Source organism: Manis javanica, chromosome 10, assembly GCF_040802235.1.
Source record: "Manis javanica isolate MJ-LG chromosome 10, MJ_LKY, whole genome shotgun sequence".
Taxonomy (NCBI): Eukaryota; Metazoa; Chordata; class Mammalia; order Pholidota; family Manidae; genus Manis; species Manis javanica.
Genome location: NC_133165.1, coordinates 61,520,753 through 61,592,841, shown reverse-complemented (window position 1 = coordinate 61,592,841; position 72,089 = coordinate 61,520,753). Strand labels below are relative to the sequence as shown.

Sequence of the window (72,089 nt, the reverse complement as noted above, 5' to 3'; positions counted from 1 at the left end):
GCATGAATTCTATTTAAGGGTTGTAATTAGGAAGGAAGAAGAAAAGCTATAGAAGTAGCAGACGGAAGTAAACATGGGAAGATTGATTATTTCTTTGACATATCTTCTTGTAGAGTAACTTAAGCATGTATAGGTTTTAAACTACTAATTAAATTGTGCACACACATTAACATAATAGGAATATAGTTACATAACCAAGGCAGACCTATAATTACCAGCCATCTCCAGTGAAACCAAGAAAACCAGTTAGGCACCCTAAGCATTTGTGAAAATTTATCTATGATATGATGGATATTGTCCAACTGAACTTGAACAGTCTGAGAGAAATCAGACAAATTAAAACAACCCATTCCTGGGAACTGTTCACATCCCATATGTTCTTTTAACAGTGGATAGTCTGTAGTCGTAAGATTTTGGAGCGCTGCAACTTGCACTTCTCCTAATTCTTGGTTGAGTTCCAACAGTATAGATCCAGTCAAATTTGTTGTTTTACTGTATGCACAGGCCAGCTTAGATATCTCCTTCTTCATTCCAATGGCAAGTCCAGGAACCAGTGGGATGAATGCTGCTACAACTGCAGCAGCGCCTGGATCTTTGTTGAGGTTTTTTGATGATCATCTTCTGGTAAGACTCTTCCAGAGAGTGTTGATGTTGGAAGTTCTTCTTCATATCGTATCTTAGTTCATTTTCTGGGTAGCCAAATTAGGCTTTGATCCTCTGTATAAACACAAACAGACCCTTTGCCTACACTATGAAATGCCCTTTATACCATTGTGTAGAACTCATTGGAGGTCACCACACAGGAACTGCTGTTTTTTTTTTTTTTGTTATCATTAGTCTATACTTACATGAAGAATATTATGTTTGCTAGGCTCTCCCCTATACCAGGTCTCCCCTATAAACCCCTTTACAGTCACTGTCCTTCAGCATAGCAAAATGTTGTAGAATCACTACTTGTCTTCTCTGTGTTGTACAGCCCTTCCCTTTCTCCCACCCCCCCCATTATGTATGCTAATCTGGAGAGCCATTTTTTAGAGGAGGGTGATCTACCTTCCTGTCTTTTTTGCCCTGTAAATTTTAAAGGAAACTCAGAAATTTAGGCAAAAGATGAAATGTTTATATCAGGGATCAGATGAGACTAGGGCAGCCTAGAGTACATTTTCTTCAGTCACTAACTTTTAGTGCTCCACTTCAAAGACAACAGACATTTCATATGTGTTGTAGATGATCATGCATCCCCAGCCTTTCATGGCTCTACAGATTCAGTTCTTAGAGTGTTTCTGGTCCCTAGCATGGAATCTGGCATTTTTTAGTGCTCAGTAAATATTTGCTTGTAGTCTTCTTGTCAGTACCCAAAACAAATTTATGTCAATGCTTATATATTTCTGAGCTGGGTAGATCTATTGAGCACTGAGACTGCCTATATCCACATAGCCTAATTATCACAATGGAGAACTCAGGCTAACTGCAGTAACATGACTTTTCTACTTGTTTTAATAAATTCTTGCTCAGGAGGATAAACTGATAAGTAACTTCATTGTTTAATTTGGGAAATTCCTGCAAACCAGTTAATCTGAACAAACAATTGTTTTTTTTTTTGCTCTGAATACGAGCATTTCCTCCTGGTGGATGGATGGTCTTGGAATATGAGGGCGCAAAGTGATGCAAAAGATTTACTCACAGAAGCTTCTCATTCCTGGGGAAAACAGAACAACTGGTTTTCGCAGCAGTCCATTGAAAAGGCCGTTAAACACACAGGGAGCTGGGGAGGAAGCCAATTTTGGCAGAAGGACTGGGTGACTGACTCATCAGGAGAGCTCTCAGGCTCAATGTTGTGTTCAGGTTGGCATCACTGAGTTGTAATAACGTCATCACCATCATCAGCTGTAGATTCAGCCTTCCATTGCTTTTATTTTATCTTGTACAGTGCATTCTTCTTTGTGAAGAATTATGTGTGTATTTTGTGGCTCATCAAGACTCCTTGTTCCTGCTTCTTTTTCACTTGATGTCAGCTTTTGGCTCCTTTTGTTCCAAATTGCATTTCTGTTAGTGAAGACTTAAAAAAACAAGGAAGACAGAAAGAAATGCCATGGAATTTGGTGACAGTTCCACAACTATACTAAAAACCATTGAGTTGGATGCTTTAAGTAGGTGAATTGTGGGACATATGAATTAAATTTCAATAAAGCTGTTAAAAACAAACAAACCACATGAAACGGTAAAGTCTGGCCAAAGTGCAGAACCAGTCAGCTTAGCACAGTGTTTGTTGCCAATTCAGACAAAAAAAAGTTTGCTGGGTGAGGAAATTAAGCAGCAAGCAGTATATTTTCTGTCCCTGATAATTACCTGGGTTAGCAGGCTACTTACTTCTGGTTCTAAATTTCTAGGAATAATTTGAACTTGGCTCTACAAAGTAAGTACAGAAACCCAACTGAGGACTCAGGAATTTTACTTCTGAGTAGTATTGAACGCTGCAATTGATTCCCCAACATCAATTTTTTGCTGGAAGATTTGTCTCTGGTTCTCAAGCTTGGCTTCAATCAGAGGCCCTATAGTGGGGTATATTTCAAATGTATCGATGCCTAGTTCCTAACCAATGCCTGTTAAATCAGAGTCTAGAGGTGGCTTAGGTGTAAAATTTCTCAGAGTGATTTTAATGTACAACCACCAGTGTAGACCACTGGTTTAAGAGATCACATTTGCACAGGGAGATACCACTTCACATCCATTAGGATGGCTATTACTAAAAACAAACAAAACCGAAATAACAAGTGCTGGAGAGGATGTGGAGAAATTGGAACCCTTGTGTGAAATGCCTAATAATGCTGCTGGTGAGAATGTATAATGGTGCAGCCAATGAGGAAACAATATGTTTTGTATATTTTACCACAGTAAGGAGAGAGATATCTCCTTTTCAAGATTGGGTATGTGACCCATTTCAGGCCAATGACATGGGGGAGATAGCTCCTGGTGGGCTTCAGAGAGAAGTTTCCTGATCCTAGAAGACAGTGGCAGGATGAGATGCACTCCCTGCTTCTCTGGACCTAGCATCTAGGACTCTAGCCATCTGGGAACCAGCCTGAGGATGAAGCCAACATGCAGGGCAGCAGACATAAGTCCTTGAGGTCATTAAGCTCCTGATGCAATGGACTCAAGTCAGTCTTATCTGAGAGTTTATAGTTGTTAGAAACACGACAATAGGCCCCAAATGGAGTTATTTATGCTAAGCCCCACATAACCAAACTGAGGCTTAGTTACAGTTTCAGCTCCCCCAGAAATGCAATCTGAAACCAACCAGTCAGGACCCACCTGGCCAACACTAGTGATATACCTGCCTGATAGACCCCTGCCATCCCCTGAAGGCATAAACCTTGCCACACCAACCCACCTGTTAGTATTGTGACTGCTTTGTTCTTGCTCCCTTCTGCCCATAAAAGTCATTCATTTGGTTTAACTCCCCAGAGTTCCTTTCTATCTGCTCCATTGGATGCTGCCTGGTTCATGAATTGTTGAATAGTGCCAAGTAAGTCTTTAAAATTTGTTCACTTGAATTTTGTTTTTTAACATGGTTATGTAAGATAATACATTTCCTCTGGTTAAATCCAGAATTAAATTTCTGTAACTTGCTTTTGACAGTATCCAGACACTTGTACAAGTACTGTGGGTATAACAGAAATTTGGAAATAACCTAAAAGCCTAAAAGGGAAATGGGTGAATAAAGAATAGGTATAAACATTGATGGAGTTACTCTGTCACAGTTAAGAGACAAACACATGGCGTGAAAAGCAGGTTTTATGTACTATACATCAATTTTAAAACAATATGGTGATTTTCATTCATTTATATGTTGTATATGTGAATGTTTTTAAGTAGATTAGATGGATCACATTTCATACATGATAGCCTTTTGGGGAGGGTAGAATTTGACTGGGATGGGAGTAAAAGAGGCAACATATGTATTAGAATTGTTGTATTTCTGTTCTTAAAACATAGAAGAAGGTGACCAGATGTTAACAATTGACAATAATGGGAATTCTACATAGGTATGTGTTTGTGATTCTTGATACTGTTCTACATTTATAAAATTCTCAAAGTGAAAAGAAGATCCTTTCCCCAGGGCTACCCATGACCCAAACAAATTTAATTAAGGAAGGAAGAAAAAACCTTCAATAAAGACATAGGCATCAAGGCTAAAGTCTGTTTAATTACAAGTCGGCTCTACTTGCTCAGAAAACTTGACTTTTTTGTTGGTATGAGCATTTTAACCTTCTAACTTTTTATTTGGAAATAATTAGAGACTCCCAAAAAACTGCAAAAATATTACAAGAGGTCCCCCATCACCCCACTTTCCCCAATAGTAACATCTTATGTAACTATAATGCACTATCAATACCAGGAAATTGACATTGCCCTGATACAATTAAGTAGACTGTATACCTTACTGTGATTCACATGTTATCCTTTCTTTTATTTTTAATGTCTTTAAGTTACAAAAGCAAGTTGCTCATCAACAGAAGAATGGATAAATAAGAAGTGGTACATTCATACACTGGAATATTATTTGGCCATAAAAAGGAATGAAGCTCTGACTCCTGCTACAGCATGGATGAACTGTGAGAATATGATGCTGGTGAAGGCAGACAGACACAAAAGATTATCTATTGTATGATTCCATTAGTATGAAATTACTAGAATGGGTGAATCCTAGAGATAGAAATGAGATTGGTGGCTATGGGGACAGGGAGGACAGGAGAAAGGGGAGCATGTTCCCATGGGAATGGGAAGCATTCATATAATGATTACGGGTGCTCTTGTGCCATGGTAAAAATGTTTGGGAACTAGATGAAGGTGGTAGCTGCACATTGTGATTACACTAAATACCCTGACTTGTTCACTTTAAAGTGGTTAATTTTATGTTACATAAATTTCACCTCATTAAAAAATTTTTGAAAAAAGAAATTTGCTTATTGTAGGAAAACCCAAATATAACAGTATAAATACAAAGTTGCACTTTCTTCTTCTCCCATCTGCTCTCCTCTCCACATCCAATCCCACTCCACAAATACACCTTCCATTAACTGTTTAATATTTAACTGTCCACATTTCTATAAGTTATATGATGTACAAAAAGATGCATGTGTCTCTTTCTCTCCCAAATATTTACTGAGCACTTTATCCATGCCAGGCAATGATGCAGGTGACTGGAGCACCTGCTTTACTATATATTAATAAATGTAATTCTATGTTGGCACCTTGTCTCTTTCAGTCCTTTAATAGCTGCACATTATTCCATAATATTGATATACTATTACTTAGCTAATCATTTCCCTGTTGATGGACATTTAGGTTGTTTCAAGTTCGGAGCTACTGCATGTTAGTCAGTATAATAAATTTGCATGACTCCCTACTTATATAATTCCACTGAAACTTCTTGGGACAGTGTGAAAAATCATTTATTAGCATTTGAGATAATTCTAATATTTCTTTAAATATGGCCGATTTACACAAAAAGATAAGAGCTATTAGTGAAGCTCATGTATCCTCAGCCACAGCTCCTTAAGTTGCTAATTCTTTCCTGGCTACCCTGCGACCATATACTACCCATATGGCTTGGTTTCCCTTTTTTATAAATTTCAGAATGTCAGCATTAATTATACCCTCCCTTCTACTCCTTTTCCCAGTCTTCATCCAACTGCTGAGCAAAAGAATATGAACAACCCATTTGAAATTGAAGATGCTTCAATTAGCTGAAAAAAATAAAAAAGGGGGAGTTGGTGCAGGCCATGCTGCTCATGCTGTTTGACAAGGTCCAGGCACAAGGAGGAATCCTGAAAACAGGAAACCTCATAGCTGGCCCCTGCTAATTCCCGCACTTATTTTTGCAGTTATGATGTTGGTGATTGGGCTCATATATGGGAAATCTTATGTACTTAAGATTTATTCATCTTTAGTAAATAACATAACCCAAAATATTGACCAAAGCAGCAATTCCAGAAATGAAAGCAGTGTTATGGGACCAACAACTGTTCCAGGCAGACTGCCAGAAATAAGTGAGGCAGAACAACCCAGGCCTCTCTTAAAACTAGATGCAGTTTGTCCTCCCCTTTGTAACAATTCAAAAATGACTAACCAGGATTTCTTTAGAATATTGGCAGAGAAGGAGTTATGGGAACCTAGGCTATGGAAAAACCCATTCTCCCAAGAAACTTATATGAAACAGCAAAGTAATAAAGATTAATAGCCCCACTGCCCAGGGCCCCCCTTATGTTGCTTATAATAATAGAAGACACCTCTGGTAAACCCCCATGGAAAGAATTTATGAGCAAAATTAAATTTATATTTACAAATATACCATATATAAAAGTTTATGATAAATTTATAAAATATTACCATATTAATAGTAAGGTAGTAAGAGCAGATTTAGTGTTATTATATAAAGGATAAAGAGGGCTGCAAGACCCTAGAGCCTGTAGATGGAGGAGGAAAGGTGTAAACATCTGAAATTGTGGAATGAATATTATAATAAGGTGTTTTTATTGTATTCATAGGAATGGGTGATAGGAGTACCGTCCCTAGATTTTAGATGTAAGCCTCAACCCACATGTGTAGGATAGGATTTAATTAATTATCTGGTTATATTTAATAACCAAAAGACATATAGCTTGCATATTATATAACCGGCTTAAACTTTATATAGACTTAGACACATACCTTAGACACATATCTAAAAGTCTATATAATCTGACACACTTAAAGTAAAAATCATAGCCCACATGCTTAACCCACAAGCTGCCTTACGCCATTTTCTGTTTAGCACCTACTACATAGCTTACATGAATTATTAATCACAATAGACTAGGGAAAAGTTAAAAATTAAATGTTAAACGGCAACTATAAGAAGAAATGACATTTACTTAAGCATAATAAGCTGAAATTATGTAAACTGACAGAAAAAGGATGGTATTATTCATGATTAAAAAATGTTCAACACTTGTTCACCATGTAAGAACTTGTTCCTTATGCTTCAGAAGATTGGAGACTGTTGAGAATTAGGCTTGGGGTTGATGAATGATTCTGCACTGAGTCCCTTATACATAATTTTTTTGTTGTTAACAACCATTTGATCAATAAATGTGAGAGGTGCCCTTTCAAAAAAAAATGTTCAACATAATATAACCTTAAAAAGATATAAAAATAAAGACCCTGATGTTTGATGTCAGGAGATGTTACAACTTTAATTGGGTGTTTCGTCTCCTCATTCATCTCACTCACCAATGTTGTTCTTTCCTTGGTGACCCACACCTTAGCTGGAGCTGGACTTTAGCACCGAGCCGATTCCAAATCTGATGTGCAAACACAGATGTGTTCTGAGGCATGCTGGCCACATGGAAGGCAAATGGTGTGCTCTGGCCAGCCACACCCAGGGATTTCTTACACAAGCCTCCACAGAAAGGGGCCATGTCACCAGTCCTCCCAGTCTGTCCTCCCCAAAGCCAAGCGCCCCAGTGGTGAAGCTGCTGTGGGGGAAAGCCACACTCATCCCAAAGTCCCCACTGTGAGCAGGGCCTGCTGACACCCCAGACATGAAGGGTGATGAGGTGGTGCCAAACACTGAGCAACTGCTCCCACTACCGGTGGTCTGGGTCATAGCTCTGAAGCCCGAGGTGGTGGCTGCAAAAAAGGAGGAAACAGTATCATTTCAGTCCAGTAAGGATAGCTACCATCCAAAAGATAAACAACAACAAACATTGGCGAGGTTGTGGAGAAAGGGGAACCCTACTACACTGCTGGTGGGAATATAAATTAGATCAACCATTGTGGAAAGCAGTATGGAGGTTCCTCAAAAAGCTCAAAATAGAAATACGATTTGACCCAGGAATTCCACTTCTAGAAATTTACCCTAAGAGTACAGCAGCCCAGTTGGAAAAATACATATGCACCCCTATGTTTATGGCAGCACTATTTACAATAGCCAAGAAATGGAAGCAACCCAAGTGTCCATCAGGAGATGAATGGATAAAGAAGATGTGGTACATATACGCAATGGAATATTATTCAGCCAAAAGAAGAAAACAAATCCTACCATTTGCAACAACATGGATGGAGCTACAGGATATTATACTCAGTGAAATAAGCCAGGTGGAAAAAGACAAGTACCAAATGATTTCACTCATATGTGAAGTATAAGAAAAAAGAAAAACTGAAGGAAGAAAAGAGCAGTAGAATTACAGAACCCAAAGATGGACTAACAGTTACCAAAGGGAAAGGGACTGAGGAGGATGGGTGGGAAGGGACAGATAAGGGTGGGGAGAAAGAAAGGGTACATTATGATTAGCATGTATAATGTGTGTGGGGGCACGGGAAGGGTTGAGCAACACAGAGAAGACAAGCAGTGATTCTACAGCACCTTAGTACACTGATGGACAGTGACTGTAATGGGGTTTGGGTCGGGACTTGGTGAAGGGGGGAGGTAGTAAACATTATGTTCTGCATGTAATTGTATGAAGATACCAAAAAGAAAACATTTTAAAAGGCCATGAATGATCTTCCTTTCTGCCTGTCTCTAAGTGTCATTTTATCTCACTTTCCTTTTTAAACCTCTAGCCACACCTGGCTCTTCTCTGCTCATGAAAACATGAGCTCGTCTCTGCCTTTGGGTCTTTGCTCCTGTGCCTGCAAGACCCTCACACACAGCCACAGAGCCGGCTCCCAACTCTGGAAATACGGTCATGGCCTCAGTTTGCTATTGTTTCAGAAAGGCTGCTGCTGACTACCTAAATAGCCCCTCCAGTCATGAGTTACACCACTACCTGATGCTGTTTACAAATAACATCTGTGATAACATCTGTCTCTTCACCACAGCATACACCTCTGAGAGCAGAGAACGTGTTGGCACTTAAAACAGCACCTGGCACTGCAGACCGAGCCCATTCCAAATCTCACTTGCAAAAACAGACGTGTTCTGAGGCATGCTGACCACGTGGCAGACAGAGGGTTTGCTCTGGCCAGCTGCACCCAGGGAATTCCGACGCAAGCCTCCCCTGAAAGGGACTGTGCCAGCAGTTCTTCCACTCTGTCTTGCTGCAAAGTGGAATGTCCTGGTGGTGGAGCAGCTGTGGGGGGCAGCCCACTAATCCCAAAGACCCCACAGCCAGCAGGGCCTGCTGGCAACTGGGACAGGAAGGGTGATGAGGTGATGCTGCCAAACACTGAGTTACTGGTCCCACAGCTGGTGGTCTGGGTCACAGCTACAAAGTCCAAGTGGTGGCTGCAAAAAACGAGGAAACATGGATCATTGTCTAACCCCATACACAAAAGAAAATTCTAAATGTATCAAAGACCTGAATGAAGCCATGAAAACATAAAATTATAAGAAAAAAACAGGCAAAAATCTCTTGGACATAAACATGAGCGACCTCTTCATGAGCGTATCTCACCAGGCAAGGGAAAGAAAAGGAAAAATGAAAAAAATGGGACTATATCAAGCTTAAAAGCTCCTGTACAGTAAAGGGCAACATCAACAGAACAAAAGGGCATCCTACAGTATGGGAGAATATATTCATAAATGACAGATCCAACAAAGGGTCGACATCCAAAATATATACAGAGCTAACACACCTCAACAAACAAAAGGCAAATAATCCAATTAAAAAATGGGCAGGGGAGCTGAACAGTTCTCCAAAGAAGAAATTCAGATGGCCAGTAGACACATGAAAAGATGTGCCACATCGTCTATTATCAGAGAAATGCAAATTAAAAGCACAATGAGATATCACCTCACACCAGTAAGGATCACCACCATCCAAAACACAAAAAACAACAAATGTCGCTGAGGTTGTGGAGAAAGGGGAACCCTCCTGTGATGTTCGTGGGAATGTAAATTCATTCAACAATTGTGGAAAGCAACATGGTGGTTCCTCAAAAAGCTCAAAATAGAAATACCATTTGATGCAGGAATATCACTCCAAGGAATTTACCCTAAGAATACAGCAGCCCAGTTTGAAAAAGGCAGATGGAACCCTATATTTATCACAGCACTATTCTCAACAGCCAAGAAATGGAAACAACCTAATGTCCATCACAAGATGAATGGATAAAAAAGATGTGATACAAATGCACAATGGAATATAATTCAGCCATAAGAAGAAAACAAATCCTACCATTTGCAACAACATGGATGGAACTAGAGGGTATTATGCTCAGTGAAATAAGCAAGGCGGAGGAAGACAAGCACCAAATGATTTCACTCATCTCTGGAGTATAAGAACAAATGAAAACCTGAAGGAACAAAAGAGCAGCAGAATCACAGAACCCAAGAATGGACTAACAGTTACCGAAGGGAAAGGGACTGAGGAGGATGGGTGGGAAGGGAGGGATAAGGGCAGGGAAAAAGAAAGGGGGCATTGTGATTAGCATGTATAATGAGGGGGGGCACAGGGAGGGCTAGGCTACACAGAGAAGACAAGTAGTGATTTTACAGCATCTTACTACGCTGATGGACAGTGACTCTAATGGGTTATGTGTGGGGTACTTGGTGAAGGGGGGAGCCAAGTAAACATAATGTTCTTTAGATAATTGTAGATGGATATAAAAAAAAACCTTTCAAAAGGCCGTGAATGATCTCCCTTTCTGCCTGTCTCTTAATGTCATTTTATCCCACCTTCCTTTTAAAACCTCTCACCACACTGGCTCTTCTCTGCTCATGAAAATATAAACCCGTCTCTGCCTTCGTGCCTTTGCTCCTGTGCCTGCAATGTCCTCAACCCCAGCCGCTGTCCCTGCTCCCAACTCTGGAACTGTGGCAATCGCCTCAGTTTCCTATTGTCTCAGAAAGGCTGCTGCTGACTATCTAAATAGCTCCTCCAGTTATGAGTTACACTGCTACGTGACGCTGTCTACAGATAACTTCTGTGATAACATCTAAATCTTCACCACAGCATACAGCTCCAAAAGCAGAGACTGTGTCAGCACTTAAAACAGCACTTGGCACTGCAGACCGAGTCCATTCCAAATCTCACCTGCAATCCCAGATGTGTTCTGAGGCGTGCTGGCCATGTGGAAGGGAGAGGGTGTGCTCTGGCCAGCTGCACCCAGGGAGTTTGGATCCAACCCTCCCCAGATAGCGTTCCTGAGACCAGTTCTCCCACTGGGTCCAGCCCCAAAGCCAAATGCCCCAGTGGTGGAGCTGCTGTCGGGGGCAGCCACGCTCATCCCAAAGCCCCCACTGCCAGTGGGGCCTGCTGACACCCTGGACATGAAGGGCAATGAGATGGTGCTGCCAAACACTGATGTATTGGTCCCACAGCTGCTGGTCTGAGTCACAGCTCCAAAGCCTGAGGTAATGGCTGCAAAAAAGGAGGAATCAGGATCACTGTCTAACCCCATACACAAAAGTACAACCAAAATGGATCAAAGACCTGAATGTAAGCCATGAAACTATAAAACTCTTAGGAAAAAACAGGCAAAAATATCTTGGACATAAACATGAGTGACTTCTTCATGAACATATCTCTCCAGGCAAGGGAAAGAAAAGGAAAAATGAACAAATGGGATTATATCAAGCTTAAAAGCTTCTGTACAGTAAAGAACACCATCAACAGAACCAAAGGGCATCCTACAGTATGGGAGAATATATTCACAAATGACAGATCTGATAAAGGGCTGACATCCAAAATATATAAAGAGCTAACACAGCTGAAAAAACAAAAAGCAAATAATCCAATTAAAAAATGGGCAAGGGAGCTGAACAGACAGTTCTCCAAAGAAGAAATTCAGATGGCCAATAGACACATGAAAAGATGCTCCACATCGCTTGTCATCAGAGAAATGCAAATTAAAACCACAATGAGATATCACCTCACACCAGTAAGGATCGCCACCATCCAAAACACAAACAACAACAAATGTTGATGAGGTTGTGGAGAAAGGGGAACCCTCCTACACTGCTGGTGGGAATGTAAACTAGTTCAACCATTGTGGAAAGCAGTATGGAGGTTCCTCAAAAAGCTCAAAATAGAAATACCATTTGAATCAGGAATTCCACTCCAAGGAATTTACTCTAAGAATAGAGCAGCCCAGTTTGAAAAAGACAGATGCACCCCTATGTTTATTGCAGCACTATTCTCAACAGCCACAAAATGGAAACAACCTACATGTCCATCAGTAGATGAATGGATAAAAATGATGTGATATATATGCAAAATAGAATATAATTCAGCCATAAGAAGAAAACAAATCCTAACATTTGCAACAACATGGATGGAGCTAGAGGGTATTATGCTCGGTGAAATAAGCGAGGCAGAGAAAGACAAGACAAGTATCAAATGATTTCACTCATCTCTGGAGTATAAGAGCAAAGGAAAAACTGAATGAACAAAACAGCAGTAGAATCACAGAACCCAAGAATGGACTTACAGTCACCAAAGGGAAAGGGACTGAGGAGGATGGGTGGGAAGGGTGGGATAAGGGCAGGGAAAAAGAAAGGGGGCATTATGATTAGCATGTATAATGTGTGGGGGCATGGGGAGGGCTAGGCTACACACAGAACAGAAGTAGTGCTTCTACAGCATGTTACTATGCTGATGGACAGTGACTCTAATGGGGTTTGTGTGTGGTACTTGGTGAAGGGGGGAGCCAAATAAACAAAATGTTCTTAAGGTAATTGTAGATTGATACCAAAAAAAAAAAAAAACCTTTCAAAAGGCCGTGACTGATCTCCCTTTCTGCCTGTCTCTTAGTGTCATTTTAACCCACTTTCCTTCATAACCTCTAGCTACACTTGGCTCTTCTATGCTCATGAAAACATGAGCTCGTCTCTGCCTTTGGGCGTTTGCTCCTGTGCCTGAAACACCCTCACACATAGCCGCTGTCTCTGCTCTCAACTGTGGAACTGCGGCCATGGCCTCAGTTTGCTATTTTCTTAGAAAAGTTGCTGCTGACTACCTAAATAGCTCCTCTGGTCATGAGTTACACTGCTACCTGATGCTGTTTACAGATAACTTCTGTGATAAAATCTAAATCTTCACCACAGCATACAGCTCCAAGACTGGAGAATGTGTCAACACTTAAAACAGCACTTGGAACTGCAGATGGAGCCCATTCCAAATCTCACCTGCAAACCCAAATGTGTTTTGATGCGTGCTGGCCACATGGAAGGGAGAGGGTGTGCTCTGGCCAGCTGCACCCAGGGAGTTCTGATGCAGGCGTCCCCAGAAAGGGTTCTTGCCACCAGTTCTTCCACTCTGTCCTGCTGCAGAGCCGAGTATCCCAGTGGCGGATCTGCTGTGGAGTGCAGCCATGCTCATCCCAAAGCCCTCACTGCCAGTGGGGCCTGCTGACAGCCCGGATGTGAAGGGCGATGAGATGGTGCTGCCAAACACCGATGTACTGGTCCCACAGCTGGTGGTCAGGGTCACAGCTCCAAAACCTGAGGTGATGCCTGCAAAAAAGGAGGAAACATGGATCATTGTCTAACCCCATACAGAAAAATAAATTAGAAATGGATCAAACTCCTGAATGTAAGCCATGAAAACATAAAACTCTTAGAGAAAGACAGGCAAAAATCTCTTGGACAGAAACATGAGTGACTTCTCCATGAATATATCTCCTCAGGCAAGGGAAAGAAAAGCAAAAATGAAAAAATGGGACTATATCAAGCTTAAAAGCTTCTGTACAGTAAAGGGCACCATCAACAGAACAAAAGGGCATCCTACAGTATGGGAGAATATATTCATAAATGACAGATCTGATAAAGGGTTGACACCCAAAATATATAAAGTGCTAACACACCACAACAAACAAAAAGCAAATAATCCAATTAAAAAGGAGGTAGAGTACACAAAAAGAGCCTCAGTAAATTCAAAATGATTGAAATTCTACCAACCAACTTCTCAGACCACAAAGGTATAAAACTAGAACTAAATTGTACAAAGAAAGCAAAAAGGCCTACAACCATTGGAGTCTGAACAACATGCTCCTAAATAGTCAATGGATCAATGACTAAATTAAACCAGAGATCGAGCAGTATATGGAAACCAGTGACAACAACAATACAAAGCCCCAACTTCTGTGGGACACAGTGAAAGCAGTCTTAAGTTGAAAATATGTAGCAATCCAGGCTTACATAAAGAAGGAAGAACAATCCCAAATACATAGTCTAAAGTCACAATTATTCAAATTAGAAAAAGAAATGAGGCCTAAAGTCACCAGAAGGTGGGACATAATAAAGATCAGAGAAGAAATAAATAAAATTGAGAAGAATAAAACAATAGAAAAAATCAATGAAACCAAAAGCTGGTTCTTTGAGAAAATAAAGAAAATAGATAAGCCTCTAGCCAGACTTATTATGAGAAAAAGAGAATCAACACACATCAACAGAATCAGAAAGAAGAAAGGAAAAATCATGACAGACCCCAAAGAAATACAAAGAATTATTATAGTATACTATGAAAACCTATATGCTAACAAGCTGGAAAACCTAGAAGAAATGGACAACTTTCTAGAAAAATACAACCTTCCAAGACTGACCAAGGAAGAAACACAAAATTTAAACAAACCAATTACAAGCAAAGAAATTGAAGTGGTAATCGAAAAACTACCCAAGAACAAAATCCCCGCACCAGATGGATTTACCTCAGAATTTTATCAGACATACAGAGAAGACAATACCCATTCTCCTTAAAGTTTTCCAAAAAATAGAAGAGGAGGCAACACTCCCAAACTCATTCTATAAAGCCAACATCACCCTAATACCAAAACCAGGCAAAGACCCCACCAAAAAAGAAAACTACAGACCAATATCCCTGAAGAACATAGATGCAACAACACTCAACAAAATATTAACAAACCGAATTCAGAAATACATCAAAAGGATCATACACCATGACCAAGTAGGATTCATCCCAGGAATGCAAGGATGGTACAACATTCGAAAATCCATCAATATCATCCACCACATGAACCAAAAGAAGGACAAAAACCACATGATCATCTCCATAGATGCTGAAAAAGCATTCGACAAAATTCAACATCCATTCATGATAAAAACTCTCAACATAATGGGTATAGAGGGCAAGCACCTCAATATAACAAAGGTCATATGTGATAAACCCACACCTAACATCATACTGAACAGCGAGAAGCTGAAAGCTTTTCCTCTGAGATCGGGAACAAGAAAGGGATGCCCACTCTCCCCACTGTTATTTAACATAGTACTGGAGGTCCTAGCTATGGCAATTAGACAAAACAAAGAAATACAAGTAATCCAGATTGGTAAAGAAGAAGTCAAACTGTCACTATTTGCAGATGACATGATACTGTACATAAAAACCCTAAAGACTCCACTCCAAACTACTAGAATTGATATCGGAATACAGCAAAGTTGCAGGATACAAAATTAACACACAGAAAACAGTTCCCAGGAATGTGTTGTTTTAATTTGTCTGATATTCCTCAAACTATTCAAATTCAGTTAGACAATATGCATCATATCATTGATAAGTTTTCACAAATGCCTAGGGTACCTAACTTGTTTTCCTGGTTTCACTGGATATGGCTGGTAATTGTAGGTCTTTTTTTGTTATGTAGCTGTATTTATATTATGTTAATGTGTGTATGCAATTTAATTAGTAATTTGTTAAAAGCTATAGATGCTTATGTTACTCTACAAGAAGATATGTCAAAGAAATAATCAATCTTCCCATGTTTTCTTCCATCTGCTACTTCTATAGTTTTTCTTCTTCCTTCCTAATTACAACCCTTTAGTAGAATTCATGCCTCATATCGAAAATTACCGAGTATCATAATTCTTCCAAGTGGTAAAGATACCTCAAGATAAATGCTGGGCATAGAAGCCACAGGGCATAAATCTTCAAAGAAGTAAACTAACCTTTTCAAACAATATTGCTTCTCTCTCACTTATCAACTTTACATTTCCCTGTATGGCCCTGGAAGATGACTGGTTAGCCAGAGACAGGTAAGATTCCTCAAGGGAGGAACAACCTAAGTCAGGCACAGTCGCAGGGGGGGTCATCAGGTGAGAAATTGGGGATCAACAGAGGTGAGGCTTAGAACCTCACCCCCCCTGTTTTGAGAGAAATCTTCTGCATCCATGGATGTTTTGTTGCCCTTGTCTAGCTTGAATTAATACTTAGTCTATAGGCACAGACTTGATCATCTACATTGCCCTCTTACAGCACTAAATTATGTTTTCTAACTTTATCTTGCATCTACCTATCACTTCAGTATTTCATCAAAAAAATAATAATAATAATAAGGGAGAAATGTGGGATTAACATATAAATCAAGTATAAAAATCAAATAATCATCTGACTTGATTGTTTATAGTTTATGATGCGTGATCAAAACCGAAAGTTTCTGTGCTATGACTGCCCTTGCACTGTTCACCATGTAAAAACTTATTCACTATGTAAGAACTTGTTCACCATGTAAGAACTTGTTCATTATGCTTCAGAAGATTGGAGACTGTTGAGAATTAGGCTTGGGGTGGATTAATGATTGTGCATTGAGTCCCCTATACAGAATTTTATTGTTGTTAACAACCATTTGATCAATAAATATGAGAGATGCTCTCTCAAAATAAATAAGTAAATAAATAAATAAACAAACATCTATAACTTGATTTTACTATGGTAAAAAAAATTAATACACAGAAATCTGTGGCTTTCCTATACACTAACAATGAACCAATAGAAAGAAAAATCAGGAAAACAATTCTATTCACAATTGCATCAAAAAGAATAAAATACACAGGAATAAACCTAACCAAGGAAGTGAAAGACCTATACCCTGAAAACTACAAGACACTCTTAAGAGAAATTAAAGAGGACACTAACAAATGGAAACTCATCCCATGCTCCTGGCTAGGAAGAATTAATATTGTCAAAATGACCATCCTGCCTGAAGCAATATACAGATTTGATGCAATCCTTATCAATTACCAACAGCATTCTTCAACAAACTGGAACAAATAGTTCAAAAATTCATATGGAAACACTAAAGACCCGGAATAGCCAAAGCAATCTTGAGAAGGAAGAATAAAGTGGGGGGGATCTTACTCCCCAACATCAAGCTCTACTACAAAGCCACAGTAATCAAGACAGTTTAGTATTGGCACAAGAATAGAGCCACATACCAGTGGAACAGCATTGAGACTCCAGACATTAACCCAAATATATATGGTCAATTAATATAAGATAAAGGAGCCATGGACATACAATGAGGAAATTACAGTCTCTTCAACAGATGGTGCTGTAAAATTGGACAGCTACATGTAAGAGAATGAAACTGGATTGCTGTCTAACCCCATACACAAAAGTAAATCCATAATGAATCAAAGACCTGAATGTAAGTCATGAAACCATAAAACTCTTAGGAAAAAACATAGGCAAAAATCTCTTAGACATAAACATGAGCCACTTCTCCATGAACATATCTCCCCAGGCAAGGGAAACAAAACAAAAATGAACAAGAGGGACTATATCCAGCTGAAAAGCTTCTGTAAAGCAAAGGACACCATCAATAGAACAAAAATTACCCTACAGTATAGAATATATTCATAAATAACATATCCAATAAAGGCTTGACATCTAAAATGTATAAAGAGCTCACACAACTCAACAAACAAAAAGCAAAAAATCCAATTAAAAAATGGGCAATGGAGCTGAACAGACAGTTCTCCAAAGAAGAAATTCAGATAGCCAACAGACACATGAAAAGATGTGTTTCTCTGATCACTAGTTATCAGAGAAATGCAAATTAAAACCACAATGAGATAACCACACGAATAAGGATGGTGACTGTCCAAAAGACCAAAAGAAATGTTGGCGAGGTTCTGAAGAAATGGGAAACCTTTTACACTGCTGGTGGGAATGCAAATTAGTTCAACCATTATGGAAAGCAGTATGGAGGTTCCTCAAAAAGATCAAAATAAAAATGCCATTTGACCCAGGAATTCCACTTTTAGTAATTTACCCTACGAATGTAGAAGCCCAGTTTGAAAAAGACAGATGTACCCCAATGTTTATTGCAGCACTATTTACAACAGCTAAGAAATTGAAGCAACCTAAGTGTCCATAAGTAGATGAACTGATAAAGAAGATGTGGTACATATACACAATGGAATATTATTCAGCCATAAGAAGAAAACAAATCCTACCATTTGCAACAACATGGACAGAGCTAGAGGGTATTATCATCAGTGATATAAGCCAGGTGGAGAAAGATGAGTACCAAATGATTTCACTCATCTCTGGAGTATAAGAACAAAGGAAAAATAGAAGGAACAAAAGAGCAGCAGAATCACAGAACCCAAGAAAGGACTAACAGTTACCAAATAGAAAGGGACTGGGGAGGATACGTGGAAAGGGAGGGAGAAGGGGTGGAAGCAGAAAGGGGGCCTTATGATTAACATGTATAATGTGGGGGGGGCATGGGGAGTGATGTGCAACACATAGTAGACAAGTAGTGATTTTGCAGCATCTTACTACACTGATGAACAGTGACTAATGGGGTATGTGGGGGGGAATTGGTGAAGGGGGAAGTCTAGTAAACATAATGTTCCTCAAGTAATTGTAGATTAATGATACCACAAAATAAAAACATAGGAGGAAACAGCTGTGGTGCTGCCAAAGGCTGGCTGGGTGCTGCAGATGGTGCCAAAAAGAGAGGCTGTGGGTTTCAACCCACGAAAACCTGACCACACAGTGCTGCCAAAGGCTGGCTGGGGTGGGGCCAGGGCTGCTGAGCTTCCAAAAGGAGAGGAGCTGCTGAAGCTGGGGGCCAGTGCTGGCTGGCAGTCCCCATCTGCTGTCCATCAGTGGCCCCAAATGTATGCTGTGGGGTGACTCCGGGATAGGATGGGACGGGGGGCCTGGTGCTGGAACCAAAGGGAATGTTGAAGGCTGGGGTGATAGTGCTGCTAAATGTCAGTGCAGACTGACTCGGGGTGATGGAGGTGAGGTTGTGAGGGTGCCACTGAAGCCACCGAAACTGGTGGTGCTGCTGCCAGCAGCTGTCTGGATGGCGCCGGGCTGTGACTGGCCGAAGGTGATGGCTGTTGTTGGAGCAGGTGTGGCCAGAGCCTGGCCAAACTGGAGTATGGAGCCCATGGCTGGGCAGAGCTGGCAGCAGAGGCAAGGGGGGACCCAAAGAGGACAGGCTGGGCAGTGGAAGCAGTGGGGCTGGTCATGCTGTTCACAGTGCTGGTCACACTGCTCACACCAAAGCCAAAGACAGGCTTCCGGGCTGAGTCTGCGGCTGTGCCGGTGGTGGTTCCTCAAGCTGCTGCTGAGGGGACACTGACACTGGCCAGGCCAGGGAACAGAGGGGCATTCGTGCTAGTGCCTGAAGTAGTTGTCTGAAGGAGGAAGGAGTTGACAAGGGCAAAGATGTAGGTAGCCCTGTGCTGCTAAAAACAGGACTGAAAGTGAGGGCAGTCTGCTGGTAGTTGGGGTGTGGGCAGAGCTGGAAGATGCCTCTGTTGTGACATGGGAATGGCTGGATGGCACAGGACTCTCCTTCCCACTTTTAGGTGAAGCCACAAAGATGAGCTTGAACATGGGACGTGCTGAAGACACAGCAGGAGCTGCCAAGGCAGAAGGGTTAGCAGGTGGGCTGCTCAGCATTCCAAAGAGAACACTGGGCTTCAGGGTGGGGCCTGGGGCAGGCTGGGCCTGGGGTTTGGCAGATGTCTCAGCCTGAGAGGCTGGAGGTGACTTGGTGGCCTCACTGGCTGGTATTGCGGGAGAGGCAGGGGTCAGCCCCGAGAAAGGGGCTGTGTATCTGGAGTCTGGGGAGGGGCCGGGGAGCGGCCCTGGCTGTGAAGAGCCAAGAGGGCCCAGAAGGCCAGGTGTCTGCAGGGGCGAACGGGCCATGGGCATGGCTGTTAGGCAGGGAAATACATATGAGTGGGGTGGAAAGAGTATAGGGTCAGCAAAGCCCCCTAGAAAGGACTCGGTTAACCAGTTAAATCTAGAAATCCAGAAAAGATTCAGAGTTAGTGAGTTAATCAGTTAAAGCTCAAAAGGTCAAGAGAAACTTGGCCTTGAAGGTTTGAATATTCCCCAGATAAAAGTATCTGAGCACAGCCCATGTCTTCATTGTGTTCATTAGATCATTGTATGATTTTTTCTAGCCTGCTAAAAGGCCTACCTATAAACAGCAAAGACAGGAAGATCCCACCTTAAAGCCAAAATTGTATTTAAAAAAAAAAGACTAGGAATTTTCAGAAGATAGATTCTTAACATATTCTTTAGCAAACAAATAACTCTGCCCACCTTGGAGGAAAGGCAGACAGTCTTGATAAGCTAATTTTGCAGAATTACCTAGAGGACTGATGAGTAACTTAATGTCTCATCAAAGATACTTGAGACCACTTAACAAGCGCACACCCTAGCCCTCTGTCACATTCCTGAAAAATCCTTAAAAGAGGGAGCCCCCAACCTTTCACTGTGCTCCTATGTGAGGTCACCCGCACTTTCTAAGTGCGTAACCTTTTAACTTTAAACTCCCTCTTTTCAACCTTTCAGGGTGCTGCACTCCTCTCTCTGAGGTCACCTGCATTTCCTAAGTGCATAACTTCAACTCTTCCCAACCTTTCAGGGCACTCCTCTCTCTGAAGTCACCCACAGTTTCTAAGTGTGTGACCTTTTAATCTTAAACTCTTTCTCTCCAACCTTTCAGGGCACTCCTCCCTCTCTGAGGTCACCTGCACTTCTTTCTGGCCAAGTAACTAAATAAAACTGTTACTGTGCTTCACTACTGTGTCTCTGCCCTTCAATTCTTTATCACAGCAGGGACAAGAACAGAGGAAAATACACAATGCCTCCCACCCAACATTGCCACTGCAGCAGATTCTAGGAAGAAGAACAGAAAATGTCAACTATGGTATCTCAAACGTGATGGTATTTGGTGCTCTAGAAGGCTTGCTGGGCCAGGGATCCAGGAGTGAACAAATATGACTCTGGGAACCATCTCTGGAGAGTGAAATTAACCCATATTCCTTACCAGTCTTATCCTCGAAGATCCTCTTCAGCCACTGTGACTGAGCTTGCTTCTCCTGGTAATACTCTTTGACCGTGATCGAGTGGCCGATCCAGGGAGCTGGAGGCTACCAAGAGAAAAAGGAGAAGCCAAGCCAGTCAGAAGGAAGTGAAAGAAACTTGTACTGACCCTTCCATTCTTGAGACGCAGGGGAGCCAGACTGGCATGGGCACAGGTGGGTGGACAGACCATACCAAGATCAGTGGGATCCCTCGCCTGGAGGGCACCAGGGAAAACTTGCATCTATCTGCGTGGCTGGGAGCTGCTGGGTGTCGCTGGAGAATCCCAGGAGTTCTGCTCCCTACATGTGGTTGTATCTGCAAATAAAGTATCAGACTTACTTTCTTCCTGCTTTCTTCCAGAAATGGAGAGGTTTGTCTATCCAGCCTAGTTTTTAATACTGAACTTTCACTAGGTGTCTCTGAGATTCTATCTTCTATGGTTTGGGCTCTTGGCTGGTGTTGGCAAGATTATTTCTAACAGTCAAGACGACGTGAAGTGGTCATTGCTCCAAATGTGTGCACATGGTTGCTTACTGGACAGAAATTGCCTGGTCTGCTCAGATTCCCCCACCTAGGCTTACCTTACCCCAAACCCCCCAGGTGGCCTGGGTTATGCTATACAAGTCTGGCCAACCTTTCTTTCTTACCAGACCATAAACCCCGAAGGACAGGAACATCTCTCTCTGTAACTACCAAGCCCCACACAAATCAAGGCTCAGTGCATGTTTCCAGTGGGTTGTGGTCCATGTGCCCTCCATACACTACTGCCAACACATGCCACACGTTCATCAACTTACCCTGTTCTCCCTGGGACTCCTTGTCTACCGGTGGAGCAGAAGAGCCAGATCCCTGAGGACCGTCCTCTTCTCTGTAGGAGGAAGAGGCACAATTAAGTTTAAAAAAGCACTGGATAACTTCTTACACCCTCCTAAATACCAACTAACCAAAGTCTAGAACAACCAAGACTAAGATCTCAGTGTGTCAAGACAACAAAAAGAAGCAAAGAAAATTCCTAAAGAAATGAAGGGAGGCAGTTCACAGAAGCCATAGAGACACCCTTGTCTTAAAACAAGCAGAAAACAATCTTCAGAACCTTACATACAACCTGCCAAGTTTCTGAGAGTCCTAGTCACACCTCTATCTCTAAGAAAGCGGCATTCTATTCGGGCACCTAGGGGGTTAGCTGGGGTCTAGAATGTGAAGCCTGCTGCTCACCCCCATCAGTCACTCTGTCCCATGCAAGCCCTTCCCCTTATGCCCCAGCCCCTCACGCTGCAGCATGATGGGGAGCAGAGGCCAGTGTGGTCACACTGTGTGATGACTGCAAGAGATGAGAGCGATTCAGAGCGGCACCGTCTCTGCCCTTTAGATGTGAACCGTTTTGATTCTCCAAATCGGAGTCTCAGAAAGCCTAAGAGCCAAGTAAATTTCCCTCCTTCCTCACCCTCTCATTAATCCACACAGCAAATCACCAATTACCTTATTTTATTTTCTGGCCTCTCTGGTGTCTGTGAGCGGGATGAGGCTGGGCTGGAGAAGGGTGAGGCACTGGGACGCCTCTTCCAGAGCTAAAAGCCAAACACAAGTCATGTGACTGACCCTTGGGAATAACATAGGATCTGAGCTTCAACATAATTCTGTGGCTCTAATCCATCACTGTATATAAAGTCTCCTTTTCAAGTGACTAAAAAAACATTTGTTTGTGAAGTGGGGCTTCTGAAAAGTGAGTCAATTGCCAGTATTTGAAAGGGCTGTCACTGGCCAAAGTTGGCAAAGTTGCATCAGAAAGAGCAGCTACACTATACTGAGGATCATGAAAAATTTATAAAATATCATCAGTTCATAAAGATAACACAGTAAGAATCATACTGGTCACCTTTGGAGTTAACTACGGCATCAGTGCCTGCTTATTATCCTGCCACTCCTATAGATAGGGTTTGTTCTTCTATCTAGAATTACACAGACCTTCAGTTAACAAATGCAGAGGGAAGGACAGAATTAGAACATCACCATTTTGCCACAATGGACATAGACAAAGGTGATAAATGGCTGCTAAAATCAGCAGGTGAAAAGCTCATAGGAACAATAAAGTGAAGGATCAGACTGACACCTGAGCCCAGTGGGAGGCAACCACACAGCACGTGCTCCCGATGTGATGTGATCAGAAGTGCACAGCAGCACCTCTGCCCAAATCATTGAACTTGAAACTCATCAAGTCTCAGGAGCCAACTGCCCATTTACAAGGAAACATAGGGATAGAGTACTTGTCAAAATGGCACCATGATGAAAACAAAATCCAGAATGTAGTAAATTCTATAGAACATAATGACTCAGACTTTTCAAAAGTAAGAAAATGCGTAGTAGTAGTACCGTTAATTGAGTCTAAGAGAGGCCTCACGTCCCCACTGCGGGGGAGGGCGCGCGCGGCCGCCGCCCCAGCCCATGTGCTCCGCGCCTGCGGCGGCGGCGGCGGCGGCGGTAGCGGCCGCGGGGGAATCCTGACAGCTGGAGGCCACCGGGGGCCGCTGGCCGCGCAGGGCCCGGAGCGCCCGGGGGAGGCGGCGCTGTAAGGACGGCGACCTGCCGCCTGAAGCTCCTCGGGCAGGCCGAGGCGCTGGGAGCCAGGGCCCGGTACCGGGTGAAGCCGGCATCCTGGCGGGGCCCGCGCACCCCGGGGCCGTGTCTGTCGCTTCCCAGGACCGCGGAGGGGTTCTGCCACCTCGGGGAGCTCGCCGGGCCGGCCGGCCTGAGCAGCGCGCCTGGGGAGGCAGAGGCCCCGGTGCACGCGAGCCTCCCGTGGTCGACCCCGCAGCTGCCCGTGACACGGGGCGGCTTCCCGCGCGGCTGCGTGGCGGGCCGTGGGAACGCAGGCTCCGCCCCGGGGGCGCCTACGGGCGGTGGAGTGCGCGTCCCTCGCTCCGCCCACCACCGGCACCCCAGAGCCCCGCCCCCGGCGCGGAGCTCCGAGCATCCTCCATCATCAGCCCAGGCCTTTAAAAAAGTTTATTATTTTTACCCTGCCTGCTTGTTAGGCCATCAGATACAACCTTGTATAATGCTAAGTCTGAAGCTCTGAGTGTGAATTAAGTCCCCTGAAATGTAAATTTCGGTACTTATTTTGGTGGCATTTCTTGAATGCGTACTATGGACAGTGTAGATGCATGAACACTTTACATGTACTGCCTCACAACTATCTTATGAAGTAGGTCAAAATCATTATTTCCATAAGTGTACAACCTTACCTTTAGATTTTTTGTTACATATATTAATTAAATACCTTTAATGCTCAAAAAAAAAAGAGTATAAGAGACATGTGAACCAAACGCAATGAGTTGATTTTTGGTCCCTGATGCAAAGTAACTGTAATAAGACAGGGAGGGTAAGAAGGGCAAATTGGAGTGATAATAACTAACATTAAGTCATTATTATTCAGAGGAATAGAGGCATTGTGGTTATTAATGTTCAAAAAGTTTAAAAAACACACTGAAGTACCTGCAGGTGAAACAATGTGTTCGTACTTTAAAACACAAGAGGAAAACCAGTTTGGGGTGGGGGTGTTGATGGATCAGGACTGACAAAACACTGTTAACTGCTGGAGCCACATGGAGGTTCATTATGATATTTTTCCTTCCTTTTGTGTATGTGTGACATTTGACGTAAAATTGTAAGAAGGGGCAATGACTATGTATGTCAGGTCTGTTGTGACCACTGATTGAGGAAATGTGTGTACAGTGCTCAGCAGAGGGCCTAGTGCAGAATAGATCCAGGTAAAGCTTCGTACCATTATGCTCTGCGTTGCCATAACTGCTTGGCCAGGGCCTTCATCTCCTATATTTGTCATTTATCATTCATGTGTCATTTATATTACTCTAAGAGCCTTCTGTATGAATGAAAACTTATGTCAAATTCTTTCTCCTCTCAAAAACCTCCACGCATGTGTTACTTTTTTTCTAGCTCCTATATATTGGGTGCCTGCTTACTGACAAGCGTACTGTAATGGGTGCTTTTCAAACATTACCTTCAATCTTTACAACAATCCTTTAGAGATGAGAAAAAGAGTTTAAGTCATTTACCTGCCCAAGAGTCTATAGCTACTAAGTGCCAAAGCCAAGATTTGAACCCAAGTCATTCTGATAGCAAAACTTGATCTGTTCTCCAGTATACACTACATCCTTTCTAAAAATAATTATAACCACTTATTTTTAAAACTTTCATTAAACTCCCAGTGCCTAGAGGATGAATTTATGACCCAATGCAATTCAGACTCAATTTACCTTTTTAATCAAATTAGTACCATTTTTTGAATTATTCATCCTCTGTCTATTTATAATAATGGCCTCTGTCTTGTATCAGGTTTCCACATAGGCATTCTGGGCTTTCTAGTTTGTTCCACTGGTCCATAGCGATCATTCAAGGGTTGGTAACTGCTGTTAGCTTAGAGGTGATCTCAGCATCTGACAGAAGGTGGCTAGTAAACACTGCATAATCAACTAATAAATGCAAAGAACCCAATTCTGCCACACCACCAGGTGCATGTACCTGAGAGATGCCTCCAGTAGAAGTGTAGGAACTGGTAATGGCATTGCGGCTGAACATACGGATGCCACATGCGCACGTGCCCTTCAAGCAGCTCACAGCAGAGGTGCGGGTTCTCTTGCAGCTCGCCATCTGAGCTCTGGGAACTGAGGCCTCTCTTCAGAGGCCCAGGCCTAACAGGGAAATAAAAGGGGAAAACACAGATGTGCTACTGAAAGACACCAACATTATTTTAAGGCATCATCCACGGTCACAAAATCATTCTAACACAATGGAAAAGGATAATGTTGTTAATTTTACTGTTAGTTCAGCTAAACATGTCTCACAAAGTCAGAAAGGGAAAGCTCAGTATTTAAAAAATTAAAAGTATGATTCTACTTATATATACTCTAGGAAACGCACACAAATCTATAGTGACAGAATGGGGACCAATGGATGCCTGGCAACAGGGACAGGATGAGAAGGAGATTTTAAGGCTTCACCAAGGGGCAAGGGGAAACTTCTGGCAGTGATGGTGATGTTCATTATCATGACTGTGGTGATGGTTTCATGGGTGTGAAATTTAGACAAAATAGTTATTGTGGCAAGTTACTCAAAATGTTCCTCTCTGATTTCAAAGAGGAAAGTTTATAGGACAATAATTCTGATAAGGATACATGTTAAAATTGATCAAATGGTACACTTCAAAGAGGCAAGTTTATTTATGTCAATTATACCTCAATAAAGGTGTTAAAAAAAGTTTAGGAGGAACCAACCACTTTTTCTAAGATTCAAACTGAAACAGAAATTCCCTAAACATCTTTCCTGTGAAATAGTCATCCAACCTTTGTGACAGCACAGACAGCTCACTGTCTCCTGGCTGACGAATGTCAACCACAGAGCAGTTTATCCCTGCACTAGATGCAAGCATACTTTCTCTTTCACTTACTTCACCTATGGATCCCATCTGGAGCCAAGCCAAGGCAATTGTCCTCCTCTCATGTGGTAGTCCTTCAGATTTTTGCAGGCCATTATCCTTCCCTCCCTCATTTCTTTACACCCCTGAGGTTTTTCTCCTCTGGGCTAGTGTTTATGTTCCTTTAGAAGCCCCTCACCCACCACCACCCGGGACATCTTGAGTTGCTTCACTCTCTCGCAGTGAATTTCGGTCTGTGTCTGCCTCCTCTTGCAGAGCAGCACAGCCAACCAGCCCTCCGTGGACAGCAGGACTAAGGCATTAGGACCACCGCTGACCGGCCTCCTCCTGGTCTTTGTTCTTCTGTCATCCCAGAGGAGGAGCATGTTAAGCTTTTCTGGCAGCCATATCATAGCGCTGACTCAATTTAAATATGTAACTTAACCCAAGCCTTTTCACACACATTTCCAGCCTCTTTCCCTCCCAGCCAATTCTTCCTCAAATATAATTAAGCTAAAAGGCAGAAATGTCACATTTTTCTTAAATTTTGTACTGCTGCATTCAATCCATTGCACAAACCTTGTGATCTTTTTGTTACATACTTGGTTATTCAGTGTATCTACAAACCCTCTTAGCCTTAGCATATTTTATGCATATTAAAGAAAAATAGTAAAAGGAATTAGACATAATAGTTATTGTGGCAAGTTACTCAAAATGTTCCTCTCTGATTTCAAAGAGGAAAACTTATAGGTCAATAAGTCTGATAATGACCCCTTCCTAAACAGGAAATCTCATCCAGATGGATTCTCACTTACTCAGGCACAAAAGCAGCAGGGACTCCATTGGCCACCTTGGGCTTAAAAGCTGAATGGCCACTCCCACTGCTGTCATGGCACCTGTGACAAATCGCAAACTCTCAGTTAGATGATACGACCTCTCCTTTAAAGCATACTCTCATATTCCTGGGATCTTATACTCTTTCTACAGAACATAGGTTCATGTAGACAAGAAAAAGTTGCCTCAGATCTCAAGGATTCAGGAAGGTCAATTTATTCTAGGACTGTCCTAATCTAATAAGAAAAGTATAAAAATGCATCAAGACCTTTTGAACTATTCAGGTGTACTGATTATTTGCTAACTTCTCACCAAAGCACTGCAATCACAAATTTAATATCCTACCATCTGTAAACTAAAGACAAAAAAACACTTTAGCGACCCACCTACACACATCCCCCAGTGCTCTCACTTAGTTCAGTTTGTAAGAGAAGAACTTCAAGGGTCACAGATAAGGGCCTGCGCATGGTGCACATAATCACTGCTTATTCCAATTATGGGAAAGACAACACAGAGCCTTCAGTACTGGGGTCTAGACAAATTGCCAACCTGGAGAACATGAGAAACCTGTTTTGACCATAAGAATAGTTATTTTCTCTCTGACCTCCAACACACCATCTCCCTCTGCCACTACTGCTTAGTTGGCTGACATGAGCTCAGACTGCTCACTTGTAAAGCATATCCCTGTATTCATTACCTGATCTTCCAATGTTACTTCCAATCAATCTTCCAATGAACACACTTGCATTTATTAGTATTTCCTTACCTAATGTTACCATCTACAGTATCAAAGATGGCCAGCTGTGAACCTGCAGGTTATGGCTAAGATGGTGTAACTGATTAGGACAATGGTTCTATTTCTCAAATGAAGGGCCCACTGTCTCCTCAGAGCATGTTTCCTTGACCACCTTATATCAGAGCTCCCCCTTTCTCATGACCTTTTTATAGCACTGCTTTTTAAAAATCTTCGTATATTTACAATCTATAATTACCCTGTTTCATTGATTACTCAAGTCCCAGGAGACCTTTGTCCTGCTCAGTGCTCTATCCACAGTCCCTGGAGTAGGCTCTGGAACATGGTGGGTCTTGGTATTTGTTGAATTACAAGAAAATCCTTAACTGACTCCTTGGAAAGCAACAAGCAGTTCTGCAGCTTACTCAGCACCTTCAACTTCCTCTCTTTCCATCAAGGAAACAGACTGCTTGCTCTATTTTCATTACATTTTCAAAAACCAAATAATGAAACTGGTTTTACTCTCATTACTCATAAAGCTACCATACTCCAGTCTTCACTGTTCTTTGCTAAGTATTTCCTTCAGCACAAACATGATACCTAAGCTGATGGTCACTCAAATAACTGACCACCACAAGGGGAAGATTTTCAGCATTCTCTCAAAATAAAATTTAACACATTTATATCAGAAGTAGGAAGCTGATGTGGCCAGTAACTGTTGGCTTTTCTCTAGTACTTATGGAAAAGGTATATTACAAAATGTATGTAACCTGTGCCTAATGAAAGGCATAGCATTAAAGCTCTTGTTACCAAGCTCTTCCATGAAAGCCAAAGAAGGGGCCTTCTGTTCACACACAGGAGGTGGCCTCTGATTCTTTTTGGGAGTGATCTCTCTTTCAACAAATCCCAGGAGCCCATGTGGGAGGCATGTTGAGTACTCTGCAGGGCATGTTACCTTCTTTTGTCCTCCTGCCCAGCAGCAGATGTTTGGTCTTCCTCCTCCTCCACTGTCCTTTTCTTCCTCTTCCAACAGTTGAGGGCAAGCAGAACAGCCTCCTTTGACCACGGGCCTGGGGCATTATGGGTCTGTGCTGCTCTGTAACAGAAAATAGGATTCTAGCATTAAGATATTCTGATTATCATGCTACCTAGCATGAACTTCAGGTGCTGGAAATCAGAAGCTATCCAACAAGCAAAAGGGTACTTTATACACTCACACAAATTGCCCTTAGCTGTTAAAGCTAGTCTTGGGAAAAACTCAAAAAATAATAAACTGCTCAATAACTAGAACTTGAGATTTCTCCTTCACATAAGGAGCTTCTTCCTTCCCTTTCTGTTACAGTTGTTCTGTCAGATGAACAACTGCAGGAGAATAAAGTGGACACACTGGGAGTCTTTTCCTCCAGCAATGCTTACATTGGAAAATGAGCCAGGTTGCTCCCGGGAGGAGCGATCCTCACTGTTGAAGGCCTGCACACCACTCTGGAAATACCACGAGACAGCACATGCTTCCTGTGACGGCCATTCCGGCACAGAGTGGGAAGCACATGGGAATACCGGCTCCGCTGGATTTGGTATCATCTTGGACATGTTATGCCAAAGTGGTGTGGTGAAGTCCCACAGACCCTGTGGAGAATGGGAGACACATCATGGAATCAAAGCAGGTTAAGAATGACAGAAAATTTAAATTCCTTAACAACCATGTGGGTTCAGTTATTTTCCAGAAAGCATAAGTCTCTAAGCAACACAAAACATAGCGTTTTTATGGCAACTTTCCCCATTCCACCTAAGGGCAGGAAGTGGCAGGTACTTAACAGCTCTCCCTGCAATGGATTCAACAACTTTGAGGGGGAAATTGAAAAACTGCCCACATAAGTAAAACTACAGTGGAAGAAAAGTGTGCGTAAGGACGTGCAGGGACAAATTTTACAAGAATCCTTCAATCTCTTATGCCAAGTCATCAGAAATACACACCCAAAGTCAAACAGTTTAAAAATCTGAATGTTCACCTTTTCAAATCAATGTACTTATCAAGGATCTAGTGTTGTCACTGAAGTTTTGAATTTTGTTGTTATCACTCAACTGGGACTAAACGAAAACACAAGTCTTTTAAATCTAATCATCGTTATCAGTCAAGTTATATCCATCGAGGAGGTTTCCTGGATACACCTCTTTGAGCTTGCCTGATACAATTTATTGGTCCAAAAGATAAAAAAGTAACAAAAGTTATTAGAGTACTATATACTATACAGACCATAGGTATTCTTACCTGAAGCAGGGATATTTTAAGTGATTTACCAAGTATTCTGCTAAACCCATACTGTATTAAAGTTCAGAGCTTTAGGAACTGAAAGATTTGCAACATGGATGGGGCTAGAGGGTATTATGCTTAGTGAAATAAACCAGGCGAAGAAAGACAAGTACCAAATGATTTCACTCATCTGTGGAGTATAAGAACAAAGAAAAAATTGAAGGCACAAAACAGCAGCAGACTCACAGAACTGGAGAATGGACTAACAGATACCAAAGGGAAAGGGACTGGGAAGGGTGGGTGGGAAGGGTGGGGGAAGGGGAATAATGGGCATTAGGATCAGCATACATGATGTAGGGGGGCGGGCACGGGGAGGGCAGTATAGCACACAGAGGAGACAAGTAGTGACTGTATAGTATCTCCCTACGCTGATGGACAGTGACTGTAATGGGGTATGAGGGGGGGACTTGATAATGGGGGGAGTCTAGTAACCACAGTGTTGCTCACGTAACTGTACACTAATGATACCAAAAAAAGTTAAAAATTAAAAATAAAAGGAATAGAAAAATGACTCCAAAAAAAGAACTGAAAGAAGGGAACAGTTCTGTCAGCACATCTCAGCAAAGGCTAAAGGGATGCAGGTGGACACCATCAAGGTGCTTGAAGAGGTGAAAAGGGCACAGAACCCGCATAGGACTTAAGAAAAAAAAAACTTTCAAAGTCAAGTCCTCCTCCGTCTGGGGAGGGTCAGTGTGTCTTGCTGGCAATGAGGCCTCCGAAGGAACCCGAGGAAACGAGTGGGTACTGAAGGGGGAACGCGATCGCCGCGGGCCGAGAGAGCCGGCGGGGCGGGCCTTGCAGGGCTTGCGGGGCAGGCGGGCTTCCGAGGAAGACCGGGGGCTGGCTCCAGGCCTCTGGAACGGGGGCAGGCTGTGGGGGGCGGAGCTTGCTAAAAACTCCTCCCATTTGGAAAGATCAGCGAGCCGCCCAGCGCACCTGGGCTAGAGGCGGGAGGGCATTGTTTGCTGGCAGCGCGCGCTCCCAAGTTGCTGGGAGACGGCGTGCGAATGGCAGCTCGGGGGTCGCGGCTCAGGCCCCCCCAGGCCGTGGTGCCCCGCCCCACCCCCAGCCAGCTCAGCCAGTGCGGCCGCCGCGGGCACCAGGTACTCAGCACGAGACCCGTTGGCGAAACAGCGAAAAATAAAAAGGAAAGGAAAAGAAAAGCATTGAAGTCTTTCGTGAAATTCAATTGGTATAATGTGAACTTCTTTTTCTTTTTTTCCTTTTCATTAAGGTATCATTGATATACACTGCTCTGAAGGTTTCACAAGAGAAACAATGTGGGTACTGCATTCACCCATATTATTGAGTCCTCCCATACCCCATTGCCGCTGCTGTCCATCAGCGTAGCACAATGCCACGGAATCCCTACTTGTCTTCTCTGAGCTACATTGTCTTTCCCGTGACCCCCCACACACCATGTGAACCAATCAGAATTCCCCTGAATCCTCTTCTCCCTCCCACACCCCTCCCCTTTGGTAATCGCTAGTCGCTTCTTGGAGTCTGTGAGTACGCTGCTGTTTTGTTCCTTCAGATTTGCTTTGTATTCATACTCCACAAATGAAGGAAATCATTTGGTACTTGTCTTTCTCCGCCTGTCTTATTTCACTGAGCATAGTGTAAGAATAGAAATAGGTTAGCATAACCATAGCCATCTTAAAGGCCTAGAAGCCATTTTCTGAGTATGTGACTTAGAAAGAAAAACTGAAACTGGGTAAGGCCTTGAAAAACAAGTTAATCATGAACACCAGGTGGTGGGCAGCTGTGGCCTTTAGTCAGTTAACCTTGCTCAGCTAATCTTACATACCAAGCTTATCGTGCAGAACCTCCCTGACAATTGAGGAGTGGTCTTATCTTGCTCTTGCCTAACCCCAGGATGTATGTCTTGCAAGAATAATGTGCAGCTGTGGAAAATTACTATGAGTTAAGTGTTTTGAAAATGCTATATAAACCCTTGGCTTTGAGTGCTTGGGGTCCTTGTGACCCGCTGTGTCGGGCTGACACTTGGACCCCAGCTAGCTGGCTGAATAAAGACTTTGCTTGAATTTACATCTCTATGCCTGTGTAGTTTGTTCTCTGGAGAAGCCTCGGAAGCCCGGACCCTAACATTTGGGGGCTTGTCCGGGATACGAGCGGCTTCCCTGAGAACAAAGGACAGCTGGAGGCAAGGTCTAATTGTCCGGACGGGGCAGTGTAATTCGAGGGTCGCCCCCTCGTGTCTGCATAAATCCATTATAAAGCAGGAGTCGCCATCCCGTGTATGGTCTCAGGTTAGTGGTCCCGAGTGAGGAAGTCCGGGCTGGTAGTCCCGGCCCCCAGGTTAGCGACCCTGGGTAAAAGCCCAGGTAACCAATCCTGGCCCTAGGGTCCGAGTGATTCGGCCTTAGGAAGGCAAATCTGATCGGCAGAAAACTGGCGCCCGAGGAGGAAAAGATCGAGCTCGTCACCCTGCGGCAGTCCGAGTGGACGCCCTTCGGGAGAATTACGAGAGTTTTTGAGGACCCTGAAAGTGGTGAGTGTGGTGCGCACCAGAGTGAGAGAAGGACCGGTCCAAACGAGTGCGATGAGATGTGGTGTGTGTGCTTGGTGTTATCATTGATTGTTTTACTGTGTTTTGGTTTCGGTTTATATTTTTTTTGCGCTTCTCATTTTAAGTTTCCTTGTTCTAAGGTTCTCCTGCTCTCTCTGTTCCTCCTTTCTGCCACTACATCATTCCCCGCGGGCACGGGTTAGGCAATTAAGAGCCATTAGGGCGCCCACTGCTAGAAGACTCCCGTGACAGGATAAGGGGGTCACAGCCGTGAATCCCAGATAAATTTGCGTCCCCCGTGGAAGGAAAACTGTGCAACGACAGGCACTCGTTCACAAGCACATACAACAGTCATTTTGTTTGAAGTGGCATCTTCATCCTTTGCCTTTGTCTCCCTCATATTCTTTTTCCTTCTTCTTTCTCACCATGGGACAGACTCAGACGACCCCCTAAGTGTGTAAATGAATATATCTTTCTACCTCCGGATGGTATTAATGAAATTGATTTGAAGACAAGCGCTTGTGAAAATTGGGTATTCTAAAACTTCCAGAAAACCTGATAAAAAGTGTTAAGCATTAATGCTAATTTGAGGTTGCCTGAGGCAGGCATGTCCTTGTGGTTATCAGCTGCTTAAATTTACCTGAGGTCATTTAAGTCATGTTATCTGCTAAATCTTTTAAGAATAAAATGCTTAAAGGCTTGGCTTTGCCTAATATTCAGTAAAGGTCTTGTAAGTAATCTAGAATAGTTGTTACGAATGAGTGAACTAAATGACTGTGGCAAGTGAACACCTTTTTAATTGTGTGTTACAGTGTGTATACCTACCTACTGCCTGAGAATCTTTGTAGTAACCTAAAACCTTAAAGTTTTGCTAAGTTAAGAAGATATACGCTATGAGAGATTGTGCTGTAAAGCTCATGGTTACAGAAATTATAAAATGTGTTCATAAATTTGTCAATCTAAAGAATGTAAGTTTAACAATTTACAATATCCTACTTCTTAGTGTTCACTGGAAATTAAAGTTTCTAATGGTTTTAAGTTCTAATTAAAACTACTTAAAGTAATAAAACATTTCTCTATGCGATGTATGTTTTAATCAGAAAAAGTATAAAGAATGAAAACTCTTCTGCATGCTAAAGAATGTGTTTTGTGATAAAAGAAAGTAACTTTGTTCTAAAGTACAGCTATTTATTTTAAGAGAGAAAACAGCGTTGTGCCTTTTGTTGTGGAAGATCCACTCAGCCTGTTGCTTTGGGGGGAGGGTCAGGATGTTTAGAGATAAGGTGAGATAAACCCAGTCAAGCCGCAGGCAAGCCCAGGCATAATTCTCACCGGTTTATGTGCTTGGGACCATGGGGCAAATGAAGAATAAATTACTATATTCTTACAGATATAGTCGTGCCTAGTGAAATTAAAGCAAGTGAGTCTTGATATCAAGTGCACAGCAAAATTAGAATCTCGTTTCCAGTTAAACAGTTTTCTTTAACTGTTAGTCTGCTCTTAATGTTGAAAGATCAAAGCAGTTTCTCATGCTTAAAGTCTCAGTGAGTTGCCAGAATATTAAAAAAAAAAAAAAATGAAATCGTAATATTAAAAAGACTAAAAGCTAAAGTTTGTTAACAACTGTATAACCTTTATTTGCCTTTGAAATATTTTGTTATTGAAAATGATTGCATGGCCTGAGAAATTGAATTATTTATTCCATATATTTTTATAAGTAGAAAAATCTCTAACCAACAAATGATTAAAGTTGTTACTGATTATTTGTTTTCTTAATTTATCCTCCTAAGCAGAATGGTAACAAAGCTTTTTTCAGCTGATTAAATGCACTTAGTTAACAAACCAAAATTTATTCTTAAAAATTAAACTGTAGAATCTGGACAAGATTATGTTTCTCCCAGAAAAACAGGTTTCACTGTAAAAGTTTAAATGGACAAACGTGTGACCACTTTTGAGAAAGGTTGTAATAGATTTTTTTTGACAACCACCAGGTCTTCTTGTTTAATTTATATGCTGTATGTCTTAAAAAACATGGGGGACTCTCCCTATTTTTTAATGCAAATGATCTTAGAGCTTTTAATAGAATTTGCATAGCAGCTTATATCTACTATTAAAGAGTAAAGCATTCTTGAAGCTTTCAGGGAAGACCTGTAGACTTAAGCACTTTCTCTGCTTTTTTTTGTATCTGGTCTTGGACACTTATGCTAAGTTCAAAAAAGTGCTTTTACCTCTAGTTAACTCTGATATTTTCCAGAGGTCCCCTGGAACATGTCAGAAAAATTTTTTCTCATTAGAGAAAGCATTTGACTAATTTGGCTTTTTTATCTGATATATATATATCAGATAAATATATATATCAGATAAATATATATATTTATTTATTTACCAGGAAAGCACTGTCAAAGAGAATGATGCTAAACTTTGTTACTGAATGTTTTGTATTACAGAAATATCAGAATTTCCTTATGTCAACTGTCTTACAGTAAGCTCTCATCAGATCTTTAACCATTGTCATTTGTAAGTCTTTTGTCATTTATAGTATTATCCCCAAACTGGTAAAGAACTGGATTTCAGCAGAATAGGTGAAAGGAAAGGAGCGACACACAGCAGCAATTCACTGGAGAGTTCCCCTTCATTAGGGAAAGGTGCTGGGTTATATAGGAAGGGGCATAGGGTGATTGTGGTGTTACTTCTACGGGGCTGGTGGCTGTTGGCTAGGTGCTGGGATTGGGAGGGGGGCAAGAGGTGATTGGGCTTCAGGTGGCGCCGGCGGGAACCGAGGACCCCGAAAAAAAGCCGGAAGTTTGCCATCTTACTGGTGGGGACCCTTCATTCCCCCCTTTCTCCTCTATGGGTTTGTGGATGTTGCTTTCTCTCTGACTGCTTCTTGCTGAACAGGGGCGGAGAAGGGAGTGAGGGCTTGAGGATTGGGAGGAAAGGGTTGATAGGATTCCCCACAGGAAGGATGAGTAGATGTGGACTTCTTCAGGTTAGAAATCAATGAAGGTTCTTTGTGACCATAGGTCGAGGACCTGTTGATTCCAATGGTGCCAAGAGGATATGGGTGTCAGGAGCCAGGCGTCTGCGGCCATTGTTTCCAGAAACAGTTTCCAGCGGAGAGAGGGGTCCATCTCAGCATGTGGTGAGGAGGTCACGTGAGGGTGAGGGATCTTCTGTGGCCAGAAGCTGGTAGTTCCTGAGTAAAAGCTGGTTGAAAGCTTGATTAGAGATTTTTCCGACTTGGGATTTGATGAACTTTATTATACAGGGTAAGAAGAGACAGACGAGAAGAATGACTATTATGGGGCCTGCAATGGGCCAGAGCCAGGTGAGGAGGGGGTTTGTTAGTATTGAAGAGAATGGGTTGGAATTGGAAGCAGAGTGGAGACTGGAGGCAAGGTCGGTGAGTTTGGTGATGTCCATTTCTACAATGCCAGATTCGTTGATGTAATAGCAGCACTCTTCCTGGAGGAAGAGGCAGGTGCTGCCCTTCTCGGCTGTAAGCAGATCTAGGGCCCGCCGGTTTTGAAGGGTAACTTTAGCTAGCGAAGTGACCTACCTGTCTTTGGAGAGAGGCTAGGGAATCAGCAGTGGATGTCAGGGCTCCCTCAAGTTTGGCGTTGAGATCTCTAACTGCCCATAGAGAGTGACCCAAGGCTCCTCCCAAAAACCCCACCCCAATGGCTGAGGTGATCAAAGAGATACCGACCATGATGGGAAGGAAAGCAGCCCTTTTTGTGCCCGAGTGCAAGGGAGGTTGGAGCTCAAGGAATTCTGCCATGCTGTAAAGTGTAAGCTGTGGGATTAGGGTGACGAGAATGCAGGGTGTATCGGAGTTGAGAGGCAGTGAGTTGAAAAGACTGCCATTACACCAAAAGAAGTGTCCCGGTTGTGTAAAAGTCTTAGAGCCGGAGGTAGGGGTGTAGATAGAGAGGCAGTGAAGTGCACTGGAGGGGGGTGGAGTTGGGCCTACACAGTGGTGGATGGTGAGATTATCTGCGTATTCTGGTTCCCATAGGGGTATGTCTGCCAGAGGATGGAGGGGTTGTCCTTCTGCATGGAAAGAGTAGTTGGAAATATTGAGGGGCACGGCGGCCAGCAGTGGGCGCTGTAGTGATGCGCACAAGAAACAATTGGCAGTGTTGAGGGTGTGGTTGAGAAAGATGGTGGTGTCTTGAATGAGCTGTAACCAAGAGTAGGAGGAATAAGAAGATGAAGAGGTGCCATCAAGAGTTTGGATAATGACTCTCTCGGAATGTCTGATATCTGATGCAACTTGAGAGATCTGGGAGCGAGAGGGAACATACTCTCGGGAGATATGAAGGGTACCATGGGGGGTCGAGGACCTCTTGTAGTAAACTGAGGCTGTTACTCCAGCAGCCCATCGAGAGTCCCAGGGATCTGGGATTGATAAGGAGAATGAGCCGTTGGGATATTTCATGAAACGGTTGGAGGAATAATACTGTGGGTAATGGAAGTCACCCATGTAGTGAATGGCGCAAGACCAGTAGGGGCATCCCCCGTAGGTGTCTTGCCATCGCCTGCAATAGGCTTGTCTTTGGTCATAGAGGAAGCAGAGGTAGGGAGAATAAAGGTAGCTGTAAATGAATACTTCAGTGGAGGGAGGAAAGTGGAGGTACAAAGGCTCAGAGCAGCCTTTCAGAGGGCAGTCTGATGTGGCAATGAGGGCAGTAACTTTTGTTTGATGCTGTGTGTAAGTCTGCCTGACTTTGAATCGCCATACAAAGGAGGGTGGGGCAGCAGGGAAGACAATAGGAATGAGGGAAAAAAGCGAGAGAGCAGTAAAGGAGGAAAAAGTCATGATTCGGGTATGGATGGCAAAGGGGGTGCACGGGAGATGCGGAGCTTCAAGGGATCAGAGGGATGAGGCATGGTAGAGTAGACAGCGTCTTGGGCTGTATCCGAAGGACTCTGGATTGTGACTGATGGGTCTTGGGTGTACAGAGAAGGTGGGTCTTGGGTATTTGGTTTCAACCTGGAGATATGAATCTAAGGGGTGACAGAGTTATCAGGCAGTGAGAGCTTGGGCCGAGGGGGTGCAGAGAATAACTGGGTGTGGACCTTCCCATTTCGGGGTGAGAGAGGGCTGATCCTCTGGTGGCTTATAAAACACTAGTTGGCCGGGCTGTATGACAGGAGGATTTTGGGAGGCGGATGGATCAGGAAGGAGCCAATCCTGATATTTCCACAATTCAGTGCAGAGGAGAGAGAGTAGTGGAAGGGCTATATTGGGAGGAATTGGTCTTTTGTGGGAAGGGAGCCCCGGGGGTAGAATCGGGCGGCCGTACATGATCTCAAAGGGCGACAAGAAGGAAGGTTTCTTTGGGAGGGCTCGAATGCGGAGTAGAGCTAATGGAAGTAAGCAAACCCAGTCAAGGTGTAGTTCTAGAGATAGTTTGGTCAGGATGCCTTTTAGAGTCCTATTGGCTCTTTCTACTTTTCCTGAAGCTTGTGGTCGATAAGGACAATGTAAATGCCAGGGGAGTGAGAGCGACTTGGAGAGGTTCTGGATAATTTGGGCAGTGAACTCAGGGCCGTTATCTGATTGGAGGGAAGTGGGCATCCCGAACCTAGGAAAGATCTGGGTGAGGAGGATAGAGGCAACTACGGACGCTCGTTTTTTAGTGGTGGGGAAAGCTTCGACCCATCTTGAAAATGTATCTACTAGCACGAGTAGGTATCTGGTACGTCGTACAGGGGGCATGTTAGTGAAGTCTATTTGCCAATCTGCATTGGGGACATTACCCCTTGCTTGATGAGCTGGGAAGGGTTGGGCCTTGAGGGGGGTATTAGGGTTAGTGCGTTGGCAGATGGTGCACTTGCAGGTGATTTGGTTAAGTAGGGTTTTGTCTTCAGGAGAGAGAGGAAAAAAAGATTGTAAAAAATGGATCAAGAATTGGGGGCTGGGATGGAACAGATTATGTAAGAGGCAGAAGAGAGACTCTTTGTCCTGGGAGCAGAGGGTGTCTCGTGATAAGGCTAAAACTGCAAGGGCAGATGGATTGTTGTCTGGTGTGTCTTCTGATAGGGCAACTGACCGGGCTACTCTGTCAGCTTTGTTGTTACCTCTTGCAATGGGGGAGTCATCCTTTTGATGTGATTTGCAGTGGACTATGCCTAGTTGGTGTGGGAGTTGTAAAGCCTCTAGAAGTTTAGTAATTAAGGCTGAATTAGTTATGGAATTTCCTTTTGTGGTGAGGAGGCCTCGTTATTTCCATACTGCCGCGTTATACAAGAGAATGTGGAATACGTACTTGGAGTCAGTGTACAATGTGAGAGACGTGTCCCGGGCCAGAGTGCAAGCTCTGGTGGCTGCAATGAGTTCGGCCTGCTGATTGGTTGTACCAGGGGGTAGGGCTCGTGCCTCAATGACATCTTCGAGGGACACTATGCGTATCCTGAGTAGTGGGTGCCCTCATGTTTAAAGGAGGACCCATCAATAAACCAGATGAGGTCGGAGTGTGAGAGGGCTCCTTCGGAGATCGTGGAGTGGCACGGAAGGAAGTTGTGAAGGGCTTCCAGGCAATCATGCGAGGGAGTATGAGGAGAGTAGGGTAGAGGAAGAAGAGTGGCCGGATTCAGGGGCTGGCAGGGGAGGAAAGAAATGTTTGGATTTTGGAGGAAAGAGGATAGTAAGGTCAGGAGTCTGGAGGGAGGGAGAGTCTGTAAACTTTTGTAGGTTAAGAGATCTTTTAGGTGATGTGGGGACAGAATGGTAAGGGGCGCTCCGAATGTTAGTTTATGAGCTTCTTTCTGCAAGAGCTGTCCAGCGGCTAATGCCCGTAGGCAGGGGGCCCGTCCCCGAACTGTGGGGTCTAATTGCTTGGAGAGATAAGCTACTGGGGCAAAGGATGGGCCATAATATTGGCCTAGGACTCCTAGAGCTTGACTGGACCTCTCAAGAATGTATAATGAGAAGGGTTTTGACAAATCAGGGAGATGGAGAGCTGGAGCTTCTACAAGGGCTTGGCGGAGCTTAATGAAGGAGTGTCAGGGTGAGGATGATAATGGTTCTTCAGGGGGGCCCTTGCTGAGGTCGTATAGGGGTCTTGCTAACAGGGAGAAGTTAGGGTTCCACGGTCTAAAATACCCAGCCAGGCCTAGAAAGGAAAGGATTTATGTCTTGGTTTTGGGAATGGGCAGGTCAGAGAGGAGTCATTTTCTGTCTAAGGTAATGGACTTTCTTTGTTGAGACAGAAGGAATCCAAGGTAAGTGACAGAAGGGGAAGAGATTTGAGCTTTGGCGGGGGATACTCGGTAACCTCTGGAAGCTAGAAGGTTAAGTAGAGACGCAGTGTCAAGTTGAGACTGTTCCCACGAGGGACTGCAGAGCAGAAGATCATCTACATATTGTAATAAAGTGGACTCGGGGTGATCATGGTGAAACTGTTTGAGGTCTTGAGCTAGGACTTGTCCAAAAATATGGGGACTATCTCGGAAGCCTTGTGGTAAAACTGTCCAAGTAAGTTGTACAGAATGTCTGGTGTATGGGTCCATCCAGGTGAAGGCAAAAAAATCTTGGGAGGAGGGGTCTAGAGGGATAGAAAAAAATGCGTCCTTGAGATCTAGGACTGAGACGTGGGATGCGGAAGCAGGGATCTGCGATAAAAGGGTGTATGGATTTGGAACTAAGGGATGGATAGGGACAATGGCTATGTTGATGAGGCGAAGGTCTTGGACAAGGCGGAAAGATCCATTGTTTTTTTTAACAGCTAATATGGGGGTATTAAATGGGGAGTGAGTGGGTCTGAGGTAGTTTTTGTTTAAGAGATTTTGAATGATGGGTTGGAGGCCTATGAGGGCTGAAGTGGTTAGGGGGTATTGGGCCTGACAGATATACTGAGAGGGGTCACGTAATTTGATAGAGGCAGGGGGACATAGGGCCATGGAGGGGCTTGTAATGTCCCAAACTTTGGGATTTACAGGGTATATAAGGGTGGAACCGGAGCTTTCATTGGGTAGAGGGGGGTTGTCGGCTATGAGGGCCATCAGAAAGGGAGTACTGGGGGCTGTGGGAGTGGATATAGTTATGGAAACGTGGAGGAGAGAAAGGATGTCCCGTCCTAGTAAAGGGATGGGACACTGGGGCATAACTAGGAAGGAGTGGGAGAAAGGTATGGGACTGTCTAGGATTGTGCATAAAAGGGGGGAGTTTAATGGGAAAATCTGTTTACCTCCTACCCCGACTATGGCGTGGTAGGACCCCGGTATTCTCGCAAGACTGAGAAGGTGGCTCCTGTATCTAGGAGGAAGGAGATGGGGCGACCGTCTACTGTTAAAGTAACCCTGGGCTCCTGTTTGGTGATGGAAATGGTTGGGCGAGAAGCCCCCGGGCCCCATCAATCTTCTTCTGCCAGCCCCACTACGGTGGGCTTAGGATGGGGGTTGTTCGTCCAGCCTCCCCTTCGGGTGGTTGGGCAATCAGACCCCCAGTGGCCCTTTTTGTGGCATCTGGGGCATGGGGTGGTAGGAGATCTGGGGGAGGGGCACGCCCTTGACCAATGTCCCTCTTTTCTGCACTTGAAAGAAGCTCCTGGAGGGGGCTTGTCTGTAGAGGGGCGCCCAGGTTGTGGTTTTATCAGCTGGGCCAACATCTGGAAATTGGCCTGATCAGCTTTTTGTTTATGGCGTTCTTTCTCCTCCTCCCGGTTATGGAAGACTTTAAAGGCCACTGTTAGGATCTCAGTTTGTGGGGTAGCGGGGCCTTGTTCTAACTTTTTGAGTTTAGCTTTAATGTCGGGGTAGTTTTGAGCTAGGAAGTATGTCATAAGGATCTGTCTTCCTTCAGGTGTTTCTGGGTCCAGGCTGGTATACTGTAATAGGGCTTGATTGAGTCTGTCTAAGAACTCGGAGGGGGTTTCGTCTCTCTTTTGAATTATGTCTTGGAGCTTTTGAAAATTGACTACTTTACGAGCTGCCTTTTTCAGACCTGCTATTAAGCAGGAGGCAAAAATATCTCGAGAGTGGAGACCCACCGCGGTTATAATCCCAGTGTGGGTCTTGTTGGGGGACAGCAGTGGGGCCAGGGTTACAGGTGGGGTCAGTCCTGTGGGTTTTGGTAGCATGCTTTTGGGTGAAGTCCCAAGCTCGTCTACGCTCTTCAGGGAGGAGAGTATTGGCCAGGAGCATGAAAATGTCATGATGCGTGAGGCTGTAAGACTGGAGGGTCCATTGAAACTCCCTGATGTATGTCATGGGATCAGTGGAAAAGGAACCTAGGCGTTTCTCTAGTTGGGTTAAATCTCCTAAGGAGAAAGGGACGTGAACGCGCACAATGCCTTCGGATCCTGCTACTTCCCGGAGCGGGACGATAATTTTGGGAGGCCCTCGGAACCAAGTCTGAGGGGGACTGAAGGGTTCTGGCTCAGTCTGTGCGGGGGAAACAGGTGATGGGGGCAAAGCTGCGATAATTTTGTGAGGCCCTTGGGACTGAATCTGAGGGGACAAAGACGGACGAGGCTCTTGGAACTTAGTTAGAGGGGGGATGAAAGGCTCAGGCTTGATTTGTGGGAGTGGGGAAGGTGAGGGGGATGGAGGAGGAGGGGGTGAGGTGCAGGAAGAGATGGTGGAGGAGGGGAAAGGGAGAGGATGGTAGGCTTCTGCGGGGGTAGAGGCGGCGGCGGCGATAGAGGAAGGGGGAGGGGCTGTTGTAGGAGAAGAAGGGGAAGGGAGAGGACGGGAGGCTTCTGCCGCGGGGAAAGAGGCAGCGGTGGCGGCAGTAGAGGAAGGGGGAGGGGCTGTTCTAGGAGAAGAAGGGGAAGGGAGAGGATGGGAAGCTTCTGCCGCGGGGAAAGAGGCAGTGGTGGCGGTGGTAGAGGAAGGGGGAGGGGCTGTTGTAGGAGAAGAAGGGGAAGGGAGAGGACGGGAGGCTTCTGCCCCGGTGAAAGAGGCGGCAGCAGCGGGGGAGGGTGGAGGGTTGTAGGAGGGGGAGGGGCCGAAGGGGGAAGTCTGTATGGCTGGAGGCTCGTCGGCTGGGTCAAAGGTAATTGAAGAGGGACTGGGAGTGTGTGGAGGGGAGGGAGACTGCTTGCAGGCTAGGAGAACTTGGGGCAGGGAGCAGGTGGTGCAGAGGCTGGGATTTTGAGCTAGGAGGCGAAAAGCTTCGATATAGGGAATCTCCTTCCATTTTTTCAGGCGCTGGCAGTAGTTAAAGAGATTGCGAGTGATGTTAGGATCAAGAGTTCCCCCTGCAGGCCATTGGTTGTTATTGTCTAGGGGGTATGTCGGCCAACCTTGGGAGCAATATTTACGGAGAAGTTTTGGTTTTATATCAGGCGTCAGGGAGAGGGTAGCCAGATGCTTAAGCAGGCATTCAAGAGGTGAACTTTCAGGGAGGGATGAGGAGGCTCCCATGGCTAAAGGACAGAGAAGGAGACAAACAGGGGAAGACAAACGGAGATCCTCGGACTGGAAGCAGACCACAAGGAGACAAAGGGCGTCCCCGATGATCCTTGGTGGTCTGCGGAAACTCGTATACGAGTCGGAATTTCTTGGGAAGTGTGGGTCCTCACCCAGACTTCCCTAAGAAGGCAGAGTGCCTGAGTCACAAGGTACCTAGCGCTAGGCGTTTTCGGCAGACCAAACAGGTTTTGGTGGACGGAACAGAAGGAGGAGGGTGCGGGAAAGGGAGCATTCTCATCTGCAAAGGAGTCACCTCGTTTATGGCTGCTGGGGGGGGGCTGAGAGTCTGCTGCAGCTGTGAAGGCCTGAGGCGGAGTTTATGGCTGTCAGAGGAGGGGCCTGAGGGTCCGCTGCAGCCGTGAAGGCCTGAGGCAGGGATTTATGGGTGTCAGAGGAGGGGCCTGAGGGTCCGCTGCAGCCGTGAAGGCCTGAGGCGGGGATTTATGGCTGTCTGGGGTGGGGCCTGAGGGTCCGCTGCAGCCGTGAAGGCCTGAGGCGGGGATTTATGGCTGTCAGGGGAGGGGCCTGAGGGTCCGCCGCAGCCGTGAAGGCCTGAGGCGGGGAGAGTTCCCTCCTCGTCCCCGAGCGTCAGGGCATTGCTGGACGATCACGGTCAATGGCACTGCGATAGCTTGGAGAAGAGTGGCCCACCCCGGGGAAATTTTGCTTAAAAAGTTTCAGGCCTGAGGCGGGGGTTTATGGCTTTTGGAGGAGGGGCCTGAGGGTCCGCCACAGCCATGAAGGCCTGAGGCGGGGAGCGTTCCCTCCTCGTCCCCGAGCATCAGGGCCTTGCCAGAGGATCACGGTCAATGGCAGTGCGATAGCTTGGGGAAGAGTGGCCCACCCCAGGGGGAAAACTTACCTAAAGGCCAGAGAGGAGTGGTGAGTGTGATGAGTCAGAGCCGGAAAAAGAGGACGAGGGCAAGCTGCTGCTGGTGTTGGGGGGAAGACAGGGCCCAGTTGGGGTGTCCTGTCTCCCGGGTTTTGGCACCAATGAAAGGAAAGGAGCGACACACAGCAGCAATTCACCGGAGAGTTCCCCTTTATTAGGGAAAGGTGTTGGGTTATATAGGAAGGGGCATAGGGTGATTGTGGTGTTACTTGTACGGGGCTGTTGGCTGTTGGCTAGGTGCTGGGATTGGGAGGGGTGCGAGAGGTGATTGGGCTTCAGGTGGCGCCGGCGGGAACCGAGGACCCCGAAAAGAAGCTGGAAGTTTGCCATCTTACTGGTGGGGACCCTTCAACAGGTATTAGTTACATAAGATTACATAAACTAAAGAAAATGATTTTGTGTCTTTTTGTTTCAAATGTTGCTGATAAAGTGTTTTAACCTTGTTCTCTTAAACTGACAACAGTTTAGTGAATGACTATCTTTATGAGCAGAATTGAAACATCCTTCTCTCTACCTGATAACTCCAGAGTTAAAAAACTTTCAGTGACTGTTTTTGTATTTCATGGCAGTATGTTTATTTGCACGAGTTCAATAAGAATCTGCTTTCCTTGTGAGAAGACTACTTAAGAACACTGGTTATACTGCCAGGGCTTTGACTGAAGTGTCATACCTGAGAGACATGTGCATGGACTCAGATGTGAACAACTTTAAGGAACTAAGATTGACTTTATAAAGCCAACAAAGCCCCTTGGAAGAACTGGCCTGGTACCTTGCTTACAGAGTTCCCAGCAGCCTTACCAGGTGAGTAAAGAAGGTCACTTCCTGGCAGGTGCAGAGACCTTGAGAAGAGAAGAATTCATCCAAATCTACAGGTACTGCAGGCAAAGCCTGATGGCAAGTCTAGCTTGGCTGTCTGGTCTCAAGAGGCCTTTAAAAGTTCAATCTGAAATTCCTTACAAAAAGTTCCAGCAAAGCATATTTAAAAGAGCCTGTGTAATCAATTGCTCTTCTTGCTGCACTTGTGCAAATGATCAAGCCAGCTGTTAATTATTTTCTTAACCTGGTTACTTCTAATAAAAATGAGGGTGATTTTAGAGAAAAGTATTGTTTCAATAACGGCAGCCTCCTTCCAGAATAGAAAATCCAACTCCAGATGTTGCTGCATAACCTAATAGCACAATTTGTTTTATCTTGCCTAGAAGCCACAAAACTGCAAATAGTAATAGAAATGAAACCCAGAATAGAAGCGCCAGCCTTCTGAGGCCCTCTCAACTGACCAGTGATGGAGACCTAGCTGCACCCTTTACTGCGCCCCCTTCTCAGCACGAAGCAGCCAGAGCGGTCATCGCTCCTTTTCCCTAGCAGCAGCTAGAGTCCCTATCTGTAGAAGAGAGAATGAGACAAAGACCAAGACTCACTTTATCCTCTGTAAGTAGGCGAAGAACCTGCATTGAGAGAGTTCCTAAAACTTACACCTCCCTCTGCAACAGGACAGAAGTAATCAGCACCACCCCAGCTTATTCATTCTAACAAGTAGTAGGCCTGCCAAACCGGAGTCACTCCATGTGTTACCTTTATCAAAGAACGCATTAGCACCATGCAAATCATAGTGTTGAGACAGAACTATCAGAGTGTTAACCAAACAGATGACCCCTAATTTCATGACTGAAATAGATACAAGAAGAAGAGGGGAATGTAAGAATAGAAATAGGTTAGCATAAGCATAGCCATCTTAAAGGCCTAGAAGCCATTTTCTGAGTATGTGACTTAGAAAGAAAAACTGGAACTGGGTAAGGCCTTGAAAAACAAGCTAATCATGAACACCAGGCGGTGGGCAGCTGTGGCCTTTGGTCAGCTAACCTTGGTCAGCTAATCTTACATACCAAGCTTATCGTGCAGAACCTCCCTGACAATTGAGGAGTGGTCTTATCTTGCTCTTGCCTAACCCCAGGATGTATGTCTTGCAAGAATAATATGCAGCTGTGGAAAATTACTATGAGTTAAGTGTTTTGAAAATGCTATATAAACCCTTGGCTTTGAGTGCTTGGGGTCCTTGTTGAGACCCGCTGCGTCGGGCTGACACTTGGACCCCAGCTAGCTGGCTGAATAAAGACTTTGCTTGAATTTACATCTCTATGCCTGTGTAGTTTGTTCTCTGGAGAAGCCTCGGAAGCCCGGACCCTAACACATAGTACCCTCTAGATCCATCCATGTTGTTGCAAATGGTAGGATTTGTTTTCTTCTTATGGCTGAATAGTGTTCCATTTTGTATATGTGCCACCTCTTCTTTATCCATTCATCTACTGATGGACACTTAGGTTGCTTCCATATCTTGGCTGTTGTAAATAGTGCTGCAGTAAACATAGGGGTGCATATGTCTTTTTGAACCTTGGATCTTGTTTTCTTTCTGTAAATTCCTAGGAGACCAATTTCAGGGTCAAATGGTAGTTGTATTTTAAGTTTTTTGAGGAACCTCCACACTGCTTTCCACATGGTTGAACTAGTTACATTCCCACTAGCAGTGTAGGAGGGCTCCCCTTTCTCCACATTCTTGCCAGCATGTGTTGCTGTTTGTCTTTTGGATGGTGGCAATCCTTACTGGTGTGAAGTGATGTCTCATTGTGGTTTTAATTTGCATTTCTCTGATGGCTAGCAATGTGGAGCATCTTTTCATGGGCCTGTTGGCCATCTGAGTTTCTTCTTTGGAGAAGTGTCTGTTCAGACCCTTGGCCCATTTTTTAATTGGATTATTTGCTTTTTGTTTGTTGAGATGCATGAGCTCTTTATGTATTTTGGATGTCAACCTCTTGTTGGATATCCTTCCATACTGTAGGATGCGTTTTTGTTCTATTGATGGTGTCCTTTGCTGTACAGAGGCTTTTCAGCTTGATACAGTTCCATTTGTTCATTTTTGCTTTTCTTTCCCCTGCCCAGAGATATATGTTCATGAAGAAGTTGCTCATGTTTATGTCCAAGAGGTTTTGCCTGTGTTTTTTTCTAAGAGTTTTATGGTTTCATGCCTTACATTCAGGTCTTTGATCCATTTTGAGTTTACTTTTGTGTGTGGGGTTAGACAATGATCCAGTTTCATTCCCTTACATGTAGCTGTCCAGTTTTGCCAACCTCATCTTGCTCTCTTCTTTTGTAGTTTGATGAGTTTTTTAGTTGTACACTTATATTCCTTTACCTTTCTCTTTTATGTCTTTACTATAGTTTTTTGCTTCGTGGTTACCATGAGGCTTACATGTAACAACTTACCTCTATAACCACCTATCTTAAGTTGAGAACAACTCGAGTTTGGTCCCATTCTAAAACATTTTTACTCTCCTTCCCCCAACATGTTATATTTTTCATGTCACAGTTTGCATCTTTGTATCTTGTGTATCCTTTAACTAATTATTGTGATAATTATTTTTACTACTTTAGTCTTTTAACCTTCATAGTAGCTTTATAAGTAATTAATCTACTACCTCTACTATATATTTGCTTTTCCAGTGAAATGTATTTTTCATATGCATCCTTGTTAGTAATTATTGCCTGTTCTTTTCAGTTCAAAGAGAACCCTTTAGTATTTCTTGTAAGGCAGGTTAGCATGATAAACTCCGTTAGTTTTTGCTTGTCTGGAAAAAATCTTTCTCTCTCCTTCAATTCTGAATGATAACTTTATTGAGTAGAATATCCTTGCTTGAAATTTTTTTTTCTTCAGCACTTTGAATATATCATGTCACTTGCACCTGCCTACAAAATTGCACTGAAAAATCTTGATAGTCTTTTGAGGGTTCCCTTGTATATAACCAGTTGTTCTTCTCCTGATTCTTTTAATATTCTCTTCTTGTCTTTAAATTTTGACATTTTAATTAATGTGTCCTGGTGTGGATATCTTTAGGTTCACCTTTTTTGGAACTCTTTGGGATTCCTGGATTTTGATGTCTGTTTCCTTCACCATGTTAGGGAAGCTTTCAACTATTATTTCACCAAATAAGATTTCTGCCCCTTTCTCCCTCTTTCTCCTTCTAGGAGCCCTATAATGCAAATATTGGTCTGTTTGATGTTATCCTATATGTCCCTGAAGCTATCTTCCCCTTTTTTCATTCTTCTGCTCTGACTGAATTCCACTGTTGTGCCTGAAAGGGCAAGCTCCCAGATTCTATTTCAGCCAATTGGGATCCGGATCCTACCTCAGCCAATCAGGACCTGGATCCTATTTCACCCAATTGGAGCTTGGTCTTTCTCCTCTCCAGTCAGCAAGGGGCTCACCCACCACCCTTAGACCCTGCCAATTGACCAGAGCCATGACCTATCACCCCACCAACTACCCCTAGTTCCATCCAGTCAGCCAGAGCCACGACCATCACCCCACCAACTGCCCTAGAACCCCATAAAACCTTTGTGGTATTGAAACTCTCTCTCTTTCTCTGGCATCTTGCCACTGTGTTGGTGTAGATGAGAGATTGAGCTCAAGCTAGCTCAAACAAAGGCTCTTTGCTTTTGCATTGGTGTTGGCTCTTTGGTGGTCTTCTGGGATTCCCGACTTTGGGCACATTTGGGGGCTCGTCTGGGACCCCAGAGACTCCCAGGACTCCTGACCTGGAGGGCCCTGTGCTGGCTGGTGATGCACTCAGTTATCTGTCTGTCCTTGTCTACCTGTGTCTCACTCTGTCTTTATCTGTGTCTTACTGTTTTTGTTCATGAACAAGCCTGTATAAGCCTGTAGGAGCTCCAATCTGTATCTGGGTCAGCATTGACTTAGGCAGACGCACTGGTAGGTCGCCGACCAGGGGTCTTGGGAGATGTCCCTTGCCCCCGTCTGGAGGACGAGGTCCTCATCTGTGAGGAAAGTCAGCTACTGCTGCAGTCCGACAGGCCCTCAACTTACTTTCAGTTTTGCCTCTGCAGCCGCAGCAGATTCTTCTCTGTAGGTGCCTGTTTGTTGTTTGTCATGTTTGTCTTAGTCTTGTTGACAGAAGAAATGGGACAGACACAGACGGCCCCCTTGTCTCTCATGACGGACCATTTTTCTCAGATGTTAGGGAGAGAGCTCACAATTTGAGCACAGACGTCAGGAAGGGAAAATTTCGTGTTTTCTGCATCTCTGAGAGGCCATCCTTTAACGTTGGCTGGCTGCCAGAGGGAACATTTAATCCAATCACTCTCTTACAGGTTAAAGATATTAGGGGAAGAGCTAACAACCTCAGTGTGGAAGTCCAGAAGGGTTGGTGGCAGGCTTTTTGTTCTAGTGAGTAGCCAGTTTTCAATGTCAGATGGCTGCCAGAGGGAACCTTATCATTATGTCTCAGTCTGTATGTTTGTGTGTCTAAGTGTGTAAATGAAAATATATTCTACCTCTGGATGGTATTAATGAAATTGATTTAAAGACAAGTGCTTGTGAAAATTGGGCATTCCGAAACTTCCAGAAAATCTGATAAAAAATGTTAAGCATTAATGCTAATTTGGGTTTGGCTGAGGCGCACATGTCCTTGTAGTTATCTGCTGCCTAAGTTTACCTAAGGTCATTTAAGTCGATGTTATCTGCTAAATCTTTTAAGAATAAAATGCTTAAAGGCTTGGCTTTGTCTAATATTCAGTAAAGGTCTTGTAAGTAATCGAGCATAGTTGTTAGGAATGAGTGAACTACATGAGTGTGGCAAGTGAACACCTTTTCAATTGTGTGTTTCAGTGTGTATACCTACCTGCAGCCTGAGAATCTTTGTAGTAACCTAAAATCTTAAAGTTTTGCTAAGTTGATATACTTTATGTTTAGTGAGAGATTGTGCTTTAAAGCTCATAGTTACAGAAATTATAAAATGTTCATAAATTTGTCAATCTAAAGAACGCTAGTGTAACAGTTTACAATAGCCTGCTTCTCAGTGTTCACTTGAAATTAAGGTACCTAATCATTTTAAGTTCTAATTAAAACTACTTAAAGTAATACGGAAAACATTTCTGCATGCTAAAGAATGTGTCTTTTGATAATAGAAAGTAACTTTGTTCTAAAGTATAGCTTTTTATTTAGAGGGAGAACTCTAAATATAAGAAGAAGGTTAGAAAGTTTTGGAAGAATTTAATATGGTTATGCTATATAAAATTAAAGGAAATGAGTGTCAGTATCAAGTACACAGCAAAATTAGAATTTTGTTTTCAGTTAAAAAGACAAAGTTTTCTTAAACTGTTAGTCTGCTCTTAATGATGAAAGATTGCAAAAGGCTTTCTAATTGTTTTATCAAAGAAGTTTCTCATGCTTAAAGTCTCAATGAGTTGTCTATTTAAGAAAATGATATCTTAATATTAAAAAGACTAAAAGCTAAAGCTTGCTAACAACTGTGTAAAGTTCTTTATTTGCCTTTGAGGTATTTTGTCATTCTGGTTAAATGGATAAGTATTGCTTCATAGCAACCTATAATACTATTTAAGCAAGTGCCAAATAAACTTTCTTCTGACACCTTCCCAAAATCAAATTCAAAAAGGTACTTTTACCTCTAGTTAACTCTGATATTTTCCAGAGGGCCCCTGGAACATGTCAGAGGAATTTTTTTCACATTGGAGAAAGTATTTGACTAATTTGGCTTATTTATCTGATATATACTTACCTGCTTAATTACCTGGAAAGCACTGTCAAAGGGAATGATGCTAAACTTTGTTACTGAATGTTTTTTTGTTACAGAAATATCCAAATTTCCTTATGTCTACTGTCTTGCAGTAAGCTCTCATCAGATCTTTAACCATTGTCATTTGTAAGTCTTTTGCCATTTATAGTCACTGTTTTATTACTCCTACACTAGTAAAGAACTAGATTTCAGTAGAACAAGTATTGGTTACATAGGATTAAGTGAACTAAGGAAGATGGTTTTGTGACTTTTTGTTTCAGATGTTGCTGATAAAGTGTTTTAAGCTTTTTCTCTTAAGCTGACAACAGTTTCATGAATGACAATACCTTTATAAACAGAATTGAAACATTTATCTTTCTCTCTACCTGACCCCTCAAGAATTTAAAAGCTTTCAGTATTTTTATGTTTCATGGCAGTATGTTTATTTGCATAAGTTCAATAAGAACCTGCATTCCTTGTAAGAGGACCTATTAAAAACACAGGTTGTACTACCAAGGCTTTGACTGGAATGTCATACCTGAGAGACAAGTGTGTAAACTCAGATATGGACAGCTTTAAGGAACTAAGGTTGACTTTATAAAGCCAACAAAGCCCCTTGGAAGAACTGGCCTGGTACCTTTGCTTACAGGGTTCCCAGCAGCCTTACCAGGTGAGTAAGGAAGGTCACTTCCTGGCAGGTTCAGGAACCTCAAGATATCTCGGGGACCTCGAGAAGAGAGGAATTCACCAAAATCTACAGGTACTGCAGGCAAAACCTGATGGCAAGTCTGACTTGGCTGTCTGGCCTCAAGAGGCCTTTAAAAGTTCAATCTGAAATTCCTTACAAAAAGTTCCAGCAAGGCACATTTAAAAGAGCCTATGTAATCAATTGCTCTTCTTGCTGCCCTTATGCAAGTAATCAAGCCAACTCTTAATAGTTTTCTTAATCTTGCTAATTCTAATAAAAATAAGGGTGATTTTAGAGAAGAGTGTTGTTTCAACAATGCTGTCTTATCTATACTAAATCCTAATATCCAGAATTCTAGTTTCCCCATAATACCTGACTATGATTCTCAATTAGAGTCTTCATATTTCTAGTTCTCATATTCAGCCATGCATTCTTAATCTCATCAAGTTTGTCCTTCCAGAATAGAAAATCCAACTCCAGATGTTGCTACTTAACCTAATAACACAATTTGTTTTATCTTGCCTAGAAGCCACAAAACTGAAAATAGTAATAGAAATGAAACCCAGAATAGAAGCGCCAACTTTCTGAGGCCCTCTCAGCTGACCAGTGATAGAGACCTAGCTGCACCCTTTACTGCGCCCCCTTCTCAGCATGAGGCAGCCAGAGTGGTCATAGCCTCTTTTCCCCAGTAGCAGGTAGTCTCTATCTGTAGAGGGGAGAATGAGACAGGGACCATAGGCTTAGACAGAATAAGGTGAGAGCCTCTGGAGGGGGCAGGGCAGGATATTTGCAACCAGAGCCACGTAACTACATGCTGGAAACCCCCCCCTACTAAAACTATGTCGAACATTAAGCTCTAGAATCATTCTTCAGTGAGATCAGTTAATGTTCCCCAGATAAAGAAGAGTAGCACATGTTTTATTATTCTAATCATTTGTAATCATGTACAAGATTCACTTTAGCATACTAAAAGGCCCAGGCCTATGTGCTGTCTTTCCTCCTTCAGATCTGACTAGGTAATTTTGCAAGCTGAGCAATTGACTTAGCATGCAGACCCAGCTGTAGATGGCATAGTAAAAGGCAGGATTCTTTAGTAAATAGACAATATCTCAGCCCACCTTAGAGGCTGGGCATGCAGTCTTTTGATGTGCACCCGAACCAAGGCACCAGTGTCCCAGAGAGAAATCAAGGCAGGAAATTATCTTTAATATTCAAAAGCACCTTGCCATCCTACTCCTTTTACTAACCCTTGGGCCCTGTATCATCAACAGGCTGGTCCAGATTGTCAGAGACCACATGGGGGCTGTCCAACTGATAGTCCTCCGTGCTCAATAGAAGCCCCTAGTAATCTTGTTACTCCTGCTTACCTTTAGACCATGTATCCTCAATAAACTAATAACTTTAATTAGAGATAGAATTAATACAGTCCAGCTAATGGTGCTAAGACAATAGTATCAGCCTTTATCTCCTTACAACTGCAAAACCTTATTAGACCCATGATTGGGTCCCTTCTTAGGATCCAGAGAAAGGGGGGAATGAAAGGGCAAGCTCCCAGATTCTATTTCAGCCAATTGGGACCCAGATCCTACCTCAGTCAATCAGGACCTTGATCCTATTTCACCCAATTGGAGCTTGGTCTCTCTCCTCTCCAGTCAGCAAGGGGCTCACCCACCACCCTTAGACCCTGCCAATTGACCAGAGCCATGACCTATCACCCCACCAACTACCCCTAGATCCATCCAATCAGCCATAGCCACAACCATCACCCCACCAACTGCCCTAGAACCCCATAAAACCTTTGTGGTATTGAAACTCTCTCTCTTTCTCTGGCATCTTGCCACTGCGTTGGTGTAGACGAGAGATTGAGCTCAAGCTAGCTTGAATAAAGGCTCTTTGCTTTTGCATCGGTGTTGGCTCCTTGGTGGTCTTCTGGGATTCCCGACTTTGGGCACAACAGTGACTTGCTTTTGATCAAGGAAATGTTTGTTTACAGAAGGGACATGTGTCTCTTGAAGGCTGAGGCCAGTTCTTAGCTTAAAACATTCCCTTTCCTTCTGCTCTGCTGAATGGCAATGTCCCAGATGGTTATGGCTCTATGGGCCTGGGTTGCAATGTGAAAATGATCAGAGCATAGCCCCAGGTGACCAAGGAGGGGCACTGTTACAGGTTGAATATCTGTGTCCTCTCAAAATGCATTGTGATGATATTTGGAGGTGAGGCCTTTGGGATGTGATTAAGTTTATGCTGGTTCATGAAGAATTTGTGTGCTTATAAGAAAAGACACCCAAGAACTTCTTCTCTTGAATGCTATCATGCCATGGGAAGGACACAATAAAAAGTTGGCCACTGAAAGCTACGAAGAGAGTTCTCAGCAGCCACCAAATCTGCTGGCCACTTGACCTTGGACTTCCTAGCCTCCAAAACTGTTAGAAATAAGTTTCTGTTGTTGAAACCGCTCAGCCTCTGATATTTTGTTCTAGTAGCCTGAGCAGCCTACGACCACCAAATTGCATGAATGGAATTTGGGTGGTGTTTGTTACTGCACCATGACCTCATCTATCTTGAGCAATATAGTGTCCAAAACCATGGGTTAATCACTGTGCAATACTGCCTCTTCACTGCCACCAGAAACTTCTTTATGAGACTTAATATTACTGAACAAGCCCTTTATAGTGTATTGCAGTCCAAAATGAAAGAAACCTAAAGAACGCAAAATTAACAACACAAAGGAAGAGCAATGGATTGAACGGGAATAGAAGGGATTGAGTTGGAATTTGAATGGGATGGAATCGCTGAGAATGGAAATAGCTTTGTGTGGAATGCATGGAGGGATGTGGGGGTGAAATGTTCAGATAGGATGGAATGGAATGAATTGTATGGAACAGAACTGGGAATTGGATTAAAGACACAGATTGGGTTGGAAAGAGCTCCTTTCTTCTGGTCTCCCAGCTCCACCCCGCCCCCTGCTCCAGGGTCTCTGCTGCTTTGTGTAGTCAACACACTACTGAGGAAGTGCCATTGTTAAGATGTCCCCTCTCTGAGGGAAATAATTTTGATCTCCTCATTAGCTCCACTAGACTACTTCAGGGATGGCCTCTGGCCTTTAACAGTATGTATGTGTTTGTGTGTGTGTGTGTGTGCACGCATGCGCGCGCGTGCACACACACACACACACACACACACACACACACACACACATACACATGGTGGGGTAGAGGATGATTCTAGTTGGGGTACTCAGACTGCAGCCTGCCTTTGAACCAACTAGCAATCACTGGGCCCAGGGGAAACATTGCTGGGTCCAGGGGCATTTGGCTGATTCTATCTTGGGGTAGTACATTTTCCTCCACCATCAGCTTCCCTGCATCTGCCCCACTCTGGCTTCCCCCCACCCTCCACCCCTGCTCTCATTTCCTGTATAGTAACAAGTGGTTCTCTCTGCTCTTTCCCTCCCCCTCTCAGAATGAGGGAATGTTCTTGGAAACAGTTGCCGAGGGAGCAATCTTGTTTTTGAAAAAGAAACTGTAAAAAAATGTGTTTGCAAGGATGCCAAAGTGGAGTGAGCCTTATTTAAGGGAGTGGGGTGGTGAGAATGTGTTTACACAGCAAGAAAATGCAGGCTGGGTGTCTGCTGTTTCTTACGTGTATGGTATTTTGGAAGGACTTTATGATCTACCTTTTAATTCATTGTTACTTCTTCCAGCCCAGGAAAGTGTGACTTCCTGGCATTATTCATGTAACTTGGGTTAAGCAGCAGAAAATCGACAGCCAGTCTGAGCCTGTGCTTAACTGACAAAAATCTGTGTATGTGCAGTTCAGACAGAGCCACGCACAAGTGCAAACTGGGTGCATCCATAACTGCTGTGGGGATTAAATGCAGTGATATTTGCAAAGAACAGAGCCTGGCACACGGTAAGCTCAAATATATGTTAGTATATTATTAACTGTGTGCACATATGCGTGCGCACCCAATCCTGCAGACACTCATTGGTAGGTCCTATCATATACACATATAAAATTACATCTTTGCACAACTGTGCACACCAAAGTTAGGCACACCTGTGTGATTTTGTTTGTACACAGAACTCCATACATACCTCTAATGCATATGTACAACCAGACGTATGGTCCTCTGTACACTGGACTCCACTGTGTACACCATCAAAACACGAAGGAAGAAGTGATCACTTACAGAGTTTTTAAATAGATAGATATAGATATAGATATAGATATAGATATAGATATAGATATAGATATAGATATAAGTGAATTGCAAATTTCCTCTGAAAATCTGGTGGAGGGCTTTTCAAGCATGTATCAGAGGATCCCCATTTAGAAACATATTTCTACATTCTATTCTTTCTTGGTTCCAGATGGTGAAGTTCCATCCCTTTGCTACCATTTGAATCCTCATCTTATGCCTGCCTGCCTGCCTGCCTTCCTTCCTTCCTTCCTTCCTTCCTTCCCTTCCTCCTTCCTTCCTTCCTGCCTTCCTGCCTTCCCTCCCTCCTTCCCTTTTTCTTCCCCACCTCCAGTTCATGAAACATGCATTATTTGCTCATTGTAGCCTAAGCACAAGACAGACATGCATCTCCCTTCTTGGATCTTCTAATCTGTCATCAAGTAAAGTGTTTGCTAATAGGTATGAGGCAATTTACTGTCAAAAAGCTCTATTGCCTGCATTATAATACTTGATTAGCACAGTACTAAAGATCTCCAGTCTTGGAGCTTAGAGTACCTGGGTTCACATCCCAGCTGTACCAATTACTTGCTGTAATTGGACACATCATCTAACCTTTCTGTGCCTCACTTTCTCATCAGTAACACAGAGATCACAAAAGTATGCATTTCATAAGGTTTTGAGAGATAAATTCATAAGAATGTGTGTGTGTGTGTCTTGCTTCATGAGAATTTATATATGAAAAGCCCTGAAAACAGTGTAATGCATACTCAGTGCTATAGGTTACTGTTAAACTGCTATTGCTAACTTCTCTCAGACAGATATGTGCAGTCAATGGTGTTATCTGCATTTTGCATGCATGAAAACAGGACCAGAGTCATTTTGTGATCCCCCAGATGACTGCCACTGCCTCTCAGCTGTCCTCCCTGCTTGCTCCCAAGAGGGAGATCTCCCCCATTTCCCAATCATTCCTTTGCCTAGTTTCCCAGGAACTGTCAGTGATCAGAATGAGTCTTGTTCTGAGAAGACTGTTTCAGAAATAACTGCTCTAGGTCCAGCAAGCTCCCACCTCTCTGCTTGTTTGGCCTCCTCATGTTCTTACTTCTGCATATCCGCAGGTTCTTATCCCCTCTCATGGGGGCTCCTCGGGTGGTTTGAAACAAGGATTTTATGTTGGGAGGAGGTGGTGTGAACTGGTGGGGCAGGGGGTAAGGTGTGGTACTTTAGAAATCCCCGGGGCTTGCAGCCCAAACCTGGGTTTTTCCCTTCCAGGCTAGGTGGCTACCTCCCCCTTTCTGTGCCTCATCAATAAAATGGGATGAGAGTTTTTCCAGTGTTCCCCTTCAGAATAGTGTAGAAACCGTGGAGAAAGCCTGGGCTTTGTCTTCAGACCGACCAGAGTCAAATCTCAGCTCTGATTCTCCCTTACGTGGAGGTTTCTGAGGATGGCTATTCTTGAGATACAGGAGAGGGGAGCTCAGCACTGCCCAGCTCTGACAAGGAGTTCAGGATTGGAAATGGTCTTGTTCCCTTGCCTGGAATGAGTACAATTTTGTTCAAGAGATTGACAGGAATGGATTTGAGTGGCTCTTGGTACATTAATTAGAGCGTCTCTTGAACATACGCTTTTTTCTTGATAAGCATTTGTAACATTTCTATGCCATCAAAACCTTCTTTGCATCATTACCTATAGTGGCCTCCATGGAAGACGACATAGGCTCATGGAGGTGTCCCAATCATCTGCCCATTCTCCGAGGCCCAGATTCAAGCCTGCCCCCTAGGTGCAGCTCCCTGTGACCATTCAGTCCCCAGAATTCTCTCCCTTCTATGAAGCTTTTGTAGCTCATACTGCTTGTCCATCTTTCTCAGTCCACCTTCCACAAACATTCAATGAAGGCCTACTGTGTGCCAGGCACAGGAGGTAAAGTGAATAATAAAACAAACAAGCTTTCTACTTTCAGAGAATTTTCATTGTAGTAAGGAAGAGAGAAAATAAATAATAAAGAAGCAAAATAATTTCATACTGTGTTGGGTGAGGGCTAGGAAGACTGAAACAGTGACATCAGGGAAGGTTGGAGAACCCTATGTGTGGTCAATGAGGTCCCTCCTAAGAGAGACTGAACCATATAAAGACCCCAGGGAGAGAATTCCAGGGAAAGGAAACCAGGGGTGCACAGGTCCCGAGGTAGGCGTGAGCTGATGCATTCTGGGTACAGACAGAAGGTCAGCATGGCTACAGAACCGTGTGGGAAGGGGAGAGGGTTATATAGGATTGAGTTAATAGTATTTTGTGTCTTGGCTTACTATACTGGGCTTTCTGCAGTCAAGCTGTGTCATCTACCTGTTGATGTCTGATTGCTATAATGGTGACTCGAGTGTGCAGTTACTGAAGAGGCACTTAAGTTGACACTTGTTGATTGACGTTAGCTCCTCCCTCAGTTGTCTATTATCATGCATAGGGGGTCCTGGTCCCTTCCAGTTGGTATATCCTATAAAATAGTGGAGCCCAAAGGCAGAAGATCATGAGGTCCTACTTGGCTTCGATGGGGTGCAACTGATGAACGTCGGGTCATGTTTTGCCAATGTAGTAAACCAAACTCAAGCACCAAATATGAGAACCGATATCTGAGGAGGAAATTCTAGTATGTGCTCCTTGGGGACAGTTTTTACACCTCCTTGGGCTCAATTTAGATACAGCTCTCTGAACCTAACACGCTACAGCCTCCTTGTCACATCTACACATTGATCTATGAGAATGCTTTTGCCAGGAGCGTTCCAACAGGAGGGAAATAATGATATCTCCCCAAAACCTCCTGATACCACTGCCTCTGTCTGCAACAGGGTAGGTGATAAATCAGCACTTCCCTTTTCAGGCTGGATGGCTTCAAGGAACAAGTAGATTCTCAGCCTTGGGGTAGAGACTGGTGTTAAAATGACCCTGATTTCTCTCCCGCATCTAATTTCCTATGATGAGAGAAATAGAAGGGCGCGCATTTGAGCCAAATCTTTACAAGTAATTTGCTGGAAAAGGCAAGCCCTGGTTAGAGTCAAAGCCTTATGCAATTCAAAGGAGTCATGGAAATTCTCAGAAATTTTCTGTCCTGGCTGGCTCCAGGGAGTTGTGAGCAGAGTGAATTATAGGCTGTGGGGATCTCCAGGCTGCCCAGGGATTTTCTTGATGTCTGAGGTGAAGTAGAAGCTCCGGTGATGGTTGAAGTCAAGGGAGGAGGGGCCTCTGCTATGTGGGATCTTCCCCAGCTGTGTAGGCATCTATGTCATCCTAGGCAGCTGCCCGTGTAGATAGCCCCACATCAGGTCTGGACCTTAACACCCTCTCAATGCTCTTTCTTATATCTGAGCAACTTCTCTTAATCTATCCTGCAACATCTCTCTGACGAGTTTCTGAACAGGTTGATCTTTCATTTTGGTCTTGACTTTTGGCGTTTTTCCCATCCCAACTTCGTCTGTTCCCTTACAGCTAAGATGGCACATCCTTATGGGTTCCAAGGGATTTTTCTGTCCCAGCCATCCTGAGTCTCCTGTATTGGCTCAGACTCATGGGCAGGACCCAAGAAGTGACAAACCAAACTACCCTCCTTGTCTCTGCATTCTGCATCTCCATCCCCTGACTCTCTGTCTTCCAGCCTCTTTAATAGGCAGTAGATCCTCTGGGTACCTTCCACATGCAAGATAAAATTATGAGTGAGAAAAGTTGGAGAGTTTGGACTAAGCCCTATATGAAAAACCAGTTTCTGGTGATTTTTCTCTACCAGTGCCAGAATGGGGAGTTTCCAAAGATTTGTTTCCTTGGAGACTTTATACTTGGGGAGGGGAAAATGTGATGGTAGACCTCAAATGTGGCAGTCAATAGAAGATGAATCTGCCTATATGGCTCAATATTCTCAAGTAGGTAACATAAGGTTTAGTAAAAGTAGCCAGAAGGGTGGGTGTTTGGAACGGAGTGGAAGAGAGCATTTTCTTTGGACAGAGAGTATGCATACGAGTCTCAGGGTCTTTGGAGGCCTAGTTGGTATTGAAGAATAAGGAGAATAAGTATGAATTCTTAAGATTTATGAGTGAATGTTGAATGGTGGAATTCTTGGGACATAGGGAAGGTGTGTGTTTCTTTGGATATAGGAGTGGTTAAGAAACAAATTAGATTATCAGATGATTCTTGGAGAGCTGTCAAGGAAAAACACAGAAGTAAGGATGCTCTTTTATATTTGCATTACCATCAATCACTGTGCTGGGTCTAAGGAATATCTTTAATACATGGGAATGTTTGCTATAGTGATAAACCAGATTTCATAAAACAAATCCAATCCTTCTCCGAATTTTTTTCTGTGATATAATTAGGGGCAAATGGACTTGGAAATAAGTAGGCAATTCCTGGGCCTTGATGGTGTGTTACACACAGGATTGTTTTGTATGCCATGTGACATAGTGTAGATGTTATCGTGTAGGAATATAATCATTATCATAAGAGAAATTGGGAGGGAATCTCAGAAAAGTAGATGTCAGAACACTTGAAAAAGACTTCAGTTGCAACAGCTCAGGAAAGGAAAGGAGATTACATTATCCATTTACATGAAAAAATTCTGATACAAGAAGAGGAAGTGATTTTGAGCACATATTGTTTCATCATTTTGGAGTAGTTATCCTGTCAAAAGATGGCCCTTTGCAATCCTAATTCTTAAGGCGAATGTGTTACTTGTAATGTTTTTAATTGCTAGAAAGAGAGAAACAGAGAGAAAGGCTAAGTCAAGAGAGAGAGACTATGTCAATCCATATATCCTTTTCTTTTTATTAAAGACCATATCCTTGAAGAACATGGACAGAACTTGAATGATCTTGAGTAAGTTTCTTAGTTTACCTGTACCTCAGTTTCCTTGTCTGTAAAGGGAGCTAATAATGCTAAACCTCTAGGGTTATTGTAAGGATGAAATGAGAAAATGTCCTTGAAGGTAATACCTAGAACCGGCCCTGGGGAGAGGGGCATTAAGTCTCAAATGTCATTTAAGGGAGGGGAGAGGCATGATCTTCATTTGGCCTTGGGAACATTTAACATCTCTAAGCCAATTTTATTTTACTTCTTAAAGTTATTTTGCTTATAACTTTTGAATTTCCATATGAATTTTAGAATCAGTTTGTCATTTCTACAAAAAGTCTGTTTAATTTTGAAAGGGACTTCATTTAATCTATATATTTAGTTTGGGAAGAACTGACGCCTTAACAACACTGAGTCTTCTAAATCATGAATACAGTGCATCATCTTTTTTAAAGAAAGATCTTTCTTTAGGTCTTTAAAAATTTCTCTCAGTAAGTGTTTATAGTTTTCAGTGTACAGGACTTGTAATTTTTGTCATATTTATCTCTCAGTATTTAGTATTTTTATGTTATTGCAAACAGCATTTTCCTTCACATTCAATTTCTAATAGTCCATTACTCTTCTATAGAAATACAATTGAGTTTTGTATATTGATCTTGTGTCCTGCAAACTTGTTGAAATATTTTCTTCGTTGTAATAGTGGGCTTTTTTTTGATAGATTCTGAGAATTCTCTACATAGATGATGATATTACCTGAAAATGAAGACAATTTTAAGTTTTCCTTCCCCAAATGGGCTCCTTTCTTTTAAAATAAATATATGAACAGAGCATCTGAGAGATGTGGAAACATCAAGTGGTCTAATACATGTGGAGCCAGCGTCTCTGGGGGAGAAGAGAAAAGAGGAGGCCAAAAAAAAAAAGTTTGAATAATCAATGAAGAAGTATTTTCCAATTTTGTGAAAACCATACTCACAAACCCAAGACACTTAACAAATCACAAAGTACAAGAAACATAAAGAAATGCATACAAAAGACACATCACAACCAAACTGATGAAAACCAGTGATTTACAGAAAATCTTAAAGAAACAGCCAGAGGAAAAAATGAACACATTACATACAGAGGGAACACAAACAAGAATAACAGCGGACTTCTCACCAGGAACAATGCAATCCAAAACAAAATCATAGATGGGCCACATTTTGGGCCATAAAACAAATCTCAGTTATTTTAAAGGGGTTCATTTGCAAAGTATATTCTGTGACCACAAAAGAATGAAAATAGGAACCAATAGCAGAAAAGTATCTAGCAAATACCCTAATATTTGGAAATGAAAATATACTTTTAAATAATCTTGGTTCAAAGAAAATGTTAAGAGAAAATCAGAATGTATTTTGAATTGTACAGAAATGAAACACAACAAACCAAGTGTGTGGGATACAGCTTTATCAGTTTTTAGGAGATAATTCATTGCACAAATGCTCACATTAGAAGATTACAAACGATTGACCTTAGTTTCTAGCTTAAGAAACATTGACAGAAGATATAATATCAATTCTACATCCCTCAGATGCTCTGTTATTAAAATGTTTCTGTCTTAAAGAATTTCAGTGTTTCATTTTAACTGATTCTATATTAGGTCTTGCAGTTCACTAATATTTTCTTCTCCATTGTGTACTCTTCTTTTAATCCAATCCACTGTTGGATTTCCTGTTATATATTGTAGTATTTCCTGTTATATATTGTAGTGTGTAATGTATCCTTAGAAGTCTGAATTGGGTCTTTTATATATCTTCCATGTTTACACTTAATATAGTATGTCCTCTAACTTCTTGAATATATAGAATTCAGTTATAATCAATGGCTTAATATCTTTGTCTATGAATTTTATCATTTGTGATGTTTCAACTGATTGATTTTTATTCTCATGATGGATTGTTTTTCCTGCTTCTCTGTATGCCTGGTGATTTTTTATTGAATGCCAGACATTTTTAATTCACCTTTTAGGGAGAATATTTTTTGTTTTCATGAATAGTCTTGATTATTTTCTCTAGGATGCAGTTAAGTTACTCGAGACAGCTTTATCCCTTTGGGTATTGACTTTAAGTTTTGTTAAGTTAGGATCATAGAAGTATTTATTCTAGGGATAGTCCACCCTGATTTATGAAGTTTTCTATTATGATAGTGGTAACAGGAGCTATTCCCAGCCCTGAGTTTGCTCTGGGGATCATTCTCTCTAGTCCGTTGAAGTGGCTCTTTTCCCAGCCTTATGTAGTTTCCCAACAAGCGTGCTTACCATATGCTAAGCACTGGGCTATGTTTTCTTGAGAAAAATGTTTGCTGGAGCAACAAGAACAAAAAAAATATATATTTATTGAGTACATACTACGTGCTGGGTAATGTTCTAAAATCTTTTTATTTTTTTTAATTTTTATTTATTTATTTATTTATTTATTTATTTATTTATTTATTTATTTATTTATTTTTAGGAGAGCGAGGTACAGGCTTTTATTTAGAGATAAAGTGAGAGGACAGAGCTCCCGGCTCGCGCCAGGAGGGGACAAGAGAGTCCCTAAAATCTTTTTATTTTTATTTTAAATTTTTAATCCTTAAAATAAGCTATGAGTAAATCTTTTATTAAAATCTTATTATTTACTTATCTTAAATTATTAAATCTTATTGTCCACCAATCTTCAAAATGAGCAAACTGAGTGTCAGAGAAGTTAAGTGGCGTGCTTACTCAGAAAGCAATAGAACCAGGAGAAGAATTCAGGCAGTACACTTCACAGCCTGGAGGCGTGACCTCTACAACTCACTGCTTCTTTAGCACAGCAGCTCAGTGTACGTGCATGTCCCTAGGTGCACAAAAGACTTCAGGGAGTACATAAGTGAAATTACTGTAATTTCAACAATTTCCTAGAAAAACTTCAGTTAGCACATCAAATCTGCAATTTTATAGGTGTTACTGCTTAGAACAAAGCAAAGATAGTGATATTAGATCTGAGTTTAAGAAGAATTATTTAATAAACAATATTTAATTAGTGAATTATTTAATAAAGATATACCTCATAATAATGGTACTTACACAGCGGTTACCTTGGGGTAAGTCTGCCAGATGCTTCCAATTAGAGTAATTGTACTTTAACTTTCCTTGAAAACTGTTGTCAAATAGGAGGTCCCTTTTCTATCCTAGAAAGGAGAGCACGGTGACTTCTTCAACTTCTTGTCAGTTGACCCAGGGTCTTGAAAGAATGCGGCACCAGAGAACATCCAGTCCTCGTTAGTTGTTGCTAAGGGTCAGAATGAGTTGCAAAATTTTAATGATGTAGAGAAAGTTTTCTTGTGGCATTAGGCAGGAAGTACCTTCTACAGAGGTGAACTGTGTCAGATATCTCTGGAGCCGAGGTGTGTCTAAGAAGAGAAACCATCCTCCTTGGGGCAACACATTGTTGGTCAGACTGGATCCTCTCAGTCATGACTGTGCTAAGGAAATGATAACTAGATAGCTGGATAGATAGACAGATCCATCAAATATGTGAATGGGTATGTGTACATATATACATAAAAATACATATGCATACACACATATACATACTATATATATACACATACATACATATCTATCTATCTAGCTCTATATTTCTTCTCTCAGTTGGCAAGGACAGGACTTGCAGATTATATCCCACATCTCACACACTCTTCACTCTTCATTCACCTTATTCTATTTTTTGGGGATGCCAATCTGGGCTTCCCATCTACACTTTTGTTTCTTCTCCTTAAGTGGATATATTTGTAGAAAATTCACAGAAAAACTGGGTTGACAAGTCTGGTCCATCTTCCTGTTCAGTAAAATGAAAATAACATTTAAAAAACCCAGTCACAAATGTCTGTTTAATAATTCTTGATTGCTACCATGAGACTGGATTTCAGTATTTCTGAATATGCAGTGCCGGGAAGCTAGCACAAAATGACTCTCTAAAACTGCCAGAAATTTGCATCCTATGGTTCGGAATGTGAAGGCAGGGACATGACTTAGGGGCGGCCACGTCTCTTCTTTGGTGAGGGTCACTTTGGCGGGCCCTCTTGGTCATGCCCACTTATATTAAGTAACTACTCTCTGCCCTTGATGTAGCTCAGGTATTGGGAGAAATCATCCAGTAATGGCATATTAAATATCCTGTTTAATAATAAAAAAGGCTGTCCCAAGCGGAGAGGAACATCTCTACAGATTTTTTTCCTGTTAATAAAGTGTTTGGCATTTCTCTTGGCAAGCCTGGAAATAGATTTGAGCACAGTGGGTGGGATTTGGGGCTTGGGGGAGCAAAGAGGAGAAGGGATCACGCTGGATGAGGTGCTCAAAAGGTGTCTGCCTTTTAACTAAATAGGCTAGTATTTGCGATCTATTTCGAGAAAGGAAAGAAAAGACCTGCCATTATGACATTCATTGGGCATTTTCTAGGCACTACTAAGGCAATTGCTATTTCAAATTTCTACTGAATCTCTGTAGAAAACCCAGGGGCAAGGCCTTTTGTATCTTGACACAATCCACTGGCCTTGCCTCATAGCCCCATGGGCAGCCTCCCTTCTGGTCAGCTACAGTTTCCCACAGGGAATCCAGGCAACTATTGTACAAGTCAGAACCCTACACTGCAAACAACAGTAAGTAACCCAAAAGCATATTAAGTTATTAGAAAGGGGCTTCTTCCCTATCTCCTCTGCTTCTCTTTTGTTGTCCTTATTCCCACACAGTGAAGAACAATTTTCCTCATATGTAGGTTCAAACTCACTTCAATCCATGGCCTCCTAGCCTCTTAATCCCAAAGGTTCCAGATAGAAAAATTCAGGGAAGAACTCTGATTGGCCCAGCCTAGATCACAGGCTTGCTTCTGACCCAATCACTGTGAGAAGAAGGAGGTGTTGTGATTGGTCTGATTTGGATCACATGCTCACATTTGTGTCCAGAGGGGTGAATTATTGGTCTGATTTGCAACTGCCACCTCTTATGTCTGAGTAAGAGTCTCTCTGGCCACCAGAGCTACTCCACCGTGAACTTGGTGGGTTGCAAGTACTGAGGAATTACCATCTCCCAAAGCAGCTCTCAACCAATGACTGATGGGAGTTGGTGTACAAATACTATGGTGCTCCTGTCCCACTGGTGACAGAATTCTGAGACACGCATTCAACACCATTTACCAGAATTCCAGAGTAGGATTAAGGTGCTTTTTGTTAGCATTGCCCTCTTTATCTGCTCCTTTCTCTTCCCTGTGTCCCTCCCTCCCTCCTTTCTAGCAGTATTTTCTGAGATCCCCTCCCAAATATGCTTGTGCTTGATTCCTTATGTCAGTGACATCTTCTGGGAAAACCTAAACTAAGACAGTTACCATGAAGCTCACCTCATCCATGACTCAAATGGGATGCAGCAGTGTGCCAAAGGAAGTGGTAGTTCTGAATATACAAAAAAAAAAAATCAGGTATTTGTATCATATATTTTTATCATGTATCATGAAAAAAAAACCCCCACAGAGCTGCAAACAATGAGAACACACAATAAACCTCTTCCCACTGGACCAACATTTAGGCACAAAAATGCACTTGTCCAGAGGAAGCAGGCAGACCTCCCCAGTAGATTGCTCTTGAGAGGAAAACTTCAGAGCACCTTGGGTCCAGGCTACAATGAAAGCTATATTTTATGCAACACTTTTTCCACTATAATCTTGGGTCTCTCCCACCCCAGCTGAATCTCAGCCAAAAGGCTATCATGGCAGAAAGATATGCTCACCTCTTCAGATGCAGTCTAGAGGCTATGTTACTTGGTTTCTGTCTAGTGACATTCCCATTAGAGAGTTGGGTTTGTGTGATGGCCTATGCATGTGTGGTGATAAAAATATTTTCCTTATCTCTGTGTCTCAGCTGTGGTATTCACTATTCACCCTTTTTCCATTTGGGTTGATTGGTTTCCAAAGCCAAACATATTCCATGCATGTCATGGGTTGAATTGTCTAGAAGCAGCATTTTAGAGAGGGGATCAGTTGCATGAGACTCAGAGGGAGTGCTCTTCAGGTAAAACACACACACACACACACACACACACACACACACACACACATACCCCTCTAAGGTTGTGAGGGAAACAAACTAAGAAAGATAAAGGGGTCCCACGAGGATGGGGTCTCAGTCTCAGATAAAGTCTAGACTAGGAGTTGTCAAACTAGGGCCCTTGGACCAAATCCGGCAGCCACTGGTTTTTGTGAATAAAGTTTTATTAGCACGACATTATTACATGATGTCTATGTCTGCTTTCTTGCTACCAGGGCATAGTTGAGTATTGTAACAGAGACTGTATGACCTGCCAAACCTAAACTATTTATAATCTTGCTCTTTACAGAAAAGTTTACTGACTCCTGCTCTGAACTTATACCAGTCCATGGGAGCTCCAGAGCATCCATTGTTCTATAAAGTTATCCCCACCTTGAGGCAAGGGGCTAGTCTCTGTACCTCGGTGTCAGCCAGGCATTGGTTGCCAACCACCCCAGGGGTTGAGGGTGAGGTACATGAAGAGTTTTCAGTCCAGGGTGGTGACTTGTCAGCCCAGAACAATTTTCTGGATTTTAGGGCAGCTGTGAGTTATCAGCAGCTGGCAAATAGATGCCTGTGCTGGTGCATGTGCTGGGCACCACCGGCATCTACTGCCATGTTTATCGGGATCCACACGTGTGCTTCATGAACCTGAAAAGAACCTGTATGTACTGCCGAAACAGCCACATGAACTCTCCTGGACTTCCTGTCTCCTCTTTCACTCTTGCCACCATCCCATTGCTCTCAGGGTGAAGATGGAAACCTTACAAGGTCCACTGGGTCCTGCCAACCTCTCCAGCCCCACCTCAATCTACTACCCCCACACTGTTCTCCAGTCACCCTTGGCAGTCTTTCAGTTTGTGAGAATGCAGCATTCCCTCCAACTCCAAGGCTGCTGCCCATGCTGTACCCTCTGCTTGGGACATCCCCCCACCCTCCACCTCCCACCGTACTTCCCTGGCATCTAGTTCTCCAGATCTCAACTTGAAGGATAGTTCCTCAGAGAAACCTTGCCGAACTTCTCTCCCCATGAATCCCATTCCCTCTGAGTAGCCAATATTCAGTTCATGTCTTTACTTATTTCTTCTTGTCTTTGTAAACCCTAGCACACAAAATTATGCATAGGTTTTCCTTTCTTCACAAAAATACTGTTATTCGCATTACTTGGACATTTGCTGATTTCCCCTTAACATACAAACCATAAACTATCCAATTTGACATGTATAGAATTAACTGATTTTTAACTCATTTTTTTCTTACAACTGCATGATAGTCCATCATACATATTATGCATATGATATAGGTATGCAATAATTCATTTAATAATTCCCTTATTGATAGGAGTTCAGGTTGTTTCTGTGTGTGTGTATGTTTCACTTTACAAACAATGGTGCAAAAAAACGATTCTGAAGAAATATCCTTATATTCTGATGCTTATATTTCTGAAGTCTTAATCCCTAAAAGTGATATTATTTGGCCAACATGCACATCCACCTTAAATTTCATTACATACTGCCAGATTCCTTTCTGCAAATATACCAAATCAGCATCCACCATCCATTTATAAGACTGCCCCGTCTCCAACATCTTGGCCAGTACTGCTGTCCTTCAATGCTTTTAATGCTTTCCAATCTCTTGACAAAGAAAGGGCTTCTCATTGCTGTTCTGATTTGCATTTCCTTGATTATTACTGACGTTGATCATCTTTTTGTACATATATTGTTTTGATAACAAAAAGAGCTTCCATAGTGACAGGAACTTACGTTAATTTAGAGGGGAGGTGGAAAGTTCTAGGCATATCCTTTGCCCTTTACCCATCCATCCTCAGCTGTTCTCCAATAATAAGTGTGGAGTGGATTGTTCCCGGTATCTGCACAACCTCTGCTATTGTTCCTGTACCATCCCCAAGGGTGGAAAGTTTGGTCTCCAGGGATGTGGTGATGGTGGAGGCGGGTAAAAGGTCCTGCCCTATCTGTGACCATCTCCCACTGTCTTTGCTTGCAGACACTACCCAGATGAACAACGTAGTGCCCACCTCCCCTTTGCTGCAGCAGATGGGCCATCCGCATTCCTACCCCAGCCTGGGCCAGATCTCCAACCCCTACGATCAGCAGCCGCCTGGCAAAGAGCTCAATAAGTATGCCTCCTTGAAGATGGTTGATAAGCGCTGCTTCGCTTCTCTCTCCTCTCCCTCCCTCTTCTTTCCAGACCTCTGTCCTCCAACATTTTTCTTCTTCCATTTCTTACTCTTTCTTCTTAGATCTATGTATCATCTCTATCTCTCAACATTTCTCTCTTTGTTTCTATCTGGAGCCCAAGTGACTAAGGACCAGAGCCCCTCAGCCACTTTCTCTCTGACTCAGATCAAGTCCTACCTCGCCATGTGGGGCAGGGTGGGTGGGAGAGGGGAGCATGTGGGGGCTACTTCCTACAGAGCAGAGCCTGCCTGGATGCTATCTGGTCCCACTGACCCCCTGGCCCCTCTGTCAGTCTCCACTTGCCCTAGGGAACCCTCAGGGAACCTGGACACAGAATCCAGGGCACTCTGTCTCCAGGTGCCTTGCCCATAGGTGGCTAACACTCCTCATCCACACCTGTATCCATCTTGCGAGGCATAGCATTCCCATCTTGGCAGCCTCTGCTCTTTGGGATACAGTGGGCAGCCTGGACCCACTGCTGAGTGTTTACATGCATTGGCCCTTTAATACACTATGTCTCATTTTCTCATGACCATCCAAAAGGGAAAGCACAACTGTTATCCCAATGGTCATATTAGGAAACTGAGACTCAAGGGGACTAAAACTTACCTTCCCCGAAATCAAGCAGCTGCTGGCCCACAGAGCTGAGACTTGAACCAGGAACCTGTGCTCTCGCCACTGTCCCACAGTTCTGGTCCTCCTTCAGTGCACCCCCCCCCACTCCTGCATGAGGGCGTGTGTCATGCATGACCCTGACGGTGACATGGCTCCCAAACAGATCACTCATGGAAGACTTCTGCAGGATGGGAGCAAACTCTGGGCAGGCCTAAGACCCACAAACCATGTGCTTTCTTTAATTCCCAACTGCTCATTTAGTTTTCTTCCCCCGCTGCCAAGCCCTGTGTTAGAGATGGACTGAGAGACACTTGCTGATCAATTCCAGGAAGAAACCTATTTCCAGTATAGCATAATCCCGGAAGCCATAGCACAGACACTGTGGCATGGCTCTGATGCTCACAGTAACCATGGTCTGCCAGCATCAGATTCCCCAGAGGAGCGCATTGGAGCCCAGCAGAGAGCCCGCCACACACTAGGAACTAAGTAAGCATTTGAACCAAGAGTCTACCTTTAGGAACTTATGTTCTCTGATCTCCTGGAACTTCCAGATGCGATCATCCAAAGAGGGGTTGAACCTAATTTATAACAAGGGCCTAGGTTGTGCAGACTGACACATGCTTTTCTAAATCCCAAGCCTCATACAGCGTTACATACCAGTCCCCACATTTCATGTTGAATCTCTGCACACAACTCAGTCCTCATCTATGACCCCAGGTTCCCTCTATTCCATAATGTGTGTTTGCATAGCATATGCATCCTAAGCATGTTCAAATAGACTCAAATATTACTAGGGAGGGATGAGGGCTGTTTCCTAGGAGAGAGAGACTGAGAGCATATGTGCCGATGGAGCTGCAGAAACCTTCTATTTGGTGGCCTGCCTCCCACTCTGAGCCTCGCATTTAGCTGATAAATAGCATCTGCTGTTATATTTGATTCTGCTTTTGGCATTAAAAACATTATCCCAGACATCTTTTTCCTTTTGAACTGGTCACATTTCCCTAAACAAGTCACTTCTTCAGTTTAGGCCGTGTCTTGCCACCTCCCCTGATTCCAGACCCAATAGCTCTTTGGGTAAATAATGATGGATACTCCCACAGAGCTCCCTGATTCTCTCCAGGATTTATGTAGGGCCTCTGTGCGAGGCACATGTCTGCAGTGCATCTGGAATTAAATTTGCAGTATAAAATACAACACTTCTTGTATAACCCTTTCTTCCAGAAAAGAAGAACTCTTGAAATGTTTGCTGAATGAATGAATAAACTTGTCTTCAGCATGAATCAAAGAATAGCTTAAGTAAAACGGAGCCCTCCTAATCTAGTGATCTCTGAAGGATCTCACTCCCCAGTCCTCTTCATCTCTGTCCTGCTTCTCTGACTATTGTGGGAGCTCACAGGGTTTATTTGGGTTACTGATGATCTTGTAAATCTCTAGGAGTAGAGGTCCAGAGAGGAGCAGACAGAGGGACTGCCTAACCAATGAGCTACCGAGGTGTCCAACATCTACCCTCACAAATGAAATGCAAATCCCATAATAAACATTCTTTCAAGGGTTCTTTATTAAGGCATAATGTGACCACAGTGTGAATGATGAAATGCATTTCATTAATGAAATCATTATCACCCAGGAGAGCAGCTGCTTTAAAAATGGTTTGCTGTTGAAATCTCGGCCACTTCTGATAACCAGACTCGTTTTCTAAAAAGTTTGACCCAGTTCATATGAGGAGGTTTGGACAGCCTTTAGGGTTAACCACCAAGTTCAAAAATGTTTCTGGGAAATATATTTCTCTTGGCAACTTTAATATCCAGAACACCAGGTGGGTTTGAGCCAGTCACTGTAATTCTCCGACCTCAGCTTCTTCATGTGAAAAAGGAGGAATGAAAAGTGAGGGAACTTTAAAATTAGAAAATTAACCAATTTCAATTGGCCCTTTAATACACACTGTCTAGTTGTATTAGAATATATTCTAGTTATTAGAATACCGGTGGGCCATTAATGTGCTGCATTCAGTCCCTACCAACTCAGAAGAGAAAAGGGTGGTAACTGTTGGATCTTTCCGTTTAGTTTAGTTTAGTTTGCTTGTTGAAATCACATTCATGTTTAAAGCAAGCCCTTTTCTTTCTATAATTCTGAGATTTGGGCATGTGCACCTGGTTATATATAGTATGTGACTACAGAATGGTTTATATTCCCAAGGGGTTCACTGTCCAATTATTGGTAAAAGACCAGCCACTAGGGATGTGTCAGAGGCTAACCTCATGTGACTCCACACAAGGAGTGAAGGGGTTGAATTACGGTTTGTTCAATCCATTCATTTATTCATTCCCTAGACATTTACTCTGGTATCCCTTAATTCTGGACCCCACTGAGGCATGAACCAAGTCTGTCCCATTCATTGATGTATCCCCAGCACCTAGCACCATGGGGAAGTTAATAAGTGCTCCCAGTACATATCCATAAAGTCAGTGAACACTAGCATGTGGTAGACACCACACCAATACCACATCAAGTCAGGAGCTTGAGATGATCAGCAGAATGGCAGAAGGTAGCATGGCCCCTGCAATTATTCAGGACTGAGCTTAAGACCTAGGTCAGACACGTATCAAGTACTTGCATAAATCATTAAATTATTATTTAAGCTACTCAGGTCTCAGTTTCCCCATCTGCAAAATGGCGATTAAAAAAATACACAGATAAAGGTTTGTT

At 43.1% G+C, this 72,089-nt stretch overlaps 1 long non-coding RNA gene and 1 pseudogene across 1 annotated transcript; one reads left to right on the top strand and one right to left on the bottom strand.

Moving 5' to 3' along the window:
- Positions 1-13,314: 13,314 nt before the first annotated feature.
- LOC108387250 (nuclear envelope pore membrane protein POM 121-like) lies at positions 13,315-29,650 on the bottom strand (annotated as a pseudogene).
- A 2,741-nt stretch (positions 29,651-32,391) lies between these two features.
- LOC140843743 (uncharacterized) lies at positions 32,392-46,116 on the top strand. The gene is made up of 3 exons (XR_012121757.1): positions 32,392-32,883; positions 35,349-35,383; positions 45,415-46,116. It is a non-coding gene; the product is annotated as an uncharacterized lncRNA (long non-coding RNA).
- Positions 46,117-72,089: the final 25,973 nt, after the last annotated feature.